The sequence below is a fragment of the Etheostoma spectabile genome, chromosome 19 (assembly GCF_008692095.1).
Source record: "Etheostoma spectabile isolate EspeVRDwgs_2016 chromosome 19, UIUC_Espe_1.0, whole genome shotgun sequence".
Taxonomy (NCBI): domain Eukaryota; kingdom Metazoa; phylum Chordata; class Actinopteri; order Perciformes; family Percidae; genus Etheostoma; species Etheostoma spectabile.
In genome coordinates, this window is record NC_045751.1 from 7081443 (window position 1) to 7151380 (window position 69938).

Sequence of the window (69938 nt, forward strand, 5' to 3'; positions counted from 1 at the left end):
CATTTTTTTGCACAAAACTCTCCAGAAAGTGCCATTTAAGGTTTATTTTTCAAAATTTTTTCCTGGGGGGGCATACCCCCAGACCCCCTAGGGGAGCCCCATCCCCCACATATACAAATCCCAATTTAAACCCTGAAGTGTAATGATGCTGAAAGAGCCAAAGAAATTGATTTGTACGTGGCAAAATATGGGTTGGCCCCCCCAAATCTCACTCCAAGGTTTTGGAAAAGTTGGCAGCCCTGTATACAAACCTGTTGAAGTTGAAGGGCACATACAGGAACTGGTCCAGTGCTGCTACTTTGTGGACATTTTGCTGTGGTGAACGACTTCTTGCTTTCTATTTGCACACGTAAACACAATGGATGGATTTACATGTAGCCTGTGATAGTTTTCCACTGTAGGCCACTGGACAACAGCCAGTTTACTGTGTCCTTGCTCAAAGTGAAAGTCAAATACAGCCACGAGTTTCTCTGACTGCTTGAATGCTTGTGACCATATAGCTAACCAGTGACTGAGTTGGACAGAGTTTAGGTAAAACTCTGCAAGCACTGTTGGGTAAAATTATATACTTGTACTAACAATCATTGTTAAGGACAAAGATAGACACAACAAACGTGCTTTTATGCCACAAGCCATGAAGACAATGCCACTCTTCATGAAAGCCTTTAAGGGGTGCATATACAGACTTGGAATTTGCCTGTAGGACACAGTTATTTCTAAAAAAATAAAATACAAAAGGAAAATCCCACAATGCTTGTAACTAAATCACTTGATGGACCATGGCTCCCTATCTAATATTTGTTTACATTAACCATTCAGAAAGCACATGCCCCCTCTTGGATGTGCCTACTCTGTGCTTGTGTTATATAGTAGCCTACTTATACAGCACTTGATTATGAATAAAAACTAGAATTGTTGATCAGTGTGATTAGAACAAGTTGTACTAGTCCCAACTTGCCACACCTGTGCATAATAACTTCCAGCCATCCTCCCCGGTCCAGAAATAAATACTGATATGAGCCATTAAAGTAAACTGTTTTAGTTGACGCCCATTTCTGATAAAACGAAACTTTACAAGACATGCGGAAACGGAATAACAGCAGTGTCTTGGATGTGTCTCTACCGGCGGTAACGTTAGGTCCAGCAGAGATGACTTCTGGGCTTTTCCTTTTGCTAAAGAGGAGACATATTTTATAAGGTCGCGACAGTCTTTTCAGGTAGGACATGTTTGTTACCTCTCTGTAGAAAGCTGGAGGTGATAACGTCAGACTTTTCGACAAATTAAAAATAATAATCTAATGTTAATCATATTAGCTGGAGTTAGCTAACTTATCAGACCTCGCTGTCACGGGACTCTTCTGAGTAAGTCTGGCTCAAACGGGTTTTAAAAGCAATGTCATTTGGTTATCAGCCGTCCTTGCACCTGCACATTTTATTGTTTTGTTTCTAGAAAGTGAGTCAGAGAGCAAACAGACTCAGCTAATGTAAGCTAACATAACGCTGTTACACAGTAAACTAGTTAGCTAACTCGCTGCCTAAATGTAGCAAGGACACTTATTCCGTGTGACACAGAGCTGTTACTGTGTTGTGATTATGCAATAATATTGGTAACGTTAGCTAATGTATGTTGTTTAGTAAGCATTCCTTTTTGCTGTTGTCGAATGAGGTTATAGGTCGACATTTCTACTTTCCTTCTTTTTTTGGGGGGGGGGGGGGGGGGGGGGAAACAGGAAGTGGCGCAACAAATGATTTTACGAAGCAACCACGCTATTGGCTGTGGACCCAAAGATCTTTTCATTAAGAGGGTGGATCACTCCATGCGTTAAAAACGTTGTGACTCATTCCAGTCTGTAAACAAAGATAGGTCTAATCTCTCTCCTTCTGCAAACTTGTTTTGCGATCCTAACTGCAATCTTATAATACCCCCACGATTAATTCATAAATGTTTCTTTAATAATGTTGTTTTATAAGTTTTTTAGATAAAGACAATTTGGGGCATAATAAACAGTCAAGTACACTGTCACATCTAGTTCCTGCAATTTTCACAGCATTTTTTCCCTGTCTATCAATATTACCCATAGACTGATACAGTCTATGATATTACCACATATTTGCTAACATAACAATTATTTCACACATTTTTTATTTGAAAAATAATCACAGAAATTCTCAGTGAGAGAGAAAATTGAGCCCTAAAATTTGACAATATTTGACAATATATGTATAATATATGAGTATGGACAGAAAGTAGCAACAGCATGAGATATGTCAGTCACATTTTTTTCACTGTTTAGAAAATCTTAAGAAAATTCTGTGCTAAACTCTGAGCTGAATAACCCTGTTGCCTCACATAGAAGACCCACAAAATATGAACAAAAATGCAATAAACTTCATCACAGCAATGCTTAAACATTCAAACTATAATTGTTGCCTTAGGGTGTAACCATAGGTCCTAAGGGCTTTTCTTAATACATCCATGGTTGTTAACAAAGAGCGAGCAGAGCAGTGATTATGTCCTTGAAGAGGAAATGAAGCATAGACTACTGCAAGTTTTACAGAATCCCTTTTTTCAATCTGTCTTTGGTCATTTTCAACAATTATACTCGTAAAGTATTATTATTCCTTATTATAAAAAAATTAATTGAAGTATTATTTTTTCTACAGAAGAGTACATTTTTATTTTTTAATACTTTTTCCTTCTTCTTTTAACTATTAGTTATGCTATCTTTCTAAAGGTTAGTGTAATTCTTTTTAAAGAAACTTGGTCTATTGTAGTGCGCAGTGAGACCTCTTAGTTTTTCTTCTCTGACTGATGCGACCGAAGGTGGGCGTGCCGTGGCTCGCTGTCACTGCTGCATAGCTCTATTTCTTTAACTGTCTATGGTTCTATCCATTTCAATCACTTAGCTAACGACATGTTTAGAGGCCAGTTTGTTGGGTGAGACTGCTCAAAGTCCCTGTCGATGAAAGAAACTCCTTAGGCGGTTGTTTCGGCAGAGCTGGAGACTGTCTCGTGAGGCCTCACGTAGCAAAATTGAAAGTGAAAGGAATCTGCGACAGGGTGGCACTTCAACGTACATTGCAGTTGTTCTTTTCCTTTGCAGTGATCACTTGTGTGAAGATGAAGTGCCCACGTTGTTCACAACATATTGCAGAGAAGACCGCCAAGTTCTGTAGCGAGTGTGGTCAGAAGTTACCAGTCCAACCTGTAAACACACAAGGTAAGTAGATTCATTTAGAAATGTCTTGTAATAAAATATATAATTACACACAAAATGTGATTAATAAGGTCCGAACAATGTATAAAAGAACAATGGTTGTTTTGTTAGTAAAATATCCAGAAACTAATTTGAAGGACAGATGAGTTATACTGTAGTGTATACTTTAACTGTGTGCCATTCAGGGCAGAGTGTATGTTTCAATTGTGTGTTTGATGGTACTGCCCCTATCAATTTGGCCACACAATTGTCACAATAATTGGTTTTAAACATGAAACATATTTAAATGTCCCTTTATCCCTAAATAATAAACGTAACAACTTGTATGTAAAGTTAATTAAACAATTATAAGAAAAAAAAAGTGGGTTCAAATCTTCAAAGCCTGCATTTTCTATTGTCATACCATGAGTCTGTGTTGCAATTCGTAGGCTTTTATAGCACTTTTAAAAACAAAATTAGAAATTACTTGACATGAAAATAATAAACAAGTGGACTTGGCCAAGTGTTATAGTTATTCTCTTACCTTAGGGTGGCAGCATCCCTGCATCATCATCTAATACTACTAATAATAAAGGACAGCAGGTGACATTATGTACTAGTACAAAAAAATTATGTTGTGATTAATTTGGATATTGCTCTCAAAAATGTATATTTGCATCCTTCAAATCTTTCACCAGTTATGGGATGTGATTCGGATTCGACTGGAATGCAAATTAGCCTTAGGCAAATAACTACTGTCGATAACCCCCAGAGCAGGGCATTGTAGTTGTAGTTTTCACATGTCTTAGGGTGCAGTCTGATTTGTATACCATTTATCTTTAATCCAGATACAAGGGATCAGCCCAAATCCTTGGTAGCAGACCCAGGAATTACGGCATCAGTTTCAGAGAAAAACGACCCACCTGTGGACAGGAAAGACTCCGATAAATCTCCCAAAAGGCCAAATGACGAGACCATCAGCCAACCAAAGAAAAAGGTGCGTGTGAATGTCTGTTGTTCTAGGCAGACATTCTTTGTGCAAGAGTTAAATACAGAATGCCATCATCCCTTTCTAATATTTCCAATAATAGATAAGTCTAGGTTTGGTCTACCTTTTGGTAAAAATGTTCTGCCATCTTCAGACTCTAGAATCAATTGGACTATGACTTCAGTTGAAGGCTTGGGCATGTTCATTTAAAATAAAAGTCATAAAGACATACTTTTAGTTAATATCTCTAATAATGATATCCTACTTAACGTTACCACACATCATTAAAAGGCCTTTTGTTTAGATCTTTAGAAATTTAAAATGTCAGTCCGTCAGTAATACTAAGTATTACAAAAGTGGTTTGTAAAGCTGTTCTTCTACCATATGCCCTTCACAGAAGAAGAAAAAGAGGAAGAACAAAAAAAATAAAGATGGCAACTTGTCATCAGCCCAATACCCGTCCAATCTCTCCCTGGGAGACAACCAGGGGAGGAGGACACAGGATGGGAAAGACTCTTCTGGCAGTGAAAGCTCAGATAATGCAATGGATGAAACACCAGACTCACTCCAGGATCAGCCCTCCTCACTGGAGAGCCAGCCTAGTTCTTTAGCAGCTAACATTCCTGCCGCACCACCTGAAGACACACACGTCGTTGAGAGCGAAAAGGAAGCTGCCACAGAAGAAGCAGGAACTGTGGGACAGCCTGAAGAAGCTCCAGGTAACCCTGCTAAAGGAAAGAGCAACACACCAAAATCAACTCCAGATCAGGCGCTCAACACAGCACCAGCTGACACTCCGACTCCCATCTCAGGTGATAGCAACATTACAACTTCTCAATCAGGTTCAGGCAAAGGGACAAAGGCCACTATTGCTAAAGAACAAAAGACTGAAAAGAAAAACTCCAAGAACAAGAAAGACACAGCCAAACAACCTGCACTGGACCAGAATGCCAACGTGGAGCAACATGTGAAACAGACAGGAGAAAGCAAACAGAAGGGAAAGAGTCAGCAGGTACAGAAACAGAAGCAGGCTGTGGTAGCTAACCAACAGATGGTTTTTGGCCCTCAAAATGTATCAAAGGTAAGGCTGACTATACTGTATGGAAAGTAATCATTATTGACAGAAGCCCACATTTTATTCTTTTACTGGAAAAAGAGTTTAAGGTGTATACTTAACCTACATTTTTAATGCTACTTGTACAGGCTGACAGCACAGGCTCCAGTGTGGACCCGCAGCGGACAGTAGAGGACATGGTGGTTCAGGCCTCGACCGCAGCACAAACCTCCGACGCTGACCATGGAAGTAAAGACGGCACTAAGGATAACACACAGTCCAGCAGCCCAGCTGGCCTGCCACCCAAAAGGTGGTTGTACACATGTGCTTTAGATCACCAATGCCAGTTGTGTGTGTGTGTGTTATTTGCTATATCTGTATTTATTTGTTTTTGCTTTTCAGGCCGACCAGGAACAACACCATTGCTGCACAAAACAGACTCACTATTTACTTCCATGCAGTTCTTTCAAAAGATTTCAAATTTGATCCAAAAGAAGATCGTATCTTCATCAGGGCTGGGTTCCGCATAGGGACATGGGAGGACGATGCAGTTGAGCTGAATGTGTCCAGGTACGTATACTTAAATCAATTGTCAGTTTAGCTCAGATGGTGGTCTAACACATGGGCACATGAAACAAAGATACACGCAAAAAAAGAATCCCCCAGAATTTAGTTTTGATTAGGAAAAAAATAACACTTTTCCATAATCATTGCCCTATTTGAGTACACATAATGTGTATGGAGTTATTATGCTACTTGCTTGTTGACAAACTTGCTATAACTACATCTACAATCCCTAACTCAGGGTCAAGCTACCTGTATAGTATAGTATAGTATAGTATAGTATAGTATAATATAATAAACAAATACTTTATTTAATAACAGGCACTGTCAAACAGAGAATTGCAGATGAGCAACTTCTTCTGAGAGTTTTTTCCAGATGTGTGGTGCATAAAACCTCAACGCTGATTCTCTGTGTTTAGGTCTGACTCTGGATCGAAAAGAGACCTGAACTGTTAGTTCTTACCCTTTTTAAAACACCCACAAAATGTCCCACAATAACACAAAAAACTATCTGTTTGAGGCAGTGGTAGACAAGCAACTCCCGTGTTCTGTAAGAAAAAAATATTTTGTAAACCCACGTGTAAACTTAAACTGGGTTGCCTGACGGCAAAGTAAAGCAGTGAAAATATTGTAAATATCGCGTATACTAAAACTGATTTTTTTTTTTTTTTTTTGCTGATTGGGAAGTTTAGTCAAATGGTTAATTTATGTTTAGCCGTGGCCCATGTTTACAGCAGTACATTGCTTAGCTTCCATGTTGGTACTCCTGCCTGCCTCTTACTAGGGGCTTGCTGACTGCCATCTACTGTATGTAATACACTGACTTATGAATAAGTACCTCATACAACCCCACTTCAAAAAATTTGAACCATCCTTTAACACCCCATACTGTACATTTGACTTTATTTTCCTTTTCACACAGGGATCTTGGTGAACATGGTTTTTTGGTCGAGGGCAGTCTAACGACACTCAAAAGTGAAGCTGAATCTGTGTCGATACCATACAAATATGTTGTCTATTACAATAAAACGCGCAAATATGCGTATGAGTACATATACAAACTGGATTCTACACACCAAACAACCAACAGATGTTTGTTCGTAAAACCACGCCTTGTCAATGAAGACGGTAAATGTTACGTTCACTTTGTCCAGCTGTAATTATATTTGTTTGCATGCAAATGGAATCTGATTTATTATAGTATGACATATTTGAATTACACACAATTCATGTATATTTTATCTTTTTTGTAAAGGGGACTGGCATCAATATGATGACATCATCTGTGCCGAGCCATCGAAGAGCATGCTCAAACTCTTTACAGAAACATTCTGGCCTAAACAAAGGAGTACTCTGATTCAAGGCAGAGAGATTGCGGGGAATATAATGCTCGAGACCATATTTGATCTTCTCAGGACCTGGACCCCTACCAATTTGAGAAGTTTTCTGATCCAGCTGAATCAGTTCTGTCAGGTTTATGGGGAGCCTTTTGTGTATGAAGAAAAACAAAAGAAGTGGTACTCCTTAAACTATGGGGAAGATGATGTATGTTCCTAATCTTTGTGTAAAAAGTCTAGGCGCACCCAGGTATGGCCTGCCGAACTTAGTCTCTCTGTGTCTCTGGTATAATTTCCTAGGTGAAGAAGATGCTAAAGGACTTCATGGTGACAAAGGTGATTCCTCAGTTGCTGAAGAATGGAGGCGGGACGATGCTCTACATTCAGGATCCCATGAGAGCAGCTGTTATCATGCTCTTTTTATGGAGACAGCAAAAATTAAAACTGGATAATGGTGAGCTCCATAGGCTCTGCAGTGCACTCTGTTTACCCAAAAAAGACAAAGAGGACTTCCTCCAGTACTGGACAGAGTTTTCTCAGGATGTCGCTATTTTAAAAGAGTAGGTACCTATTTAATAATGCTGTTGATATATAATTACATGGACCAATTATTTAAAATGATAGTCACAATCTACTGATTACAAAGTAACAAAGACTAATCTGTTCAAATGCTAATAAAATGTTCTTTGATGTAGTCTGCAAGAACTGTTGATGTATCTGATACGGGAGGTGAAGAAATTGGGAATGCCACGATGGATTCTGGTGCTACCCCTCTTACACTTCCTCAGAGGAACCGCAAAGCCCTTTGAAAAAAATACTCTTGGAAACTTGAAGTACGGCACAAACTGGGCCGGTTTGCAAGGCCTTGAAGTTGGTCCCTCAGCATCATACATGAACAGTGAACAGAGGAAGTAAGAGCCCCTCACACAAACATCTTACATTGAATTTATTTGGAAATAGATGGATTTTAATTTACATTATGTTTGTTTACTTACTCTTCTGTTTTCAGGGCACTAGTGAGTTTGATTAAAAGCCACAATCACTTGATGGAGGTTGATGCACTTTTAGTGCGATCCTGCACGTACCTGATGCCATTTGATGACCTGATGGAGTGTATCATCAACATTAACATTGAGCTTTTGGACATGCTTTATGTTTTCACTAACAAGGCTCCTCAGGATATTACAATCAGTAACTTCCAGGTGAAGTGCAAACACTAGTTGAAAATTATATATTTCAGAATTATAATATGTTTCATTAAACTAATTAATGTTCTTGAATTTCTGCTTTACAGACAGTATCTGACATTCTCTCATATATCCAAGGAAAACTCATTGAAGAACAGTACAGGTGATTTGCTCTTCTAAATTTACTAGATTTTCTATTGAGTTGTAAAAGGCATGAGGTCACAGGCGGTTTATTTCTATGTGTTGGTTGAATTGTTAGTTCACATTATAGTTTGTTCTTTCCATATTCTTGTATGACTATATGGCTGTGCTGATCATGAAACCACATTTTAACATGGAGCGTGACATGTTTGTTAAATGTGATGCTTTAACCTTCCGTTTTGTGTTATAGTTATTTTACTGAGGCTTATAGGAGAGAGTGCCTAGTAACAGCAGTGAAACTGTTGGAGAAGCTCTGCAAAGGTGTCACATCAGCATCATATACCCATAACTACCCTGAAATTCCTGTGGCTTGTATGAATCTGGTTGCATCAGTGTCAGACTATGTACAATGTAACAAGCAACAGGTATGTGAAGGGAATCTTATAAGGCAAACTGTTAGCATTTCAGACAGATTTAAATCTTGCTTTTCTCAATTACTGTCCTAATAATTCTCATTCAGGAGATTCAAGAAGGTGAAAGAGAGAAACAATATGCAAAAGATTTCATCTCCATAATGAGGAACTGGATAAGTCGCTTCTTCAGACAGAGTTTGCTCAACAAGAGTGTGTACCTGTACCGTGTTGAGACCTCAAAACAGATTGAAGTGAGCAGATTTGTTAGATTTAGTAAATCAATAATACACAAAGTATGCATGTGTACTCATGTCTTACAACCCATCAGTGGTAGAGAAAGCTGAAACATGTTTTTTCTGAAATATATATATATATATATTTTTTTTTTACAGACGTGGAACAACATAATCGCCATCCAATTCAAAGATGAAGAGTGCACGAAAGAATGGAGACAGACATTCACAATGGATTTTGAGGGCAAGTTCAAACAGGTATGTGACATATCTTTTGCACATCCCTGTTACTTTTTGGTTAAACTATGAAATGTGACATATGTTTTATGTGTCTGGTTTTAGGAAACTGCCTTGGATAAAATTGAATTTTACTGCACAAAAATAGAGGAACTCAGTAAATCCCATCCACACGTTGCTGCCAGTATTGAGAGGTGTGCTCTTGAGGCTGTTACATCTTTGTGCCAGGTAGACAACTCTTTCTTTCACTTTTTGAATTTTCATGTAGTAATTGCATATTTTATAAGATTTCTGGCCGTATTTAAGAAAATTAATATTCCATTGACAGAAATGAGTAAATTACAAATTAAATCTTCTAAAAACAAATTCAGGAAAATGTCCCTATATAAAAATAAAAGGAACTGCATGAAACACAGATTTGGATCATCTGTTTAAAAGATGCACAGTAATGTTAATGCCTGTTCAACCTCATATACAGACCAAGTCTGAGGGAAAGCTGTTTGAGAGGTTCAAGATAAACTGGAAGTTCGGGAAACTCATCTCAGCCATTATCCAGAAATCTTGGCCAAAGGACCAACAAGGAAATTATCAGAAAGATGAAGAATTAGTCCTTCATCACCTCCTCTCCTGGACTGCCGCCAAAGACATTTTCAAACTGCACGGTATATCCTCAGAAATTAATAAACCATTAAAATATGTACACACCAAAATGAAAACTTCCGTAGGGTAGGCAGATAGAATATAATTGTAAAAGAACAGATGATAGGAAACCAGGCCTCAGTTTATGATTGAATTCATGGCAGAAACTGAGCATTGTAATAAGTAATGTGGTTTTAGACAGAAACACTAACATTTCTATAATTGCAGGTACAGACAAAAACGTGATTGAGACGCTCTCTCAAGATGCCAGGGACAGAATTGCTATAGCCATATCTTCATTCACAGCAATCAACAAGCAACTGGTCCATGGAAACATTAAGACCAGCATGCTCAACATCATTTTGGAGAAGAGAAACGTCTTCTTAGATCTGCTGAAGATTGGTAATAACAGTCTGCTTGTCAGCAGAGATTTCTGAATACATTTGTTTGTCAATAATAAAGAACCCTAGAACGTGTGTGTGTGTGTGTGTGTGTGTGTGTGTGTGTGTGTGTGTGTGGTGTGTGTGTGTGTGTGTGGTGTGTGTGTGTGTGTGTGTGTGTGTTGTGTGTGTGTGTGTGTGTGTGTGTGTGTGTGTGTGTGTGTGTGTGTGTGGTGTGTGTGGTGTGTGTGTGTGTGTGTGTGTGTGTGTGGTGTGTGTGTGTGTGTGTGTGTGTGTGTGTGTGTGTGTAGATTGCCTCTCTGAGAATGAACAATACAAGGATAATGCCAAAATGAGGAGGCTGTTACAGTGCAGAGAGGATGAAGTGAAAGCTGTGCACCATGAGAAGGAGCTTGTGGACGTCTTCTTAACAATGAGCCAAAAACTAAAGGAATATATGACCGGTATGGTGTACAATCAGTCAGTTTGGTTTGATTACACACTTGGGGCAAATATAACACGTTTATTTAATTTCCTTGACAGTTGATGTTGCCGACATGGAAGAGAGACAGCAGGTCAACATTGAGATTATGCCCCTGAACCATTTCATGGAGGTTCATCCATTTGACCAACTGTCCTCTGCCAAGGCTGGTGTTGTCACCTACTTTGATCTGGTTGAAGAAATCAGAAACATGACAGAGGTCCTGTTCACCTTTAGAGAGAGTCATATATTCAAAGTATGCTGGGAGAAACAAGCCAAACTCATAGCCACTGAAGAAATGGAAGATGACCACGCTGGCGAACATGGCGTAGCGGACGTTATGGCAACACCAGAAATGATACATGACGACATTTTCGAGCCTTGTTTTGCTGATTACAAAGACATCTACACTTGTCTGAAGAATGGCAGCATTAGGCTTGAGGAGGTAAACCAGCTATTCAGAGATTACAAGGGCAAGTACGAAGAGCTTGCACTGGACCTGGACATCATGTGCATGATCGATAAATCAACCGACAAACAGTGGATCCACAGCAGGGTTCAACAGATCGAGCAGTATCACGATCTTCATCTAGCTGTGGCTTCGGCTCAAATTATCATGATGGTCAAAGAGACGCTTAATCTTCAAGGGGACTTCAGGGTTCTCGAGACTCTTAGAGAAGTTGTAAGTGGCCATATTTTGAACTAAGACTGATTATGTGAAAACGAATAAGGCTAAAAATCTCCCTTTGCATACCATGTGTGTTAAGTTTCTTTATTGTTTTTAAAAATAATTTAAAATTGTCTTTTTATCTCTTCAGAGTCAAGCAGACTTTCAGACAGAGCAGCTCAATCGGATTGACAATGACTTGATGCAGGCCAAGATGGTCCTGGTGGACATCACTGAGGCCCGGAGTCAGTGCCTACTTGAGCTGGGACTCAGAGGACACTTTGTTAGATGGGTAAAAGATGCACTTGAAGGTAAACATAGTTAATTGCTGTAGTCCCAACCAATTTATTTGAATGCGCATTCAGCTAACTTATATTTATTAATTTTTAGATATCAATGAGTTGAAAGTGTTCGTTGACCTGGCTTCCATTTCTGCGGGAGAGAATGACATGGATGTGGATCGCGTAGCTTGCTTCCACGGTGCTGTCCTTGGCTATTCGTCAATGCTATATGAGCTCAAACCAGATGCTGGTTTTCATGTCCTCAAAGAGGTGCTCAAGAAGCTCTGGAGAGCTTTGGAGAATGACAGCAACCTACCAAAAAAGCTAGTAAGAGGACACCTTGCTAATGCTACTGCTGAAAGAACTCAACAACTCTTAAACATCAAACTATCTAACAGTTGGCATAGTAGCCTTATGAAATGGAAAATAATATTTAATAGCTTAATTTAGAATTGTCTTCTTTTGTAGCGGGACAGTGCACGCCATTTGGAATGGCTGAAGACTGTGAAGGACAGTCATGGATCAGTGGAGCTGTCATCTCTCTCTTTAGCATCAGCCATCAACAACAAGGGTATCTACCTGATCAGTGCACAAAGTGTTAAAAAGGTGAATAACAATTAGCTGAGGGCGTCCCTATGTACATGCAGCACATATGTTTTCTCTGAGAACAAAATTTCTACAATTAAAGTATTTCTGTGTTTCAATCCAGTTGACTCTTGACACAGCCCTGAAGCTGCAGATTCCAGAGGAGCATGATGAGGCTCATCAGCAGATGCGCTGCTACACACTTGAGGACCTGCGGGAGCTGCAGAACAAACTCATGCTTATGTCTGGGAAAGGTGATCAAGGGCAGAATGAAGTTGATCGTTTTACAGAGGTATATTTAAATGTTTCCCTTTTTTATTTAATTAACTTAGGTCAATTTGTTTAGCATAGGAGTTGAAATACTACTACAACTACCAATGCTTCTGCTACTACTTCTATATAATAATTATAATCCTAAGCAAAAATTCTCTATCTTTGAAGATGCATCAAGTTGTTGTAACCAAAAATCACAATAATTAAAACAAATATAAAACAAATACAAGGATTAATAACATATGACAAACAGGGACAGAGCTAATATCTATTGACATCAACAGTAATGACTTGGGTGTACTTAATGCGTAAAATGTAATGAATATGTAATCATTGTCATTTGCTCAATGTTTAACAGCATTCATATTTGCATCTGACTTTAGTTTATTTTTCTTTTTCAGGTTTTTGCCAGTGTTCAAAGACTAGCTGAGGCATTCATTGCCCTCTACACTGCTGGAAATCCTCTATTCAGGCACTGGGAAGCGCAAATCAACTGCCGTTTGAGCTCTGAAGAACACAGCATTGTGATGGACTTTAACCTGGGCAGTGTTCTTAGTGTTGTCATTGTGGAAGGCAGTATAGAGGAGCAGCTTCCAGAATTTTGCAGGAAAATGGAAAAGTGCCTGCACTATTGGATGGATTTCGTGGACAAGCAAAGATCCCAGCATTACTATCTGAACTACTATACAGCCGAACAGATTGTCTACCTCTGCAGCAAGCTGACTCAGCAAAATGTGACCAATATGGAGGACCAAGTACTCATGCTGCTCTCCTTCGTCAAACCAAATTGCACAGCCTCAGACTTGAGGCAGGTCTGGCATGAACTCCAGTATGAGATCCTCACCAAACCACAAGAGCAAAACGAAGACATTGAGTTCCAGACTTTTGTTATGGTGCCAAGAAGTGAGCTGGGAAATCCAGACTTTACTAGTGAGCTGGATCCTCTGCTAAGTCTTGTGGAACAAGCAGATGGTTCGCAGAAATTTGATCTGATATGGAATGCTTTTATGAAAGACATGAAGAATTATCTTCCCCACATTCTTGATATAAAAAGTCTAGGAAGACTGTTGGAAATACTGGCCAACAAAGAAGATGAGAATAAAGACGATGAGTGTGAAGAAGGCATTTCTGATGATAACATTGGGGATTTCATACAGAGGCAGCTACCTAAAGGCTTGACTGCCGGGAATCCAAACCTCATTGTTTGCCCACATGATGAGGTCCTGACATCTTGCATCTCTGTTTACATGAGTAGCAAAGAAGAGACACTTCCCACCTATGATGAAGTCCTACTGTGCAACTCCTCAACACCATACGAACAGGTTGAGCTATTCCTCAGACGCTGTCTCAGCACAGGCTACAATGGACAGAAGATATACTGTCTACTGTATGGAGATCTGCTCACTTATGATGTGAGCTCTAAAGTTGAGAACTTTTTTCAGCGAATGAAAATGCAAAGCAGGAAAGACTACAAACTTGTCATAATCTGCAGCTTGGAAAGAGAACATGCCTACCTTCCCTCAGCCTTCAGCCAGTACAGATTGCACATGGTTCCCCAGGAGCCATTGGCGAGGATCCAGAGGTACCTCTATAAACACTACATTGTCCCAGCAGATCAATGCAGTGCTGCGGCTGCATTCAAAGACCGACTGTGCGTTGGTGTTGTCTCATCCAAAAGGGCTGGTGTTGGTTAGTAAATATGTACAGTACTCAGCTATTTTAAATTATCAATGGTGAATATTTTACTCCTAAGATCATTGATACCTATGTTAGTTACCTTTTTTTCTTTTAAATGCAGGTAAATCTCTCTATGTCAAGAGACTTTATGAAAAACTGAAGCACTCAACCAAAAAGACATCACTGATGAAGTGCATCCGCTTGATTGAACCAAATGTTGATGAAAATGTCATCCTTCAATCTCTGTTGAACACCCCCAAGAGGAAAGAACTTGTGATGTTCCATTTTGACATCACATCATCGGTAATAATGAGTCTCAAGTTGATGATTAGTGCAATATAGCCGGATTGCTGTAATAGGACACGTATTGGCAGCTTACATATGGTGTTAATGGACTGTGTTTTATGTGATTGAAAAGGTGCAGAAAGGTCTCCATGAGTTTCTTTTCAAATTGTTGATCCTGCGCTATTTGATGGACGCTGAGGGAAAGATGTGGAAGTGTAGTGACACGCAGCTGTATGTCATAGAGATTTTAGAGCCATCTGTCATGTCAACCAGAAATGCCTCACGGCAGGTAAGAGTTTTTACAATTTTGACATTACCACTATTCAGTTGTCATCTGATTTTAAACCGGTGGTTATATCTCTTTTTTTCTACATAGGTTCAAACAATAAACAGCACATTCATTGACGTGTTTCCAAATATTTTCTGCCGACCTCCCAAAGAGGTGCTAATGCTAGAGATGAGGAAGCAAGAACATCCTACCATTGTGAGCACTGATGACCCACTAATGGATGATGAGGAATTCAGGAGTGCAGCCTTTCAGCGGCCATACCAGTATCTCACAAGGTTTCATAACCACAGTGATCTTGATGTTTTTAAGTATCAGGATGTTGAAGGGACACATTTGGAATGTCTTCAGATGTTTCTCATGTACTGTGGTATTATGGACCCATCCTGGGCCGAACTGAGGAACTTTGCATGGTTCCTTAACCTTCAGCTGAAAGACTGTGAGACATCTGTTTTTTGTGATGCTACTTTCACTGGAGACACGCTGACTGGATTCAAAACATTTGTGGTGGACTTCATGATTCTGATGGCAAAGGACTTTGCCACTCCATCACTCAGCATCTCTGACCAGAGTCCTGGCAGGCTGCAGATGGACCTGTCTGGTGTCCGAGATGAAGACTTGGCTCCTTTCCTGATCAGAAAGAGATGGGAAACAGAACCACATCCATACATCTTCTTTAATGATGACCATGTGTCCATGACCTTCATTGGTTTTCATCTTGAGCCCAATGAACAGAATTCTGTTGATGCTATTGATCCCACCTCAAGAAGGGTGATAAAAAAGAATGTCATGACAAGAGAATTGTATGAAGGGCTAAAACTTCAGAGAGTCCCTTTCAACATCAACTTTGATTGCCTTCCAAGAGGGGAGAAAATAGAGAGAATCTGCAATGTTCTTGGTATCCAATGGCCTCTTGACCCTGATGAAACATATGAACTTACAACTGACAACATACTAAAGATGCTGGCAATCCATATGCGGTTTAGGTGTGGCATCCCTGTCATTATCATGGGCGAGACGGGGTGTGGTAAGACTAGGCTCATCAAATTCCTTTGTGAGTTGCGGAGGAGCGGAGTGGCCACTGAGAACATGAAACTGGTCAAGGTGCATGGAGGGACAACTTCTGAGATGATTTACACCAAAATCAGAGAGGCAGAAGACATTGCTTCTATTAACAAGCAAGACTATGGATTTGACTCTGTTCTTTTCTTTGATGAGGCCAACACTACCGATGCCATCAGCAGCATTAAGGAGGTCCTCTGTGACAAGACAGTCAAGGGGGAAAGCTTGACACCCAACTCTGGACTGCAGATTATTGCAGCATGCAACCCTTACCGAAAGCACACAGATGAGATGATTCAGAGGTTAGAATCTGCTGGTCTTGGGTACAAAGTTCGAGCTGAAGAGACTGATGAAAAGCTTGGGTCCATCCCTCTTCGCCAATTAGTCTATAGAGTTCAAGCATTACCTCCAAGCATGATCCCTCTGGTGTGGGACTTTGGACAGTTAAATGATCAAACAGAGAAAACATACATCCAACAGATTGTGCAGAGAGTGGTTGACAACAAAGAAATTGATCAAAGTTACCTCAAGTGGATCACTGACGTCCTTTCAGCTTCACAGAAGTACATGCGGAAGAGAAAGGATGAATGCAGCTTTGTCAGTCTGAGAGATGTTGAACGCTGTATGCAATCATTTGTTTGGTTCTACGACAACCACAACATGTTGTTTGCAGAGCTTGAAAAATTTGAGATTACTCAAAATGCTGAGAAGAATGAAAGGCATCACAGCCAGCCTGAAGTGAGAGACCCTGTACTCTGGTCCCTAGTCATGGCCATAGGAGTGTGCTACCATGCATGCCTAGAAAAGGAAAAGGATAAATACAGACAGAAAATCAGCAAATGCCTTCCACAACCATACTTACCAGCAAAAGTAATGCAGGAAATCACACTTGTGCAGGATTTACTTCTAAGTGGTGTGCCAATGGGGGATACTATTGCAAGAAACAGTGCTCTTAAAGAGAACGTCTTCATGATGGTTATCTGCATTGAGCTACGAATCCCTCTCTTCTTAGTTGGAAAACCTGGAAGCTCAAAATCTCTGTCTAAAACTTTGGTAGCAGATGCAATGCAGGGCCAAGCTGCTCATTCTGACCTCTACAAAAAGCTTAAACAGATCCATTTGGTTTCCTTCCAGTGTAGCCCTCACTCAACACCAGAAGGCATCATTAATACATTCAAGCAATGCGGACGCTTTCAGGAAGGAAAGAACCTGGACGAGTACATATCAGTTGTGGTTCTTGATGAGATTGGCCTGGCTGAGGACTCTCCAAAGATGCCACTGAAAACCCTTCATCCACTGCTAGAAGAGGGATGCATAGATGATGAGCCCCTACCTCACAAAAAGGTTGGATTCATTGGCATCTCCAACTGGGCTTTAGACCCTGCAAAGATGAACAGAGGCATTTTTGTCTCCCGTGGTGACCCTGATGAGAGGGAACTCATCATGAGTGCTAAAGGCATTTGCAAATCTGATGCAATGGTTTTGGAAAAGGTCAGGGATTTCTTCCAACCCTTTGCAAGCGCCTATTTAGACATCTTCTGCAAAGAAGGCAAAGGCTTTTTTGGCCTACGTGACTATTACAGCTTGATTAAAATGATTTTTGCAGCAGCCAGGGCTTCTCAAAGAAAGCCCACTGCAGAAGAAACTGTGAAGGCAGTGCTGAGAAATTTCAGTGGCAAGGATGATGTGGATGCAGTTACTGTTTTTACCAAAAGTCTGCAGATTTCACCCAACCTGGAGAACATCAGTGCCATTGAGTTTGTGAGAGAAAACCTTCAAACAGTTGGACAAGAAGAAGAATGTCGGTACCTGCTGGTGCTAACAAAGAACTACGCAGCACTACAGATCCTGCAGCAAACCTTCTTTTCAAAAAGTGGTCAGCCAGAAATAATCTTTGGATCCAGTTTCCCGAAAGACCAAGAGTACACCCAAATCTGCCGCAACATCAACAGAGTAAAGATCTGCATGGAGACAGGTCAAACAGTTGTGCTCCTAAACTTGCAGAACCTCTATGAAAGTTTGTATGATGCCCTCAACCAATACTATGTCTGCTTGGGAGGACAGAAATATGTGGACCTTGGACTGGGAACACACCGTGTGAAATGTAGGGTGCACAAAGACTTCCGGCTAATTGTCATTGAGGAAAGAGAGGTGGTCTACAAACAGTTCCCAATTCCTCTCATCAACAGGCTGGAGAAACACTACCTGGACATCCACACTGTCCTTAAAACTGAGCAGAAGAGGATGGTGGATGAATTGGAGAAATGGTTAAGACTTTTTGTGTCTCTCAGCAGTCAACATACATCAGTAGCTCAGGCTTACAAGTACCAACTGCCAGACGTCTTCATCGGGTACCACTCAGACACATGTGCTTCTGTGGTGCTTCAAGTAATAGAGAAGCAGAATGACAGTTTGGAAACCTCAGACCCTGAGAGGAGAATACTGGATGAGGCTAAACTCATACTGCTCAAATGTGCCACACCAGACTCAATTGTACGGTTGGACTGCACAGGCCTTCCCAAAGTGGAGAGCGAAAATCTGGCCAGGGTCTACTTTGAAGAGCAGAATAACAACTGTTTAGCTGACTTCATTCTTGCTCACACAAGGCAGGAAGTCCATTGCTATTCCTTCTTCACAGAGGTAACCTTAAAGTTGTCATACTAGTGTAAAATATATCACAAAGCTGTAGATATTTTGGACTAAGTATTTGTTATTTTAAACTATAGGTGACAACATTCTCCAGACTTCTGACATTATCTGACCTGGAACCACTAGTGCAAGTGTTGCATAGTGTTGAGCTCCTCTCACTGCAGCAGTTTGACACTGAGCATTCCTTCCTAAAGAAGATCAGGTTTGTTAAAGAATAATTATATATAAATATATATATTTATGTGTGTGTGTATATGTGTGTGTATATATATACATATATGTATATGTGTGTGTGTGTGTGTGTGTGTGTGTATATATATATATGTATATGTCTATATATACATGTAGATGTGTATGTATATATGTATATGTGTGTATGTATGTATATATATATATATGATCTCAATGCAAAGATCAGGTCTATTCTCTGTTTTCTTGTAGGAACTTCATAACAGCTGAAAATGGCAGTAATATCGCTGGGCCCTGCACCAAGATTCTCCTCATTCAGTGTGATTTTGATGAGGCCTCTCACAGTGCCAATCTCATTGCATCTGCAAAGTAGGTCCAACATTTCATCTCTGTTGGGTATGCACAACTGTGGGATTATTTTGCTCTATTGAGTTTTCCTGTTCATTTTTAGGTATTCATCCATAAATGAAATCAACAAGCTAACTCAGGAGAGCACAGGAAGCAGGGTGTTTGTCTACTTCATTACCAGACTGCCAAGAATGGAAGGAGGGACCTCCTACGTTTGCTTTCATGGAGGTAAGGCAACCATGACTTGTGATTTAAAAACAAATTGTATCACATTGTTTAAAGAATAATCTGAAACATGTTATTGTTTACAGGGCCGTGGAGATCAGTTCACATTGATGACCTCAGACGGTCAAAAGACATTGTTTCAGACATCAAAGCCTTGCAAAACATGACTATTAGTCAAATTTTTGAAACCAAGATGAGTCAACCTGAAGGTAACTGATTGATAAATTATTGATTGCAAATCATAATTTACTCTACATAAAATTCCTTTTGTAACATTAAAATACAAAATTCTTTTCCATGGAGATGGCATGGAGGTGGATGACATGTACACTGAAAATGTGCATGAGGAAGCAGAGTCAGAGGAAAATGTGAGTACAGACAACTTGTATTTCAAACATCTGCTGCGCTAAAAAAAAACATAACTTTGCAATATATATTTTTTTCTGACTTTTCCTCTTGCTGCAGGGCTTATATAATGTTGTGGACACTACAGCACTAGTGCGGAGCTGTGTGCAGGCTGCAGTAGGCATGCTGAGGGACCAGGTGGAAAGTGGCCTGCGCAGTACTCGGAGAGTTGAGATGCTGCTGACACTCCTCAGTGACAATGATGAAGTAAAAGGTACTAATCACATTTTCTTTTTGTGTTTTTGCAGTTTCAATCATGCTGATCAATGCAATCATTGCTTATCATGTTATTAAACTCTTATCAGGTGAATTTCTGCAAACTGTGAAGAGGCATCTTCACTCATTGCTGGTGACTAATGATGGCAACACCTTCTCATCCATCAAAAGCAACTGGGTCATTAAGGAGGCCTCAAACATTGATGCCTTGCAAGAAGGAGGCACTTTCAGGTGAGTGCTTCAACTGCAGCATACAAAATGTATGTGTTTGCCTTATATTCCCATTATGTTTAACAGCACTGTGAATTGTTGACAGGCACACCTTATGGAAGCGTATTCAGGCTGTGGTCATCCCCCTCTTGGCGCAACTGCTTTCAGTCATTGACCGTAACCAAAACTTGGACATCCTGCTAGATACAAACTGTGGTGAATTTGTCAAGAGACTTTGGTTGGATATCTTTGGCAATGATAAGCTGCTTGAAATTGCACACCTAACATTGGACCACAAGTAAGTGGTGGTAATATTGCACTTTGCGTAAAGGAGTCAAAATTCCTATATAGGTAAAATTTAACCTACTGTTTACTTTACATATTTAAACATTTTCATTGTTTTCTCTTATTGCAGTTGTGGGACAAGAACAATCCTTGTCCAGAACTACATTGCCCAAGACAGGAACATGTGTTGCAGTATGCCCTTCAGCTGGAGGATCAAGGACTACCTGGAGGAACTCTGGGTTCATGCGCTTCAGCGTGAAGGTAATAGCCTGATAACACTCTCCGTAACTGGCATGTCACTACCACAACGTTGTTTTTTAAATTAAAATGTATGTTGGTTAGGCCACACTCAACAAGAATTTGATGAGTTCTTTTGGAAGACGCCACTGGGACGATACATTGAGAAAGCAGACCGAGAGATGCAGACCGAGTTTTTCCAACGCTACCTTCAGGATTTCATCTCCATGACGATGAATGTGACTTGTCAGGAAGATCTGCAGGTTGTGTTTCTGTACTACTTGAAGCCGTTCATAACACTACATTTGTGTGATGTTGTGTGCATGTATATGCTAACACTCATTATTTGCTTTTATAGCTCCTGTGTGGTGCCCTAAACTGTTGTGTCAATGAGCTGCGATTGCAGCTCAATGCCACTGATACAGTGGCATCTCTTCCCTGGATTCATGCTGCTTATCATGAGTTCAAAAACCGACTGCAGAATCTCTCCAGAATGATCTGCATTGAGCCCCAGGTGACCCAGCACCTCTTGAAGAATCATCATACCAGAGACGGGGATGAAATGGTGAGCATCTAAAGACTATTTAGTTTAAATAATTAATTTATAATAAAATAATACTTTTCTTTTTCCTGTTATCGTTCAATGTTTTTGAATTTGGCATGCACAAAATTGACTTTAAGATTAAATTATGTTTGGTAATCTGTGATGTGTACTGATCATATTTCTCTGTCTTCAAGGTACTCGATGTGTATGCTGCTCTTGCATGTGTGGAGTACCTTGAGCCTAGAGTCCTGGACACAGATGCCCAAAGACAAGCATGGCTCAGACAGGTCAAAAAGCTCCGGGTTCCCATTGAGTTGAACTGCTCAGAAGACATTGTGAGACGCTATGGAGAAAGGAGCAAGGCGATGGTCTGTAGAGTCCAGTAAGTCACGCTTAACTAAATATATATTTAAATGGTGGGACAGCTAGCAGTAGATAATGTTTTAGCTCAGTTGAGTATGATGGTTATTTGTTTGTATTTCGTTGTTCTTAGAGCTGGATGGAATCGGATATTTTCTCTTTCTCTATTTGTGGAACACATGCTGTTGGGCATTGAGAAGGTAGAGAAGAAGCTGACACCTTTAGTTTTGGAGCATACAAAAGGGCTTTGTCAGGTCGGTCTGGGTTCTTTGTACTAACCTCAATTTTCATGAATTCAGTTAATTACTATAAAACTGCATCAACAAGAATTCCTTTGTCCTAAATAACATGTATTACCTGTACTTTGTCATAGATACTGGAAAAAAATTCTGACCTGAAAACTCAGCAGTCATTCGAGGCAGTAATCAGTTTGCTCAAAACCTGCAAAGATGGAGCCGTAGAACGCATCTTCAGGTAGAAATACAGTTTTCTATCGTTTGCCTTCATCAGAATCTCTGCTGCACTTTTCCTCCACCTTGTGTCATCCATCCATTGTTTTTTCCAGGTTTGGTCTTACACAGTGCCCTGTGTGTATGGGAGACCCCCAAGATCCGCTCTGCCTGCCATGTGAACACATCTACTGTGTTACCTGTATCAAACAGTGGTTGGTCCCCGGTCAGATGTACTGTCCCCTCTGCATGCAGCAAGTTAACGACGACTTTCCCATAGTTCCTTCAGATGCCATCAGGTTGGTAACTGCATGTGGATTATAACAAGAACTGATTTAGATGTTTGTTTCTCATAAAAGGCACAGATACGGTGTGCTTCACACACACACACACACACACACTGTTCTGTTATAAGTTCCTCAAGGTAACCCCATGCTGTGTAAACTTGGCATGTAATGCATTTGAACAAAAAGCTGTTGTGTCTCTTGTTTTGTTTAGGATTCTAATCAACCAACATGCTCAGTTCAGGAAGCAGTGCAACGCTTTCTTCATTGACCTGGTGTCTACTGTGTGCTTCAAGGACAACTCCCCCCCCTGTTCAGCTGTCATTTTCCATTTGCTGTCCTTTCTCATGGTGGAAGCCAACACTGTTCCCATTCTCAGAGGTAGGGCCCTGCTCTGACCCTGGTCACTTGGGTATGTGCACACCCATGTATCTGCTTACACATGTGTTGTCATCTCTGACTATCCTTTTTGTTTTTTCCAGTTAATCGACAGATGTTGACAAAGGTGCTCTCTCCATTTGATGACTCTGTGGATAAAAATCCAGTGGTTCGGTCAGTAGTGCTCAAACTACTGCTGAAGTACAGGTAAGGTGCTATTGTTGCACATTGGATAAAGCATACTTAAATGTACGCTTCTAACATTCTCATTGTTGTGTCATTTTTCCGTTTCTGAAGCTTTGATGAAGTTAAAGGTTACCTGCAGCAATATCTGGTGGCAGTTGAGCAGAGCAACATCTTGGAGGAGACAGACAAAACTGAACTCTACTCGTTGTACGTTAACTGCTTGGAGGTACACAGGAATTCTGACTTTTTTTGTCTGTTTGATAAAATAAATTAAAAGCAAATCCGCTAATCACATCAGTGGATTTTGATATCTTGCATTGTGATGCAACGTTCATATGGTAGTTGCTTTTCATTTCTCTAGGATTCCATGTTTGAAAGGTCGCAGTTCAAGTCCATTGCAGACCAGCAAGTGTGTCTGCAGGAGGAAAGTGCCTTCCTGACTGATTACCTACATTCACATGATCAGTTTGCCGAAACAGTCACTGTGGAATATCTGCAGCAGGTGGCCAGAGTGCGTATGGACCTGGATATGGCTGCTAGCCTCATTGTGGAAAACCTCAGAGCAACAGGTGTTTTCATTTTGATGAAATACAGGATTATCTTCTCAAATACTGTTCACATACTAGTGAAATGAGATTACTTTGTGTTTTAGAATGTTTTAAATTTACCAAAATGTCATTCTATTTTTAATCACAGCAGTGGCTCAGAAGACAAGTCAAAGTGGAACCACAGCCTTCCTGATCAGTGTGATGAACTTATGTAGGCGCAGTAGAAACGACTGGTATCGTGTCTACTTGATCCGTAAGATCTGCAGCCAACATGGTGTGGAGTTTGTCCTGAAACTTCTCAAAGTGGATGACATGCGGTGGCTCTTCCCTGAAGAAGTCCTGCAAAAGGTTCAATTACCCACATTATGATTTTTTAGTATCGGTGCCAAAATAAAGGCACTGTTGTATTCTAAATGTAATGCTAACAGTTACTAAATAGTGTGGTTGAATTTGTGATTACACCCAGAGTAAAGAAGCCACCCCAATAGACCAGTATCTTGTGTGTGGGGAGCATTACAAGACCATCAGAAATGCTGTCGCAAAGGGAGTTATGGAAGGCAAAATGGATGGACTGGACGAGACTTGTGAGGTAACGTTCTTGTTGGTAACTAAGCATCTGGTCAGGCCTCTGTTTTTGTGTGCTTGTTTACACGGGTATCTTGTTGCTCTTTTCTTCATAGGGGTGCAGATGCTTTCCACAGTGTACCACAGTTTATCTTTTGTTGGCGCTGTACAGAGAAGTCACCACTCTCTACAGAGAAGCCAATGACAGCTTCCATCCCAAGCCTGAGGTAGATCTTATATTAATAAGACCTTATGAACTGCTCGGATATAATCTGTTTGCACCCATTTGTGCAAATGACCACAAGTAAAAAAAAACTTGTTGGGAGTTCATCTAACTTGTTTTCAAGTCATATTTTGCTTGCAACTTTGAAATGGGAACCAAACACAAAAATGCAGTTCTTTACTGGACTGTTTTCTGCATTTGTCAGTAAACTACTGACTAACTACTTATATTTATGTATCTTTTTACCTGCAGCAATTGGAAGCCCTGATGGCCTACATCCAGAACTCCAAATTCCTTGCCAGCCCACAGGTGAAGGCTTTTGCCAAGTCTTTGGTGACCAACCAACTGGGGCCATTGGTTGTTTGCCCTGGGGCCCCTGGTGCCCAGTCTGTGTCGGTGGAATTAACCATTCATCTGGCTGCTGTTGTGATCTGCGGGAACAAGGAGATCTTAGCTCCCCTGCAGCAGCTTGCAATGGCACCTGCCAACATGCAGGTACAGTGTGTAAACTGTCAGCTGCTTTAAGGTTGGCAACTAGGCCTCCTCTTCTTGTAGTTGAATTGAATGTGGTTTTATCTGTTTGTACAGGCAGCCTTCTTGCCAACCATGCCAGAGGACATGTTGGCAGTGGCTCAACAAGCTATGGGACATTTGCAGTGGTACCGTAAGTAAACAGACAAAAGCTGTACCCATTGTACTCACATATTCTTTAAAATTCTATACTTGAAAATTCTATAATTTTTTTATATGTAATTTCTGATTTACCTTTACCACAGATTGCCGAAATGGTCACCCCTGCACCATTGGAGAGGTACGCTACGTTCAGTTTAACTTTTTTATAGTTTTTTTTTTTATACTCTGAATGATAATTTTTCTTTGCATCCTGTTTGTTTTTCTTTAGTGTGGCCAGCCCATGCAAAAAAGTCATTGTTTGGATTGTGGTGTTGAAATTGGAGGAGACAACCACATTCCTGTGTCAGGATTTCAATCCGTTCCATTGCAGTAAGTGGTCTAACAGTTAATTCGAAAAAAGATTGGAATACAGAATATAGTTATTTAGTTTACAATTTCTTTTAATTTGTCTTAATTTATTAATTGTTTTCTCACAGGGGTGACCGCACTCAGAAAGGCCACATCCTCGGCGACCCCAGTCGCAGGGACAATCCCGACATGATGGACACAAAGAGCATTTCACCTGTTCCCTTCACCATGGTCCGCATGCTCACTCACATGGCCATGCTGCTGGGTGCCTGCAGCCAACCACAGGTAGCTTAAATAATGAGTACAGTTTTAATGGAGATCCTTCCCCCTGCAACATATTCTTGAGTGTTTAAAGGAGCAGCAAAAAAAAACATTCTAGTGTTATAGCACCGTTGATATCTTGCTGTTTGGATTTAAAAGGGAGGAGTCTGGTCAGTCATCCACTTTACTTGTGTTTCTAGTCCATCTCTGCCATCATCAAGCCTCCAGTACCTGACCCAGGTGCATTTCTACTTGCTCACCTGCGAAAGGACATGAAACATCTTATTCGATCCCTGGGTAAAGGGACAGATGACACAGTCAGCGCTGTTCACCTGCTCATCAGCAGCCTCCTGGAACCCAATCAGCAACAAACATGTAAGGAACAACAAACCTACTGTAACAATATTATGAGCTGTGTCAATATTGGGAGCAACATAATGATACCAAAAATATACCAATCCGTGTCCATCATTTTAGTGCTTCATTGTTATGGTTTTCACTTAAATTCTTAAAGGTAGTGAAAGCATCTTTCTAAAGTGTGTTGCTCCAGAACCTTCTTCCTAGTTTAGAAATATTGACGCACCCTGGCGGCAGCACATGTAATTTGCAGCAAGGGTTAGTCTAGCAACTCTCCGTTGGCTTGCAAGCTGTAAAAAACAAACAAATTCTGGTCAGGCCAATCACATCGTGTATAGATTCGGTGGGCGGGCTTGACATAAGGACGTCAGAGTTCTCTGCTACTTAAAAACAAGAAGATGGCTGCAAGCAAGCAGCGGTCGTTTGAATCAGCTTTGGCTGTGACATAGGAAGACTTGGAGTTAAGCTTTTCTTTGAGAAAAGAACAAAGAACGGCACTGAAGACAATTGTTAAAAAAGGAAGATTTGTTCAAAGTTTTGCCGACCGGATACACCAACAGTTTAATCTATCAACTAGCGTTGCTCTGGTTGGTTGTAGCGCAATCCTATTATGTGCAGAGGGAATTTAAAAGACAACCATTTATCCCATCCCTCAGATTGAGCCCTGCCAATGATGAGTTCCAAGACTCAACATCTTGATGTGTGTCTGGCTTGTCATACTACCTTTTTTTTACCTTGTTACTGAAAGATGTGGGCTGCAGGACAGTGACAGAAAATAGAAAAGAGAGGGAGGGGTGCCCTCCAGTGGTTAGAAATGGTGTGGTGTTCATATGCACTGTATGTACACATGGAATGTTATGGAGGTGTTACTTTATATTGAGTGATTTTAAGTCACTCAAGGCAACAAATGCAGGATCCGGGTGTCAGGATTGTTATTTGCAATGTTACCCCTATCTTTCCATATGTTCTAGGAATGATATGGTGATGTAATTACAGTGGTTACTATAGTACATTTTTTTTAATTTTTTTGAGAACTGCCTACATAGGATAAATTCGGCCCTCAAAAAATGAAACACTAGATTCACTGGATTATTCATACTATTTAACACAGCTGGTCTTTCCTTTCAGGGCCAGTTCCTTATAACAATTTGCTTTCCACCAAAGAGGCTAGAAATGGATGGGAAATGGAAGTGAGCAACGTTCTCATCACACCTAAGCTGAAGGTAAAAATACTATTTGATCATTTGTTCTACAAGGGAACAAATAAAGCACATCATCTAATTTCAGCATATCATTTTTCCTGTTTGTAAAATATGTGCATATAGCAGGTTTTCTTATGTCATTTTCTCCTTCACAGCACTTGGATAGACAGCTAAAGGAAGTGAACACATTCATCCGGGCTGACTCTCGCATCTCTGCCAATCCAATCATGAAGCTCATGTTTGGCGAACCCCGTCTGTTCTTGGCCTCACTTCCCCAGAATTCTCTGATCCACGGTTCTGTCGTGTGGAGCTGCAGGGAGAAAGTGTCTCTGCTGAGCCTCACCCACATTGTAGAGCAAAATGATGGCAAAGACACCCTGCCGGTGCTCTGGAGATTTCTGCATAAGGTAAGAGAACAATCTCCTGACATGGAATTCCACTTTTTAAAGTCAGCAAAAATATTCCTGTGTCATAAATATAAACTGATATGGCAAGACTGGCTCTAGCACACAACATATTTTAATAAATTGTGGCTTCTTTAATTTTCACATACTTGTTCACATACCAGTTCATAAAAGAGCGATTGAACACACCAGTTCATAAAGTGTGTGTGTGTGTGTGTGTGTGTGTGTGTGTGTGTGTGTGTGTGTGTGTGTGTGTGTGTGTGTGTGTGTGTGTGTGTGTGTGTGTGTGTGTGTGTGTGTGTGTGTGTGTGTGTGTGTGTGTGTGTGTGTGTGTGGTGTGTGTGTGTGTGTGTGTGTGTGTGTGTGTGTGTGTGTGTGTGTGTGTGTGTGTGTGTGTGTGTGTGTGTGTGTGTGTGTATTTTTAGGAAACAGAGCTCCGACTGGTGAAGCACCTTCCTGATATTCTTACGCTCCAGAGACATCTGGTCAAGAAGCTTCAAAACAACACTGAGGTGACTTGTGGCACCATTGCAGAATTCCTCCACATTCAGAAAGCAGGTACTGAAACTAACTACATCTGTCTACAACAATGGTTTTCATCTTTTTCAATTGTATGACTCACTCACAGAAGATATACAAAGTTCCACGCAGTTCCTAATTACCTCTTTCTTGGAAATGTCTTAATAAAATAGCTGTTGACTTGCAAGTTAAGAACCTGCTTGCCAAGAAATGAGTTGTTTTAACCTGGAAGGAGACAATGATTGAATGTTCTTAAGCGAACTTCATCTCTCCCACACAGGAGATGTCTTAATATGCTATTTACAGTCTATCCAATGTACTGCATGTCATGCCTCTAGTTGACGTGTGTACTCTTTAATGTGTGCAGATTCGCTGAAAGGCTGGTATGATAAACACATCAAGATCTTCCTGACTACCTGGAATCAGCTCAGAGTGTCTTTGGCCACCAATGGTAAACACAAACACACTTTGTTACACTAACACTGGCCTGTCCAACATCCTGATCCAACTTGAATTGAAATGTTGTCGTTCAGGGGAGATCAAGATCCCAGCTGAGTTCTGCCAGAATGACCTGGACCTGGACAGTGACTTCAAGGTGTTGTTACCACGGCGACAAGGCCCAGGCCTGTGCTCTACAGCCCTTGTGAGCTACCTCATTGCCCTGCACAATGACATAGTCTACTGTGTGGACAAACACACTGGAGAGGAGACCAGGTGGGGGCGCTCATGCCACATTCTTCTCACTTGCACATGTTTAGCTATAAGAACATAGTGTGTAAACGTCTGCCCAAAATATATTCTGCATTTATGTATGAATATTTCTGAGAAATTGTTAAAAGGATAGAAAGAATTATTTACAATTATCATTTTTAAATTAATCTGTTTATCCTTCCCCCAGCTACAAGGTGAGCCCGGCGGATGTGACTGACCTGCATGTGATTCGTTATGAGCTGCAGAGGGACCTGATGCCCCTGGTTCTGTCCAACACCCAGTACAGCATTGAGAGGGGCCAGGAGACTCTTCACGAGTATGACTTGCCCAAGATCCAGCAACAGATTGTCTCCCGCTTCTTACTGGGCAAACCTCTCATCACTCTCAATGTGAGCAAATGGAAAGCACATGCAAAGCTCAGAAATGACTCCTATTTGTTTGGAATTCTTTTTTTTTTTTTTCTTTCTTTTTTTTAATACCTAATGCCTCTGTTCCTTTTCCACAGGGCCTCCCAACACTAGTGAACAGACATGAACGCAACTATGAGATTATCCTGAAGGATGTCAAAGCAAAAGTCCAGCAAGTAAGTTGTAATATACAGTACAGTACTGGAACTACCATCCATTTATCACAAATAGCACATCACCATGTTGCCATAGATAATCCCCTAAGGAGATGATCTGACCTGTGTCTGTGTGCAAACAGGAGCCTCTTCAGACTCTCACGCTGTTCGCCGTGGCTGGGGAGTTGCACTCCTACAGTGAGGTGTGTGAGGCCTTGTCTACACTGGAAGTGGCTCTTGGTTTTCTGGCCATGACCGGGGGAGAGCCTCACATGCAGCTGTCCTGCTACCTGGAGGAGGTGCTGCAGATGGGAAACCAGATGGCTGCACCTATCCTCAAGGTCAGCCTGTCAGAGTCACCGGTTATTTTATCTCTCGCTTCCACAGACAATTGTGTGACTTTGTATACAAACAATTTGCCAAATCTGCCCCTAAAAGCAACTTTTTTTGTTGTCTGAGTTTTTGGTGCTGTCATACTATACTTTTACTCCCTACTACCCTTACACCTCTATGAGTATTGGATTTAAGTAAACATTGTTTTAATTAATGTGGATCTTTTTGTGCTAGACATGAGATACAAATTAATGTTCTCCCTTCTTTGCTCACAGGCTCTGAGCATGTGCTGTCTCAAGCATTGTGTGGCTCTGTGGCAGCTGTTGGCCTCACTCAAATCAGAAAATATGCTGCGGCTCAAGAGGGTAAGGCATTAGAATACAGATACAGAGGTGGAAATGGTATTAATGTTATTTGTGGTAGCAGTTGCTTCTTACATTTTCCTTAATACATCCTTCTGTGTGAAAGTGCAATATTATTATTATTTTGCCTATTCCATACATTCTGTGTTCTTCAGGATCCTTTTGTGGAAGTCTCAGAGAAGTACAAACAGGCCCTGAGTGAGGACGAGCACAGGCTGCTAACTGGCTTCTTTTCAAAGAGCAGCGCTGACTCTTTCCTGCTGGAAATGCACGAGTTTCTGGTGCTGGTCCTTAAAAAGCCCAATGCGCCTGAAACCTACAGGCCTGACTGGAGGTAAAACAAAAGACTTCACTTGTCTATACAGTACATTCTTAAAATTGTGTCTCTAATTAAGGCCGGATCATTCAAAATGAAAAATCTATTGCCGTGTTATTGTTCTTTGATGAAACAAAATGGATCTTGTTCCATTCCTACTTTATTTAATTATTTAATTTGGCACGATGAAGCGTGCTGCACACAAAACAAACCTGAAGATAACTTTGGTCAGAGCTGGCTTGCTACATTTTACAGGAAAAAAACAGAGACAAACAGTGAGATTGTTTTTTACAAATTTCTTTTATTTGATTGTGGCTTGTGGAGTTAAAACTCTATGTCCAAGTAAAAACTGTGCTATTAAGTAACGTAGTTGTTAACTTAGCTTTTTTTGGATCAATTATTCAAAATGTACCTCTACTGCTCTGCCTCAGTGAAGCGGGTCAGGTGTTTTTGCTACATGTTTTTATTTTATTTAGATTGTTGTATGTGTGATGTCAGATCACATATGAAGTATGATCATATATGACGTCTATGTTTTGTCTCTTAAAAGCCTGAAAGACACACTGGTGTCTTACATGGAGTGCAAAGACCTGGACACCCCCCCTGATGTGGGCGAACTCTTCCCAGCAGAGATCTGCCTGTCCCAGTATGTTGAAGCCTGGAAGTTCATCATGGCCTTCAAGCAGGAACGCGGTCAGCGACAATGAGGACCAGATAAAAGGGTTGTTTTGTTGTCTGCCTCCTTTATTTGAAATCATCAAATCCCTTGGATGAAGTTTACAATCATGACAAATCAACAGTATTGAAGTGGTATGGGTAAATATATGTGATAAGTTCTGTATTTTACACAAATTTATCCAGAGATGTGCCTTTTTAAGAGCACTTATGTTTAGCTTCATAGGACCACAAAATAGGTGTGCAGGTCACATGTACAGCTCACCTGTATGAAGAGGTGAACTCCGGGGATTTCCTTTTGATTATCTGTTCCTGCTTTGTGTTTTGTTTTTTCCTGAGCACCAACATGTACAGAGTTTCTGTACATCTGAAAGTCTTATTTCAGGCACTTTACTTGTAATGTGAATTTGTCTGTCCCGAAAAATCAGAAAAACAATCTGAATTCAACTCAGGTAAAACATTTGGAATAACTAGTCTGAAAATCACCCTGACCTAAGTCACTTTAACAAGAAAAACAGGTATTTTTTCCTTTGCTTAAAGTGACTGTTTCGTCAGTTTCATCCTTTTTATATTGCTGTTTATCATGTTACGTTGATGTGCCATATGTATGTTAAAATTGCACTTGCCTTTCTTTCACTTTTTAAATTCACTGTCTAAAAAAATGTTTCCTTAAAAAAAAGTTTCCTTAAATTGTATTTCCTATCTATTACATTCCACTTTTGTTTGTTTGGTAATACATACTGCATTTCACTTGTGTGGACTTGTTTTTGTATTATGAGAAAATATTACATAAACCATGTTTCAAATGTGACATAATATTCACCTCATGCTAGTGTGGCTCAGTGCTTCCCCCTCCACTTGCTGGCTAATCACTGGCTGAGTAATATTGCCATAACATGTCTAATTATTTGTCAATATGTTATGTCAGCAGAAATACATTTTGGTGTATTGTTAATGTTTCCATCTGCCACTGAAGCTATATTATTTCCTCAGTCAGCTATGAATTGGAATCTGAATAGTCTTGAATCATGTTGTCATAGTGGAGTGTGACAGTAGACTATTTTGCTAAGCAGGGGTTTGGCAACAAGTGCAGTAATGAAATGTAGATTCACCTCCTGTGAGACTAATATCATTCACGGTCATAAGTAGATTCAATTGTGTCTTTTTTTCTTGTGGGATCTTGCCTTCAGCTCAGAGGGTACACATTTTGTTTACTTATCTCTAGTAGGATCTGTCCATAGAGATTATTTTGGTTTTACTGTCCCAGATTTTGAGAGATCCCTCTCTGACATTTCTGTTGCTGGCTCCCTTATTATTCCCTTTGTGTGTACAGTTGCATTGAGTGTTTTACAGTACATTCTTAACATTACTACAAGTAAGTTGCTCCTTATTTACATGCTACAACTCTGCCAAAAGAAGTTATACATGGAGTGCTCAGGAAATGGCTGCCTTCCTAAAGTTACGTGACTTTCTGACCCTCTGTTGGTGGGAGCTCAATGTGTTTTTGATCAGGCTGATGGAAATGATAAGGACAAGCCTGCTGCTGGATGGTTCTTAACTCAATTTCCTCTGTACCAAAGCAGTGTTTAGCATAACAATGACAAATGGAAGCATGCGCCTGTGAAAGTAAACCATGCCAGCGACCACCCTCTAGGAGTCTGCAGTCAGTAAATATGATATCCATAAGAGGAGTTCTTGGCTGTTGGGTTTCTAGGTTTCACCCAAATATCGTTATCTTTTTGTTTATTTGTTTTACTTCATCTCACTGGCAAAATGATGCATCTATTAAGCAAAGAATCTAATCCTGATGAAGTAATTGTTTCATGCTGACAGACTGAAACGCGGAGCTGGCATTCCACAAGGCTAAGGTGATGCTCACATGTGCTATGTAGCCATGTCCTCACTGCTCATTAGCGAACTAAAATGTGGAAGTACTGTACATTGGGTTAATAAACACCCACAAATGGGTCATGAGCGTGATTTGCGCAACTCAGTCTTGTAGAACAAGCCTCACTGAGCAAGTTCAATCACTTTCACTTCCACTTCTGTAGGCTTCAAAGCCACCATGCAAACGGTACAAAGGGAAGGATAAAAGGGCCAAATTCTTTCCCCTGCTCTCAATTTTTTTGTCTTTGTCTCTTGATTAGGAGGAATTGGGGGCAAAATCACTGTGTATTGTGGCTTACATTTAATTATATTCATGGTTGATGGACAGTTGGGATCAGGTTCCAAGCATGAGGGTTTAATGATTTACAAGGCTGGATAAGCATGTCCAGAAAATTCATCTTTTTGTTTGCAGTTACAGTATGTTGGAGGGTTTGACAGCCATGGCTTAATTATGGGCATTTTGTCTTCAAATAAGTAGCTCTGCTGGGTCAATAATGCATCAATAATCAGGACAGATAGTTTTTCTATTTATTTATTTTTTTAAACTTTGGTTAAATGAAAAATGAGATTAACTCGAAACCATTACTAAAGAATATGGCAAATCTGTAAAACAAAATCACTTCCTAGCGACAGGTTGGTTGAAGACATGCTTGGTTTGAATGCATGTATTCCTTCGCTCTTTTTTTCATGATCTGTGTTGCTCTCTCCTCTCTGAACCATCAAGGAAAGGTAAATTATGTCAAAGTGATATTTTTATTTAATATTTTTAAATTCAGATATGTTAAAAATAGGTCAATGTTCTTAATCAAGTCTCCCCTTCTACTTGCCTTAAGTTAGTCTTTTTTATCTAAAAACTTTTTCAGAGATGCCCTATGAACTTCACAGTCCAGTTAAAATAATATAAAGTTTAGCTTGGAATTGTCACTATGCCTTGATCTGTGGAGGAGCTTCAAACTTAACCCTTTGCAAAACAGCCTCAGATATCCATCAAGTTTACACCTTGGGGATCCAATATCATTTGCAGGCGCCGTCGCCAGTCAGGCGCTCTCAGCCAAAAGGGAGCTTAGATTTTAATGATTGTGGTGTGAAATCAGTACCCTTAAATACTCCTGAGACCTCAAGAAGCACACCAACAGGCTACTGTATTTTCTGTGCGACATTACAGATGCTTTACTGGCGGTCTGGGAAAATGTTTTCTTTAAATTAGCCCTTCAGGGTGCTGCTGTTATTGCATTATTATCAAATTAGTGTATTTTAATTACTACGTCATCTGAAATGTATGTGCCAGTAGGTCACAGTGGGGTGAGAGCAGAGAGCGTGTCCAAACTCTCAGGTTGCTCAGCCTGTTTGAAATGCTGGGATGACGGAGAGAGAAAGGAAGAGAGAGAAAAAAACAACTCAGTGAGCACATCTGTGAATTATATTAGCTAATTGTGTGCACTTCTCTTTGCACTCAACACTTAGGTTGTCCTCCAAGCACAAGGAAGAAATTAAGGGCACTGCTGCCATGTTGTTCTATTAAATACGTGAAGAGAAAATACAATTACTTGTTAAGTGGGAACATACCACATGGGATTATAAGAGGCACAGCCTTTCAAGATGTAGAAGTACATTTTTTGTCATCCGCATTAACAGGTTTCCCAGCAACACAATTGTAAGATGTACATGCAGATAGATGGCAGAAAACCGGCAGAGTAGGCTACAGAGAGATCATAAACTGCATATTCTGAACTTGCTTCTCCTGTCTGTCTAATGTTTGCAGTTAGCAGTTACCTACAAAATGATGGGCTTTCTTCATTGGAAAATAGCTGTTTTTGCATAAGGCCCTAGTCGAGGTCGAGCCTGCTGCAAAACTCACCTTGGGTGGAGAAATCTTAACTGTACCCAATTCATAACTACAGCTTGAATTTCAATACCAAACTGTCTGCTACAGGCAGACAGCTTAGCCTTTGAGCTCCATAACAATAAAACCACATATTGAATCAGATTGTTATGGTAAGATGAGAGCGTGTTTGAGAAGTCCAGAAATATGTCTAGCATTTCCCAAATAATAAGAAGCAATGGCAAGACAGGGTTATGTGTCAGGTAGTGAGATACACTTAGCCTACTTTGTAAGAATCTCCTGCTGCTCTTACTGACTTTTGTTTGGGGGGAAAAGCTGATGTGAAAAAAGACACTGGACACAAGCCAGAATTGCTCATTTATGTAGCCCTTTTTTGTGAGAAAAGAATTTGGAGTTTTGTCACAAGTCTGGGAAACAAATAGTCTAATGTTACGGAATGGTTTCATGCTGTGCTCTACAACCAGTGTCTTGTTCCTTCAGGTGGTTATGTTTGCTATCAGGTGCCAGTGATCAAGAGCTGAATTCTTGGCTAATGTTCCTACCATCACTTCAGATAGCCTACATGTGTGCAGTTGTTTCTGAAAATATTCCTGCGAGAGGTATTGTCTCATGAAAATACACAAATTTGTTAACTTGTCTTTATTTCATATCCAACAAGCAGACTACTATATAAAGAACAACTGGCTGAAAATACGTCCTCTCCAAACCTTTCCCCTTGCAACACTAGCTAACTGCTAAGCTAGGCTGGTACAGATGCTCATCATTCTGCTACTTTTCTGCAGTTCCTGCAGTTCCTGTAATTATCACCTCATCTGCCTGGGGTTCTCTGCAACAGACACCCCCCAGGGCAACATGATTTTTCTGGCAATTGGAAAGCATGTCCAAATGCTTGCATTGCTAGTCTCATGTTGCCAGACCTGTCTGCACAGCACTGCCAAGAAAGGTCTGGCTAGAACAACCAACATTCCTGGATGGGAGAAAAAGCAGCTTTGGTTTATTGGCATTTCTTTAAACCAATCATAATCACAATGTCTTGGGCGGTGCTAATCACTTTATGAAGCAACGTTGACTTTGAAAATAGCCACGAGAAGCTACTTGTTTTTGTGGAACGTGCACGTAGGGAGCAAGGTGGTAAGCCAACCTCTGGAAAGCGTACTTCCTATGGAGCCATTTTGTTGCTAACAAGCCATCCCTCGCCATTAGCATCCCATTGACGCCCATTAATTTTGGTGCCACTTTGATAGCGATTAGCTTTACATCTGCATTTAAAGACTCAGTTTGTCCATTGTTTACTGGAAAGAAACAACAATGTATAACAAGCTCCATTACCTTTTATCTCAAGTTATGGCTCCGTAGCAGACGTTTTTGTAAAAATAGGCCTGTCATAACCACGTGACTTTCGCATAGTAGACAAATTACCTAAACAGTAGCCTAAAGGAGAAGCTTGCCGTCAGTTTTGGCTTTTATTAGCTGTTTAAGTTTAATTACTAATGTTAACTAGCATTTTAGTTACCAATATATTAGCCTGTGCCATGTTATCTCCTAACATACACCTACTCTCTCCAACTCTGCAAGATTGGGAATGATTGAGATTTCTCTTGCACAGCTACCAGAAGACTTACAACTTTCAGACAGGTTGCTCACATCACATCTACGTCGTCAAGCTCAGTTGGAGGCTACGCAGTAACACTCAGCCACCATTGGAAAAGTGCTTCTAATAGCCTTCCCTGGTCTCCATGGAAATCTAAGGTGATACATTGCTCATTTCTTTAACTGTCTATAGCATGGAGGCGCGAGCTCTGGAATTAAAATGGCTGTCGAGTGTGTGATGAGTAATTTACTCATATAATTTGATTGTCAGTTTTACCTTGGAGGATGTTTTCGAGTTTAGAATGCCAACACAAAAGAAAGCAGAAGATGAGGGACATTAGGCGGAACCTCCGGTGGCACATTAACTGTCCCGTAAATGAAACCTCATCAATATAGACTAGTCCAAATGTTGCTGTGGGGGACTTTGCAGGCCTGTATGGTTCCCACCCAGGTTTTGCCTATTCACTCTGATTATGTGTGCACGTTTGTCCCTAAAAAATTGCTTGCCATCTTTGTTCATTTAAGGTTTTAGTCATAAATGCCACTAAATTGTTGTTACGTAAGATTTCCAGAAATTGGAAATAGTTTAATTATTGGAGGGGTTTGGATTTTGTAACACAAATCAAACAACAGAGTGTCAGTTTACATCAAGGCTGAGAAATGCCTGGAGCTTTTACAACACAACTCTCTCCTTTGAAAGAGAGAAAACAGTTGCTGCCTGGCACAAAGCAAAGACTGTTATGTAATACAATTAAATACTGTTCTCTCTCTCTCTCTCCTCTTTGTCCCCTTGTCTTTTCTGAGTTTGTTTTCTCTCACTCTTCTTTCTTACTTTCTCTTTAGCTTTCTTGCATCTCCCTTTCATTCATCCTCTTCTCCCTGATGTGCTTTGTTATCTGACGGCCTTTGGCTGTGAATAGATAATGACTGTGCAAGAGGTTTTGTTTACCATGGATACCAAAGGATTAGAGTGATTACTACTGGTGCCAGTGTTGTAACAAGCTGGAGAAGCCTTCCACAGTGTATGGAGGTGCTGACAGTTATCCTGTACAAGATTAGAGAACTTGGATTATGGGTTGTTTTTCTCCACCTGGTGATGAAAGAGACTTGAAGAAGAGTCCGAACATCATAATGCCAAGCGACTCTGAGGAACAGTGCGTCCCGGGTGAAAGTAACCCACAGCCTTCATGTTTTGAACATTGGCTTTTTCATTCTTCAGAGTTGTGTTAGCTGTAGCCAATGGTCTGCAGTCTTAGCCAGGAAAATTACGTCACTTTCTACCCTGACCTTTCACCTTGGTATTCCCTGTTGCCTATGGCAGTTCACAGAGGAAGATGGTTCCTCTGCCTCCAACTAAGCTCTCCTGTGGTCAGGGCTCAAGTGGGTGTTCAGTTTCGCAATGCCTCTCTTCTTGGCCCCAGCACAAATACACAACACCCTCTCCAATTGCACTTGATAATATTTATCTTCAATTATAATTCCACAGATATGGATTCTTGAACGGTGTACAGTGGCAGCAGACAAAGCAGGGCAACCTTGAGCCGATAACTAGGCCTTGCTGAGGTGGGTTTCTGCATGAACCCCGAAAACTGTATCTTCTCTTCAGCAGTGGAGCAAAATAAGCAATGTAGCCATTAAGAACTCCAATGCGGTGGAGCAACACTTGGCTGTATATTTGTCCTTGTGTTGAGTGCATGCATTGCTATAGTGAAATGTGAAACCATCCACAACACACACTAAGTGTTGCACGTGAGGGGTGGTCACAGTTTAAATAAATGAATCCAGCCCCTCGTGAGCCGCAGCCTTGTCTGCAGTAACCCCCAAAGGTCGGCAATGTCAAAGATAAGTGTATTAATGACTTCAGTTAAACAGAACGCCATAAACCATAGACTCATAAATCAGTCAAACTGAATAAGGTATGAGAAACACACAATAAAGGAGATAAAAGAAATTAATCATCTGTGTTAAAGGGAAGACACATGAGCTACTAACCTCAAGTTTCCCAATATTATTTAATCAAAAGGCTCAAATGGTAAAAGGTAACGTTAAACTGGAAATAAGGTTATTTTGGGGCACTTTGGGGCAGTGTAAACAAGTTGTAAATTCAACTTAATCACCTTTTAAGTTTAAACGGCAAACATGTTAGGAAACAATTGCCTATTTGCACGTCTAGCAGATATAAAGAGGTACAGAGCAATATGTGTTCTTTTGGAGTAGTGTTTGTGTCCACATGATGAATGTAAGTCCAATATTTACCCTCTTTTAGCTTTGTTTTGGTCTCCACCAACTCCCCAAGGAAATTTCTGGCTATATAACTGGTACTTATGCGTGACTTGTCAACCGTGTCCGTCTGCTGTTTGGTGCTGGCCAGTTTTTCTTTTTGAGCATTCTTTCTTAGCATTTTTAAGTAGTGAGTAATTTGTGAAGTGACAGAAAGTGTTTTAAATGTGCAGAATATGTACAAACTCAGTACAAACCCACAATATCACGTTAGCTAGCAGCTCTTTACGACATGACATCAGGCTAACCTGTGACTGTAAAGGAGACTCCAACATTGCATGCATTTTAGGTAAAAATCCAATCTCTGTTGTAGACCTAAAGAGCAATACTTTTTTGGCCAATCAGAGAGTATACACATCTCATTATGGGCCTTATTGCCTCCAACTGTGACACCCCATATGTCTTGAGATCATCCGTCCATTTCTGTTTAGCCAGCATTCAGTTTAAGCTGGAGCTCTTATGGAGGATCAGCCTGTGATTTCTTGGTTGTCTTGGCTATTAGAGATGGCTTCAGACGATTGGGGTATTTCTAGAAGGGGAAGTAGATGAAAATAATGAGAGGAAGGAACGGCTGCCAGTCCCTGCTTTTTTAACCTACGCACACATAGAGAGATCTGTGTGTAATATTGTTGTTACTGGCAGGGCCTATTTTGGGCAAGTCAGTACTACCCTGTGATGCCCAGGAACGACATGCATGTCATTTCCTGCCAGGAGCCGTCATTTGGTTATAACTGCTGCTCACTGGCAGCTTGCTCATGTTCTGTCTCTGATTTCCAAAATGAAACATGTATATTTTTCTTTTGTCGACAGCAGCAATATTTCCAGGCAAATCAAGATTGAAAAAGGTTTTGGGGTTTTAAAAAACTTCAGTTTATAATGAAACACATGAAATATCTGAATTGGACCATTTATAAATATCCTCTTGAAGTGCTCGTGGCTTTGAAAAATAGACTGTTTACTCTACTGTGTTATGCTCCGTAGGATGGATTTCCAAACTGTATACACAAAGCTTGCACAAACAATACAGACTAATTACAATGTATCTTGAGTTACATGATACTTAGCTGGTGATAACAAGAAGGTCACATGTAATTAAAAGTTATTAATGAGCATACTGACTAAAATGAATGTTGTTTGAACATTCAGTATCTAAAATAATGCAGATCTACCTTTCTTTTTTAATGTGACTTGCAGAATTCATTGGCCTGATGGGGCCACTGTTTGCTTGCATTACATTAAACCATCAGAGAAAGAAATGTGTTTCTTGTGAAAGTTCATACTCAGTAAGATAGTGTGAAGACTACAACAAAACAATTTGATGTTTAATGTGAATGTAGTAATGTTGATGGTTATAGCCTTTGATCCGTCATGACACGACAAAGTAATTGAAACAGATCAAACGCATAGTTTGAAAAAAACACTAAAATATGTGTAAGCTTCAACTTATTCCACCCAGTTCACCGACAATTTATTTCACTTTGGTCTCAAAACAAAAGGGACTGGCACAAAAAAGAGCATTTAAGTTTTTAACCCTCATGTTGTCCTTTGGTCAAACTGACACATTTTCCTATATCAATGTTTTTTTTCCTATAATAACATGATTGATTCCACACAACGCTCTTTGGCAAGTACAAATCTCTACTCTCATTAATTTTGGGGTGTCTTATTCAATTTTATAGCATTTGAAAAAACAATTGAAGTGGTTTTGAAATAGTATTGAGTACAAATTGAAATATTCCAGTCTGTGATTATCCATCAACATATTTTCCTTTAATGTTAGTCTAAATAATTCCTAATTTCTGCTTTTCTAACTTCTACATTAGGTGTAATTTCCTATAAATTAGGTTTCTTGATCATAAATTCCCAAAATAACTGTAAAAGTAAAGTTAATAAGTTAGTGTTACATAGTGTTGCAAACGTCGAAAAAGGGGCAAACATTGAAAAAAAAACGTCAAAAGTGCTGAAAAAAGCCACAAAAACAGAAGAAAAACGTAAAAACTTTGATTAAAAGTTTCAACAAAAGTGTTGATTTTCAATTTTGACGGGAAGACAACACAAGGGTTAAGAGGCAAGACTTTCACCCTTACAGGGCCCCACAGCTGAGCATCAGTATTCCACAACCATCAGATAGTTGGCTTGGCTGATAGCACAGCCGGTGATGTGAGCTGTTAGCCAACAAAGGACTAATGGCTGAATGACTGGCCACAACCAGCTGGGCCCATTAACCAATATACTCAATGAGGGTTTGCACTCTTTGCACTTTTAAAATCATGATAATTGAAGAATTGAATTGGTGAGAGTAGTTGTGCTGCTGACTGTGTTGTAACATGACATGGTTCTCTTAGCACTATGACACAGCAGGAGAACAACTTTGAGATGTCACAATACACTCACACTGTTCAGAAAGGGGAGGAAGGATTATGTTTGCCTCTTGACCTCAGGGTCTCAGGCTCAGCTAGAGAGGTTCTGCGTTAGATAACCTCCATGAGCTCATGAAAACAGAAGATACCATACATAAAGTTGGAGTACATGGCAATTAGTACAGCCTCATACTCCACAGTGTGCATGATAGCTGTGAATTATTATCTCAAAGACAACGGAAACGCAGGTCATATTGTAGTCTATGTCTTTACCCCCCCTGACTAATTGAAGGGACTTTATCAGTTGTGCTCTATGCAAACTGTTAAACTCCTTAAGGGGGAGCGGATGAGCAGCAATAGAGGAGGCACAGGTGATAGCCTTGGATTGCCTCTCGCCCACGCAGATATCACACAACTGTCTCCTAACTGTGACATAACCAAGGTCAGCTCAGCTTGTGGAAGACCATTTGTTGTTTAAGCAAAAGAAGCAACTCCGAAGGGGTATTAAATAGGGATTGCTGTTGTTTGATTTATTCGAGCCTATGCACGCAGGTTAAAAACAAATGTGCAAATATTTTCAAAATTTGCCAAAAAATATTGTCATAAGAAACTTCAAATAATGAGGTAAACATTTCAGAGAAATCCCCATCAGCTAAAACATTCAGATTTCCAACTGTTCTGAGCACTCCGGTTTCAACAGTTTTTTCTACTCTTGACTAAATGTTGCGTAACTCCGGACTTTTATGATTGGTCATCTGCTCCAGGTAGACAGGACTGGAGTGTAACTTTCCCGGTTGTGTAGTTTTTGGCTTAAAAGCCTTTATCTGCCATTTGACAGTAGAAAGTGCTGCTATATTCTATTAGTGTGTAAACTGCTAACAACAGTGGCTGTGTGCTAACACCACGTAGCTGGAATCTTGACAGCCAATGTTGGTCAAATCTCCTCAATTCCTGGTCACATTACTGCTGGAATATGTCCGGTTGTGTATTATTTGGTTTAAAAGCCTTTATTGGTGATTTTTCATGGTAGAAAGTCCTTCTATATACTCTGTTGCCGTCAGTCTTAGGACCTGCTCCGACCTGGTATTAAAATCTGATCTGAATGATCCAATGTGTGTTTTCAAATCTCTGTAGAATGTTTCTCCAAATGCGTCCTCATTGACCACTTATGATCGGATTGTACATCCCCGCTCTATATGCGAATACACACGTACATCATTTCTATTTGCATACAGGATGGTTGAGTGTTTATAATGCCAGTTGTTAATTCCCCATAAATCAAGTGAAAAACGAAAAAGCGCTGCCCACAGCAGCAGAACCTGTGCATGTGAGAAAGATGTCTTTTAAAGTCTCAGGGTGTTCAGCTCTTAGAACGTTTGTAGCTTAAAGAGACAGGCACTCCAACAGAACGTCTCATACAGAGGGTGAATACAGGTGCAGCAGCCATGGGCAGTATGAGACAGATAGATGTTTTTTGAACATTAAATCATGTACACATGTTCAATTATGACCTTGAAATTGCTATATAATAGGTCCATTTTAAGCAAATATTGATCTACTTTCATTCAATGTTTCAAGTGGTTGTTGGGGATAATTTGCTGGGACAAAAGGCAGAAAACTTCTATAATATCTATACAAGATTTGGTAGTTAAGGTTCTATATTATTGGTTGTGATTAACAAAAAAAGGTCTATCACTGGATATGTACATATATTGGCTGTCAATTTTGCATGCACCACTTTGAAAACAAGTTAAAGATTCCACACACTGTAAACACAGATTTAGTTTTAATTAAACGTTTAAGTGGTCACTACTTATTCTTTTATGTTTTGTTAAAAAAACATTCATTACTAAATCACATTAATTGTTTGTAACCATCACCTTAAGAATGTAGTGCACAAGCCATATTAAGCAGAGATAGAAGTTTTTGTATGGGAGGGGCGGGGTCATTTGAACTGAAGCGATGCAAAGGCTCATGGGAAGAATATACAGTTTCTGTCCTAGTTAAAGTGTGATAAGTAACACAATGTTCTATATTATATAGTATGTATGTATATATATATATATATATATATATATATATATATATATATATATATATATATATATATATATATATACTGTATATAATATCGTATATATGTATATGTATATAGTTTCTTTGCATGTTCAACACTATAGTGCGTAGTTTTACCACCCCTATCCCTCCTTCACGCAGTTGCTAGTAGCTAAAAAAGATTAATAAAACATAATATTAGGTAATTATCTTTACTCGATTTCATGCATGCGGAAGTCGCCAGATGAAACCATTTTCCAAACAGCCATACTGAGAAATACAGAGAAAGTTTTGTGGTGCCTATAGTCATAACTAGCTTTGTATCAACTTATTTGTTAATGGCTTGAATGTAACGGACGTTCATTAATATAAAAAAAGTTATGCACTAAAGCTCTTTAGCTTTAAAAAATACATTATGTTAATTAATGATTTGTAGTAATCACTACTAATGTAAACTTGATTTGTCTACTGCATCAACTTATCACTCAGTGTTAATAAAACTTGACTTGTTAAGTTAAGTCAAGGCAACGGGTTTCCACGCAAATTTCTAGTAAAGTCAACATATTCAGGATAATAGTGCAGGGAGGAGACGAGCAGTTTATCATTTAAGACGTTCAGACACATCAGTAGATCCTTTGCAATCTTCTGGGTCAAACCAAGGACTCAGCAGTTCTCTGGGTCAGGCTTACTATGTCATACCTTGACATAGGACCAAAATCTTGTCAGCCATGTAAATCTCTGACATACGTTGTGCAGATGATCTCAAGAATAACATTAATAAATCTGGTAATGGGCAGGATGGAAGGGAATGGGACTGCTTGGGGGGAAAGTGAAACAAAAATCAAATAAGTATTTCATTTCATTTTGGACTTGGACTTGCTTGGAGAAGCCTCAGCGTGCGCCTGCTTTACATCACAGTGATGACTTTACCACACAGGCTTCATCCTCCCTTTAGACTCATCCATCTCTAGGTCTATAGTGCAGATAAGCAGACAATGAGGGATCAGAGTTCATGGCAGAGAGGTGTTTAACATGCTGTCTCCCTCACTACAGAGCAAGAGCTGCCATTTAATCACCTGTCGCATTTAGAGACTGTGTCATCTTCTCAAGCTTATAGGATTTATGTCCTAGGTGCTGAAAAAGGATATTCTGTTGATCTGTTTCTACCTTGCAAACATGTAAATCTGTCAGTTGAATAAAGAACCATGAGATTTTAATATTTCAACAGACTGTTCCCATTTGGGACGCTCTTCTAAGTTCAGAGGAGCTATTGAAGATTTATACTTATCCATACCTATACATCTTCTCTCTCTGCTCTCCTTAGGATCTTTATCCATGATAACAGACAATGTATCTCCTCACTTCTTATCGCTGACAGGAACCATTGCTCCCAGCACATTAAATAATCTTCTCTGTTTCTGCAACACCCATGAAAACAAACAAAGTTTACATATGTATGGCTCTGTTATGAACAACGAAAAAGGGATTTTGTGGCTATTTTTAAGCTATGGCAAATTGAAAATCGACTTTTTGACAGTGATCACAGACCTTTGAATTGTTCATTTAATAAACACCAACACTGAGAATTGCTAGCCTTAAAAATGTAGAACACACATAAAAAACATGAAAGATATGTCTTTTTTAATGTCATACGTCTTCCTAAAACTTTTAACTAATATTTTTGTTTGTGCAAAATATATTAGATAAATAAAAAAATAAAAATATTATGGAGCTAATAAAATAAACATAACTGCATGCCTCCTTTTGCAATTTTTTACACACACACACAAACACACACACACACACATACACACTCACACACAGTATCACAAAACAGCAGTAATTTGTGTCCAATAGGGCACACACTTAGTGATTCCCAACCGGTGTCTCATATTCCGGTAAGCGAGCTTCTATTAACAAACAAAAAAGACATTTTTTACTTGTTTTTTTAGCCCCTTTGTCTAGCAGAGATGTAGAAGGTTGTTGATACTAATGCTGTACGGCAGAGCCTTCCGACGTGCTGCTGATGGACTGTTTGCTTGGACAGTTCTTCTGCGATTGAGAGGTGATGATGGCCAAAGGGAAGTTGTCAGTCAGAGTTTGCCATGCTGCCGGTTCTAACAGGTGTGAATGTGTCACCGTCTCCACGCATTTAGCTGAGCTGCATGAAAATGCACATGTTCAACAGCTGCAGGGAGAATGTCTGTATATGTGTATCCTAATGGTAGGGTGGTGCGATTATTCTCAAAGGGGAGGAAGCCCTGTATCACTCTGTCTCGTTTCTGTGAGTCTGTCAGCGCTGCAGCTCCTCAGGGTCTCAATATAGTGATATAGTGAACCAATATGTCAGCCAAATTCTGCTTCTAAAAGTGAAGGTATTATAGTCTTGGTCTGAGTCGACCAGCAGAGAGCAACGGGAAGGCTTGTGTCACCCTGTATGTCCCCTATAAATAATATAGTCAGTAAGCTGTGTTTCCGGCTATTGGGAAAGCCAACTTGACTTCCTCTGTGTCAGCCACAAGGAGCTCTGGGTTTTCAGCGGATTTTTGTAATATGGCTAAAACTTGTGGTTTTGGAATGGCCAGCCATATTATCTACTGCACTGGCTGAGCTCACAGTAGCAGCAACTTGAGCTTTATTTTGTGTAGGTTGTGGTCCGTAGCCCTTAGTTTGTTAGTCTAACATCCAATGCAGTGCTATTTATGACTATAAATAGCATTTAGCATATAGTCCTACTGTACAGGCTAGTAGCCTGAAAAAATACTAATACAATATTTTAGAGGGAAGGTTAAATTACGACACATTGAGAGAGCACATGTGTGCCTATGATCAGAAATGTGTATACTGTATTTTCACCAACACACTGATTAACACTCCATGCTGCAGTCAGAGGGTGATTTTAGGCCACGGGATCTGACACCCGCAAGGACACAGTAACACTTACTGGAATAGCATTTGGACTGCTTTTGCCAAGGAAACTGCCACTTACTCAGCGGTCTGAAGCAAGACTTTGGATGCCTGTCTGATCCCAGAGACCTCAGCTTTTCTAACATTCACATCATCTTAAGAAAGATGGAGGGTGCCAGGGGATGATGGCATGCTTGCTGTCACAGAAAGGGGACAGCATGAGGTAATCTGTCCTCTAGGGAACTCCTCCCTGTGGTCTGCCCTAAAGGGCTTGGCAGGAGCCTGTAATAGAGTGTAACAGAATGACTATTTTTTATTCTTTTCTGCTCATGTGTTAACCACTTTCATTTCTGCCCAGGCTTTACCATTGGCTTCCGCCAATTTTTGCATCTTTGACGTCAATATTTGGTTTTTGCTTTGATACTATAAATGGCTCATTTGGTTTTTGCCAGGACTGTTGAAATTGATACATTATGCTCTGTCATATCCAAGACACATTCGTTAGAACATACAAACTATATAGTTTTGGTTGCCTAAAATCAGTATGTTTGACAGAAGAAGACATTTGTCTAATTTCATAACATATTGGCCAGCCAAAACCCCGATCAGTAAATTGCATGGTGGATAGATTTACTCTCTAAGCTCCCTAAAGACTGTATCCTCCAATCCCTTCCCTATTGTTTTCTAACTATTAAATAAGACACAGGATCTTACAAAGAAAAACTCCTTTTGTGTATTTGACATTTTATTCTTAATTTTCCATGGACCTTGAAATTCCAAAGGCTTTCACTGACGGAACATTTTTTTCTTTTCCCTGCAAACATCTGTTAAAGTTAACCTTGATAAAGAATCAGCTTAATGGCCAAGTAAGTGTGAACACAAACAGGGAATTTGACTCTGGCTTTTTGTCGCTAAGTTTGTTTTCTATGAAGGAAATAATGATCTGTGCAAAGAAAATGCTGTGCTCCTTGCAAAAATGAATGGCATTGTCAAAGCATCACTTTAACACCCCACAGAAACCAAACAAATGCTGGGAACATTGTGATCGGGAATGAACCTTAGTTTTATTGTTCTTGTTACAGGAATGCATAAGACAGGCAGAATGCAGGAAATTGGACCTTGAGGCCAAACTGTAACACCACAACTTGTTGTTACTTTCATCAAGCACAGGACACAAAGGCAACTCAAAGGCATGATATACACTGAAACAACGTTTAAAGGAAAATAAGCCACAAACATGACTGTACACAGGCAGCATTCATTTCCAACAATGGTGTGCAGGTTTCCCTCTCTTTTTAGGGGTGAGTTAAAAAGTATAAATAAATGTAATTATATAATCTTTGTTAACAAACACTCAGCACACTGTATGAATGATTGGCTTGTTTTGGGCCTGGTTAATATCCACAATAAAATAAATGAATTGTGCATGTGCCAATATGTGTTTAAATGCATAAATCCCTTTTTATTTATATTTGTCTCACTGATTACATAATTAAAATGGCTCTCTTTACTTCCACAAAATATGTGAGTCTAACTACAATTTAAAGTCAGGTCACAGCTTTTCTGCCTTGCTGAATACTAAAATGGAAAATGGTAATTTGTCTCTCCTGCAGTACCCTTGCTGATCTAGTGATGGCAATCTGGCTCTATTCAAACTGGTACACTCACACCGCTTGACAAGTTTTTAAATGGGCCTCTGTCCCAAAATGTTCAGTCTAGGAAAAGGAGAATTACAATAAGTTATTAAGATGTATTGACACCAGATGTGCCCTGCCCCTTTTCTCGAGCTCGAACAAAAAGGTTCAAGCACTAATTGGCCATCTGACCAGCCAGCATGGTTCATAGGCAGTCATTTGACACATGCACATGAATACATACACAAATGTATGCACACATGCATTTCTAGCCTCACATGCGCAGGTTTAACTAATACACACAGGTTTCATTGAGTAACCACCATAATAACTGTAACAATATAATATAATGGATTAATACATTCAACTTTTGCTTAAGGAACCAACATTATAACTTCACTTAGTAATACTACTTCACTTAAGGTAAACAGTCAATGTCTAGCCATTGTTAACTGACCAAAGATCTTTTGGGCAGTAGATTTTAAGATTAGCAGAAGTTGTACATATCAGAAAAGAAAAAATACAACACAAAAAAGGGGACTGAGTAATATGATTAACCGTAACAGTATAATAACACTCTTGATAAATGGCCTTCAACAAACAAAAGCATGTAACTTTTTGGGAGTCCTGGGTACTAATGTAACGCTAATACAAAATGACTACAACATGAGACAGTCCTGCGTCACGTGTGCAACCAGAAGTTATCAAACATGACAGATGATTTTAACTCAAACCGGGATCTTATTCTAAACTTAACTAAGTAGGCTTGGTGCCTAGACATAACCAAAGTGCATGCAACTGTTTCAAAATGTTAATGAAGTGTTTTAGACGGCAACAATTTAGTTTTCCTGTTTAGATATGAGGATGGAATTGCTCCTATGGGTGGGATTAGAGGGTAGGAATACACACTTATATCATTGCATGGTTCGGAGGACTTGATGCATACTATACGCGCACAATCCTCCCTTTTATAATTTTAGTTTAAGAATGAGATCCCATTTAAGTACAAATATTAACATCTTTCTGCAATTATGCAATTCAACACAACACTACCGCAAACTACATCTTCCAAAACACTGCATATTTTAAAGCTTTAAACTGGATTGTTTTACATAGTACAAGTTTCTATGTTTCTGTCACTAGTTTCATTTTTTCACGTTTGAGGGCTGAGTGTTTGTGTATGTTACAGACCCTCTACACAATACATTAACTTAACTTTTGCTGTTTCTATATCAACAGCGGTTTGTGGGGTCAAAGGTTGAAAACAAATGTCCGTGCCATATTTCCCCCAGGCTGTTTCTAATCCTCCACATTGTGTTTGGGATGTGTTATTTTGCATAATGGTTACTGAGGTTGTCCCTCAAACTGCAGTATCTTGCTTTGATCACCACTGAGATTATTCTTTTGAAAGTATCCTTTCACTGCTTTAATTGCTTCTCCAACTGCCAGAATACTGGACATATATAGGTAAACAGTTAATGTCTAGCCATTGGTAACTGACTGAACATCTTTTGGACAGTATTTTAAGACTGGCAGAAGTTGTACATATCAGAAAAGAAAATTATTTATTTTGATTAGGCCTACATGTCTTCATAGAATTCCTTAGAAGTACCCTCAATTTCAAAATAAACTGTTCATTTCAAACTAGTGTGAAATACATGAATACTAGAATCTGATCATGTGCATGAATGTTTTGTACAGGACACTCGACAGGGAGTTTTTTTTATTGCTCGTAATATGGGCTAAAATCATTTGTTCAACAGTAGTTGAAAATCTCCTTAGCTTCCAGCGGGCAGGAGGGGGCTAAGACTTGGCCAGCGTTAAAACGGCTGTGTGGGCCTAAGGTGCCATTAGTGGCTGTGGAGCAGCTGGAAGTGATTCCAAAAACATGGCGAGGAGGAGGCAGTTTAAAACCGCATGGTTTCAACTGGGGTTTTCACACTATTCTTGGCAATTCACAACTGATGGATTTATGCAGCGTCGATGTGACTTTGTTTGTGATCGACAAGAAAGACAACAGTGATGATTGAATAAAAGATGTGCAAGCTACTGTATCGTAGGTGTTAATGAGCTTATGGAGGGTGTATGATCCCACATGGAGAGCGAAGGAAGGCCATCTGCTTCCTGTCTTTGACCCAGAGTTTTGGGTGTCCAAAAGTGCTGCCTTGATTTGTTGTAGATTTAGCACAAGCCAGATGTTTTCTTATTTATCTTGTGAGTACCATTTTTGTATGTGATGCTCACATAAAACAGCTGAAAGCAAAGCTCGTCAAGTACATTACTAAATAAATCTAGATATTGAGAGCCCCAAAAAAACATCTCTGTAGTTCCACAGGTTTTAGTTTATGTTTGCATATCATTTACAAATTAGTCTCTAATTAAATCAATTTCCAGAAGCGGTTATCAAATGCTTAAATCCAAACAACTGGTTTTAGTGATGCATAAATACACCTTTAACATTTGCAACCAGTTACAATGACAGACAGATTTCAACCAGCAGAAACACAATTTCTATGATTGGATTCTTGTACATAATCAGACGGTTTTGTACCAGCAGAAAGCACCTAAACAGTCTCTCATTTTGAGGCTTTTGTGCTTCTCTCTCATACAGTAGAGTAGGTAGACAGGCCTGTTTAAAAAGCCCACCTGAATAAACTTCCTGTGCTATCTGCTCTAATTATGGGATTATCCCTCAGGAATTCTTATGACTACAGCAACACACAGAGATACACACATATGCGAAACTGGCATTTGCTTACACTTTTTTGTTAGTTTCTAGGTAAGTAGGTAGTATAAAATAATTTTTATAACAGTTTTAAAATGACATTTAAGTTAAATAAAATTAGAAGTCATTTTGACTATTTGATTATTTTCTTATTATTCAAAACAGCAACATGTCCACAAAATACAGTCTGTGTAAAGGAAAATAAGTTGGGACCCATCCTTTAAACTATTATGTACAACCTTTGAATGCACCCTAATCTGCTGGTCAATACTAAATGACCATTATTCAGTGTTAAATTCACCGGATCTAATAGGCTATGAGTGAGATTGAATTTATCAGATTTGCAATGTTATTATCCAATCTAAAACAAGAATATTTTCCTCTAAGTTTGGCCTTACATGCAAACAGGCTCTACACTGTAGATTGAAATGAGGGCGGTGTAATGTCAAACTAATCAGCTTGTTGTTTCCATCTGTTTGAAAATAAATGGTCCTAATAGCACATAAATGTTGCCTGTTTTGTTAATAGCTGAACTGGCCATTTCATCCACAGATCAGAGAATTTGTTCAGTATCTCTGTGATGCATATCTTGCATGTTTGCAGTCCATTTGCACAAGGTTACAGTGGTTAAAGATTCAGAGTTCTGTGTTTTAAACATTGTTTTTTGTAACCCAAGAGCTCAAACCTTGCCAGCAACTGTGTCACTAACTATTACTATCAATTCTCAGTTTCAAATACTTCAGTGATTTCAACTCAGGCCATTAGGCCTTTACATTCACTATGGAATTATCTCAACATATGCAAACATGTTAAATCTATTGTTTTCTGGTCTGCATAAATAGTAGCAATTTATAGATTGCATGAAGCGGACAAGGGCCCACACATGCACATGTGCATGCACAACACAAACACACACATCCACATCCACATACAGTACTGCACACATACACATAGTGTACTATTGTAGCTGAAGAGTGGGTTTCTGGTTCATTTCTTCCAGTCCCAGTTCCACTGTGAACAGTTTTCTTTTCCTCAGAGTCTTTTAAGCGTTAAAATGACTGTGATGCATTGCTTTAGGGGTGTCTCTTATAAGGGCTAAGAGCCAATGAGCTTCTGTAAGAAAGCAATTTAAAATCTCTTTACAATCAGCAGAAAATGTCAACTTAAAATTATTTGAAACCAGATGTCTTTCAATTCACACCGGGCCTTTATCTTAGTGGAGCTAAGATCCCCAACAATCTCTGACTACTGACCTGTTGCATCATCTTGAAAGATGCTTCTAGAGTAAGGCTAATCCTCAGAGGCCTCTGCTGTAACCAGACCATATTAATCCTTTCTCAGAAAAGCTGTGCTGATTTATGTTTATGGACCATGGCAGCCTTACTGTATGCAATCCCACTGCATAAAGTAAAAAACAGACTTTTCCACTAAATGTTCTACAAATGTTTGTATCTTAGGCATCAATCCTTTTCTTGTATCCCTGTCAGCAGCCCATATAAAACAGAAAAGTCATGTAAAATACAAATGTGCCATTTTTAAGCTTCGAGATTTTTAAACTAAATAATTGGTACTTCTTTCTCCAATGCATTTTTTTCAGCAATAGCTGTATCTGTATGCTTTTCTTTATGCTGGATTTTCTTTTTTACAGCTTGATCTAGTTTTACAATTCCTGTGCAAGATTAAAATAAGTTGATTACATTCCAGGTTAAATGGTATATTTTCAATGTACTGTAATAACTGTAGTAACTTTTAATTTCATGTTTTTTAATTAAATTCCTTCCATGATGTGATAGATTTTCTTTCTTTTTTAAGATTATTAGGCATTTATTCGATGGGACAGCTGTAGACAGGAAAGGGGGAGAGAGAGGGGTAAGAAAAGCAGCAGGGCCACAGGTCGGAATCAAACCCCGGGCCCCGGGTGGTAAGGCCTGAGCTTTGGTACATGGGGCCCCGATGTGATATATTTTCAAAATGTCTATGCTGCTTCATATTCATTATACATGTTGTCTTTGTGGTTATGGTTGAGCTAATAGTAATTATTAGTAAGGATCAGTAAAATTGAGGGTTAGAGTTACTTTGTTTTACATTCATGTACTTTAGCTGCCAAGAAATTAACCACTTAAGATTTGAACAATTTTGAACTCATGATCTTATTTTCTTTGCATGGCAGCAGTGAGTTTCAAATGTACAATACATTATGTCTCTTAAATTTCTTTGAGACTTATACCAAAATGATAACCCAAATTAAAGAACACATGAAGTGCCAATGATGCAACCCGATTTAAATTTAAATTTTTTCTAGGGGCCACTTTCTGTTTCTACTTTCAGTCAAACTCAGAGATAAGAGTTGTGCAATGTTAGCATGACCCACAGAGTCCCAATTGCCGCTTTTATGGGAAACATGTAAAATTGAAATATATCAGGAATTTCCTCCTATGTTTAACTTAAAGCTCTGACACCAACCTGATTATCGGCCGTCTGACAGTCTGGCATTTCCATTTTGACCGATTTGACTTGTTGAATTGGCCAGTGGGCAGTCGGACCCAATGACCAATCTGATTGGTTTGAGTGCTAGCCCTTGATTAGCGAATCAGTCCACGAGAAAACCAGAGCTGGCAATGCCAATATCTTCTTATTACCCATTATATATTATTATCTTATTACCCCAGCCATCGTATTTTCTTCCATTCAGCGAGTAATGACAACAATGATCCTTGACTACTATCAACTCTCTCTGATTAAAACAATGACTGACAACAGCGTGCTCTGTGTTTGCTTGGTCTAGAAAGATGTTCTGTCATTTTCATTTTTTTGGGCGACAATACCGATTAGCGCCACCTACTGTAATGGTACAGAACGGCGTCGCTTCAGTGTGTTCAGAGGCATTTTATGCCACCTTAAGCCGACAGATCAGCTTCTGCTGACGGTCGGCCATCGGGTTGGTGTGTGCCTTTAGGACTGAGGATGGGATCTAAAGTATTGTTTGTGGGAGGGGAGGTGGAGGGGACGGTGGGCTAGCAGTGCAAGGCATGTGTCTGTGCGGTCAGTTTCCTGGCCTTGACGAGTGTCTCCACCACCTGGGGATGATGGGATATTTACAGAGCGTGTGGGGCGGATGGAGTGAGACCAGAGGGCAGCCAGGCCCCTGGCTCCTGCATCTTGCACGCATGTGCAGGAACTTCTGTATTTTTAACATGTGATGTGTTTGGGGGAGCGTATGAATGTCCAAATATTTTCCTAACTGATTTTCTGTCAGCAGCTTTCTGCAAATTATGCATCTGATTCATTCTGTCATGGATGAAAAGGTCCTTTCAGTGTGAGCACATGCCAGTCCTGACCAACTTGAGCTTCAGACACAAACACTAAAGACTTCTTACTTTTAAAACTTTATTAATTGTTATGTAATGCTTTCAGAAGCTGATGATAAAACCTTCTCAGCCCTGGCTGTTTTTTTATACACATTTTAAAATTAATTGTAATTGAACTTTTTAGTGATCACTATTCTTTCATGTTTTGTTGAAAAAAACATATTCATTAATCAATCGAATTAGTTGTTTAAAATTACTATGGATGTTAAGTTTCTTTGTGGGAGGGCCGAGGTTGTTTGAACTATTCTGTGCTGAAGCAATACATAGGCTAATGGAGAAAAAAACATGTTCTGAACAGTTTCTGTCCTAGTTGAAGTGTTTTAACAATATTCTGTTAATATTTTGGGCGTCCATTCATGTCATCTGGGTTTTTGTTTTGTATGGTTGATTTAGTGTTTATGTTTATCACAGTTATTGTTGCATCATGACCAAGACCCACGTGGGGAGTGATTGGATTTGGGCAGTGGCAGTGTTCAGTGGCATATACGTACATTTTAAACTAGTAACTAGTTTCTTGAGTTCTTGCAGTACTGTCCATTGGAAAATTACAATGACGTGTGTTTTTTTTTTTTAACAAATGTGTTGAGCACATTATTCTTAAAGTCCTGATATAAAGGAAGACAAAAAATATGTATATCAATGAATTATTACTAATGTAAACTTGATTTGTCTACTACATCAAGTTGACCTGTTCTGTTCACCTTGTGTCAAAACTGAGAGGTTTCTGGTAAAATCAACAAATTCAGGGTGACAGTGCAGTTGTTCAGTTATCAGTGCCCAATAAACACATATTAAACTGTAAACCGACGTTTCGACATAATGCGGATTGCTGATTGTTGAACCCACAACAAGCCTCGTTCTTTTACTGCCAGCATTGCTTTCTGTGTTTGATTGTTGTTGCTAGGCAGATCTCAAATATTTATACATTGATTTATTCATCCACATGAAAAATCTCCTTAAACAATGTGTAGGCTGTAAAGATGACAATCACATAGAAGTGCTTTATGGGTGTGTGAAGTGCAAAAGCCAGGCAGAGAGATGTATTTCACTTTAATTCCCTCCACAGATGGCTGCTGCTGCCTCGGCAAAGCACACTCAAGGATGTTATTGCTCAATTTTCACAGTCTGATACTGTACTTGATAAGAAAAATAGAGTTTCTCTGCAGAGCGTTTATAGGAATTAAATGAGCTGCTGAAAGTGGCACTTTAACAGATATTTTAACTCGTAACATTATATCTCAGAATGTGCTTATGTTTATCATATACTGTAAAACCACAGTGATGATATGCTAAATACAACTATTCAACAGATAATTTCCTAGCAAAACAACAAGGTTTGACTGTATTAAAAAATACATAACATTTTGACTTTAATGTGCACTCAATACATTAAATCTTTGCTGTGTGGATTCTCATGGGATGTCCTTCTCATGGGAAGTCCAGTGATGTTTATAGTCTTTGTGTGATTTGACAATTAATGATGCTTTCAGCAGCATATACATTCTTGTGTTATAGGAGAACGTGAGGGGTCACAGTCTCATGCCTCCTCCATGGATGACTGAACCTTCGATTTACACAACAGGCCAACCTTTCAGACTACAGGAAGACAGGTTGGATTTGTATGTTGTTGCTGTGACCATTAGCTTCAAAGTGATACTTTTCGAGTTTTAGTAATTACATGATTTGTACAGTATTCAGTATTTCCTACTTAGTGTAATATATTTTTTCAGTAAAATATATCAAGTAAAATGTAGAAACTTTACAATCCCTGCTGATTGCCACAATGGATGCATTCACAAGTAATAGCTCAAATTTCCCACTAAGTTGTTCCCAAGCAAAAGGAAACAAACAATATATTGTGTATTGTGAAAAACTTTACAAGCATTAGTAACTGATTCTGTTGAGCTAACCTGGAAATGTTTTTTACAATAGAAAATAGGTGTAACTATGCCGGGAAAATGGTCACATCTGCTGTTGTTAACTTTAACAAAGAGATGCTAGTTGTGCCACTGGTTTAATGTAAGGGTACGCGTGTTGCCAGCCCTCCCGGATTATTAGCCGGGACACTGAGTAGTGAATGTAGCAATTAACACCCGGTGTAGTGGTGTTGTCAATGTTATGAGGTGAGTGACATGAGGCAGACCATGATTATAACAGGTGGAAGCAAAGGTCAGGAGAGAGCAGGTTTCTGGAAGAGGCCATTATCAAACATGTAGAGTGGGAAAGGAAATTTAATTTCCTTACTGGCCACTGTTAAACTCATGTTGGCTACCTGCACAGTAGCCCAAAATTACCAGACTACCAGATCAATTTTGGGCCGATGGAGTTCCACCACTGCTTATTGAAGCACTCTTGAAGTCAGTAATTTCTGTGGCTTTTGTTGCAATTATCCTTTTACAAAAACATAGTTAAGGACTTTTTTAACCCTTCTGTAACCCAAAATGAACTAGATAGTAGACTAGTAAACATGGTGGTTTCCCCAGTTTCTTTCACGTATATTAACCCAGGTCAGAGGAGTCTAACATGTTGAATTGGTCTTCACAGTTCTCTAGAGACCTGTATGGCTCGTTTGTCCAGTATGAAAGCTGCAGTCCTGCCCTGCGTGTCTAGACAGAGGAAAAGGGAGAAATATCCGCAAGCATGTACTGTAAATGGACTCATTCTGAGGGAGGGAGTTTAATTACTAGTCTAGTAGCCAACTAGGTGAACCCGGAAATGTTGAGTACACCAAAGTTTTATTGCAGAAATGTGAAGTATGGGTTCCCAGTATACGGAAAATGACGGATGCTAATTTGCATATGTTGAGCAATTTGCAAAATTAGCATAATTAGCATTATTAGCTTAATCGTCCAGTTTGACCACATATTTTGCACTGTATGGCCAATTTCTACAATATGTGAGTGGTTTTAGGGGTTTTAGAGGATGCTGATTTCTTTTCTGGCTTTTTCAGATTTCAAAGAGCTAATATTAGTACTTATTGTGATTTATTTTGGTAAGTTCCAATTACTTTCAGGCATAATTATAGGTTATTTTTATGGTAAACACAATCTTACATTTCAGAATCATGAGTGCTTTTGTGAATGTTGATGCATTGTTTTCAGGGTGTACTTAAGCTGAATCCCCTCCTGACACTTTTGAATATCCAGTGCTTTTGGATAAATGATGAATCTTTGTTTGGCTGAATGTTGTACATTTGTGGAGGAAAAAGCTGCAGGTATTTGAAATAACTTCTTCTGATCTTGCAACTGTACAATGCATATTAATGGGGTAGCTATTTAGGACACCCAATCAGATGACATCACCTAAGCCCATCACCATGTGTGATCAACAAACTATGTACAAATATACACTTTATATATGCCATACCAGACAGGCCCTGTAAGTCGCTAGGGCAACGTCCAAATGGCTGTCCATGTTGGTCCGCAAGTCGCAAGATCCAACAAGGACCCAGTTAAAATGCAAGAATTGAGTCTGGGCCAACCGAGTCAGCCCACCAGACGCAAGGCTAACCAAGAGGGCCTTACCTCCGCACTACACAAAGCACACATTGGCTACCACCTTCAAGCAAACTGCTATGACTCACAATTAATTAACAAAAGGCAGCCTCATCAGCCTGATCCACCAGCTGTGGATATCTCCTTATTTTGGATGGGATAAGACTATGGGTCTAAAGGAAGGAGAGGAACTGATTATGCCCACCCAGGATTCAAGTCCAGTTGTTCCTCCTGTTTTGTTACTTGTCAGCTGTGGTTGCAAAGCCGGGTTGAAACCTTGCACATCAGCAAAGTGCATTGGTACAGCTGTAGGTCTGGCCTGTAGGCCTACCAGTTAGTGTTTCTGCAAAGGCAATGATGGTGTGTGCTGCATCATACTTATACAACACCAAGAGCACAAAGAGAGGGATGAAGGGTCTGGAGAAGATGATGACAGAAAAGAAGAGGATAGTAAAGATGGTCTGCTGCTTTCCATAGCAGTGCCTGTAGGGGGACACGTCTTCCATGAAGGCAAGCTAGTGACTTCAGTGCTGGGGACCTTTGGCGCTTTTTGGTAAATTCCATACCTGGCTGCATTCAAGGTTACAAAGTTCCTCTGATTGTACAGAGCCAGAAAGAAAGCCCTTGTGCTTTTGTGATCTGTAACTTTGGGGCTTCTGCCTCTCCAATGCAGTGGAGAAGCTTACCAGGAACGACTCTTATGGCATTGAGTGCAGACACCTTCCCCTTCCCAACAGGATATGAGGTGGAATCACATCCCGAAAGAGCATGCATGGCCAGAATGGAACCACATTGGTCACCCAGATTCTCTGCAATGGCATTTATGCTGAGAATTGTGCCATTTTATCTGTAGGTTAGTTATTATACCAGCCTTCTAACACCAATAAAGCATAAAGCACAAAGACATCTGTGTCATCACTGAGAATGTGAACAGTTGAAGCCCCATGTCTGACAACATGTAAGTTATAAGTGATATATCCGCCTCATCATGAGTGGCAATGCTGTCAGCTTTACTGACCATCATGATATTATTTCCTACATTGAAAGTACACAGGAGTTTGCTCAGCCTTTGTTTGTTGTGCTTGTTTTTCAAGACTTTGTCTCGACTAGGTAGAGGTGTAGTCAATGAGAGCTTGTACTCTGTGGAGCTCTGTCCTGCTCTTCTATGTCTCTCATGGTCCTTTGCAGACACCTGCAAATATCTGTCAAAGACAACAAATGTTTGGGTGTCGTAACAATTAAGCCGACGTCCTATGCTGGCTGCAAGATGCACCACTGTCCCAGACGATGGCCAAACCACGATAAATGAGCTGGAACGCAATGACAACATCTGGTGGCTGGGTATGGCAGACTGGAACCATGAATTAGCTAAGAGAACGGTTAGCCTACACCGGCAAGCTGATGCTAATTTAGCTAACAGCTATTTTGACTAATCACTAGCTGACAGTTTGATTCAGCCTAAAATAACGTTATTCAAAGTAAACAGTACGAAAAGCAGCTACAGCTAAACAAAGATTTTACAGTAATAATAAAGACCATGTTTCGAGTGATTGTATTTTAAATTTCAATTCAATTTTATTTATAGTATCAATTCATAACGAGTTATCTCGAGACACTTTACAGATAGAGTAGGTCCCAACAGTTCTAGTAGTTTCCTCCAGAGCAAGCAACAGTGCAACAGTGGCGAGGAAAAACTTCCTTAAATGAGCACAAGTAGAACTGACGTAACAGCTGTTATATATTTCAACAGTTATTTTCAGTTTTGAGGGTCTTTTACATGCTTTCTCAGCTGGTGGTTAGCTGAATTAGCTGTCAGCTAAACTACAGTTAGCTTTCCAGTGGCGGTGAACGGACTTTCTTTAACTATCTACGGGAACAGATTGTGCAGTATCGTAAGGTCATAAATCCACGTTCATCATGGTATCATCTGTGCATGCGTGAACATCTTGCACATGCGCAGGACAGATCGTTTACCAACAAGCTCTGTTGCAGAGCACACAACTTAAGTTATGTTGTACCAAAAATTATTGTTCCTTAAAGTTTTGGTGGTTTGTGATTAGCTTGTTCGATATGGCTATGAGCTAATAACGGCGGCGTTCTGTTTAAGGATGATATGCTATTTGGTGAAACTACTTTCTTTAATGATTACGTTTTCCATAATAAAAAATGTTTCAACTACTTTAAAACTAGACTGTGCTCCCTTGCTTTACTACATACTTATTACAACTACAACAGCTAGCTGCCACATCTTATTTGCAGGAAAACATGACCTAACCTCAAAAAATGTCAACAAATTTAGGTCATCAACATTCACATCAAAGAGCAAGAGTTGAAATGTAAGGTTATAGTGTTTACCATGAAAATAACCTAAACGTCCTGAGTTAATAAAAAATGTGTCTAAATGAATCCAAATTTGTTATAGAATTACCATTTTGAAGTCTGAAAGTGCCAGAATTGAATTTAACGTCCTCTTAAACCTCTTAAATCATTCCAATATTGTAGAAACTGATGGCACAGTGCAAAATCTAGTGTCGATCTGGCCAATTCTGCTAATTCTGAAATGTAAGATTGTGTTTAACATAAAAATAACCTATAATTACGCCTGAAAGTAATTGGAACTTACCTAAATAAATCACAATAAGTCCTAAATTAGTTCTTTGAAATCTCAAAATGCCAGAAAAGAAATCAGCATCCTCTAAAACCACTTACATATTGTAGAAATTGGCCATACAGTGCAAAATATGTGGTCAACTGGACGATTAAGCTACTAATGCTAATTATGCTAACTATGCAAATTGCTCAACATATGCAAATTAGCATCCGTCATTTTCTGTATACTGGGGACCCATACTTCACATTTCTGCAATAAAACTTTGGTGTACTCAACATTCCGGGTTCACAATGGGGCTCTATGGGCTGGCTACTAGACTATACTTTTTCCTTCCCGATAACCTCTTATTAACTCTGACATTTAGGCTACTCTCTCTTGCCAAAAATTAAAATAGAAGACATGCAGTTAATACTTTATTTTGTTGAAGACCTAACAATTCTAGCAAAGTTTGATTAATGCAGTAGACATTTGTTGAAATGCCGCAGCAACCAAATGTGACTAAGCTCACTTGGTTGGAATGGGAGACAGCAAATGTGTTGTCTAAATATAGTGGCTTACAAAAATGGCATAAAATAAAGAGTCACATTGAAACTTGCCTTTTAGCTTTTTGGCCAATAAAAGTATTAGATGTTGTTATTCTAGCTGATTGAACATTGCCAACGTTTACAAGAGTACACAGCACTGCTTTCCTCTCCATTGAGTGCATTCAATTAATGCATCATCATTGCAGCCGGTTATTATATTAGTTAAAGAAAGTGGAGAGAGACCACTACAGCAAAAAGTGGAAGTATTACTTGATAATACTCTGCAGTACCACTGGTGAAGTCCTCTCACAAAACAAAACTTAAAACTAAGAAACACAAATCATAGCTGATACAGCAAATGAGCTTAGAATTAATGTGATCTGAATCTGTCAGTGTTTTCTTCAACACTGTGTCAGTAGTGTACTGCTTGCTCAGCCAACCTAGACAGATCAACTTTCAGTCATTACAGCATTTTAGATGACTGACAGACTGAACAGACCTTGTCCTGCCTCCTCCCTCCGTCTCACTGGCTACTGAACATCTCCTGTCACCAGGCCTCGCAGTGTAAAACCACTGGTTTAGCCGACGCGTCATGACTGGCAGCGGAGAAAAAATAAACAGCCCTGGATTATGATAATTGGTTGGTCAGCTCGAGCTCGAGTGCAGCACTGAAGACATGCTCAATTAATCAACTGTTCTGCTGTAACCTTTTATAACGGGGGCAACAATAACCTTTTAACAGATGGGAATCATTTTCCTTAATTAACAACAGAAATAAATACTGCCTTATGACAACAAAACCACTCTGGTTGTTAAACACACTACAGTCATACCCTTAAGATTTCTCTAGCTGAGACAGGGGTAGTCTAGTCAATTGCAGTGAATGTCTTTTTTATGAATTTGTACCTGTTGTCTTAAAGGAATACGCCACCGTTTGTGGAAATAGGGCTTATCATGGTCTCCCCTACCTCTAGCTAGGTGGGACAACGCATTTTTGGTCTCAGTGCCTGCATTGTTTTAGTCCGGTGCAACACCAGCAGCGCCGCTTCTAGTTAGCTTAGCGTGGTAAACGGAATCCTATGTTGCCGATTAGCAAGTTGTGAGTAAAAGTGAGCCAACAGAAAACCATAACAACCTAATTACTTATTGTGGCCTGCATATTCATAACAGGTACAAATAGCAATGCAGATTAAGACTATTTCCTAGGCAGATATTGATTTGGGACTCTATTGGGTGGAACCACAGCCAAAGCACTGCTCTGTGGACAGCTGTTTATTGGGTCTATTTTGCATTTTTTCCCAGTTGTCTTTATCACACCGAAAAAAAAGTCGAGGACTGTAGGATGCCTCACGTCCTCGGGCTGTTGAGTGATCACAACCTCCTCCTCCTCTTGTTCTATTTCCAAAGCAGGCAGCTCCTCTTCTGAAAACTCGGGTTCCTAGAGGTATGCTTCTGGATCTTCACTGTCTGAGAAGTCATCCTTTTTGTCTCACACAAAATCCGCCATATTCATCGCCATTCACTGTCTACTTTAGGAAAAATAGCCAGCTATTCATGCTGGGAATGTTGACGGAAGTTGGGGGGTTTAAGGTGCTGCGTGATCTCTGTGCCCATGTAGCAGTGCTTCAGCTATTCCACCCAATATAGTCCCAAGTCAATATCTGCATTGGAAATCGTTTTAATCTGCATTGCTATTTGTACTCTTTGTGAATACCCAGGCTTCAAGAAGTAATTAGGATGTTGTTTGTTTGTTGGCTCACTTTTATTCACAACATGCTAACGGGAAACATAGGATTCCATTCACTGCGCTAAGCTAACTAGCGGCGGTCCTGCCGATGTTGCAACCGGACTAAAACAATGCATGCACCGAGATAAAAAATGCATTGGCCCACCAATCTACAGCTAGAAGAGACCATAATAAAGCCCTATGTCAACAAACAGTGGCGTGTTCCTTTATTTAGACCCCAAATCTTGTGGCACTACCCATACTGACACTTACAAGAGTCAAGAAGACTCTTTCATCTCCCATTCTTCAACACAGTAAGTACCGTATTGTACAACAAACTGCAGTTTAGCATATAAGCAGGCATTGCAAACAGTAACAAAAGTGCATACAGAAACACACAGACAGAATAAATATCAATGGTGTAGTGATGGTAAGTAGGATGTAGCTGTAATATATGCAAAATAAACAAAGGAGATTGGTAGTTACTAATAATAACCATCAATGAGGTCAGAATTGCATTATTAGGCCTACTTGGTGTTTAGTGCTGATTAGCAAATGTTAGCTTGCTAACACACCAAACCAATGTGGTAAACAAAACAAGCCTGCTAAACAAGCATTTCCATTCTCGTTAGCATTGTCACTGTGAGCCTGTTAGCATGCTGCTCATGTTAGCATTTAACTCAAAGCACCGCTGTGCCTATGTACAGTAACCTCAAACCGCAAGCATGGCTGTAGACTCTTACAATTGTTATGTAGCATTCATTCATGAATAAATATCATGGAGCTTTTGTGTTTGTTCACTGATGGAGCTCTTCCATCGGTGTTACAGCTGTTTTGGCTACGCATGAAGTTGCGTTTGAGCAGGGATGTTAAAAAAAAGTCTCGGTCTGTTAGTCTGGTCTCCGCAGCCGCAGTCCACAAACTGGCTGCTTACCAGTAGACAAGACTGGTCACTCAAAAGAGTTCACAGGCCCATGTTGATAACTGTCGCTCCCTAGGTCTGTGTCATATATCTACGTTTCTGTCTTGCACACACTCACCTTGTCTTTTTTTTTCTTCTTTTTATTCTCTCTCACCTTCTCTCTCAATCAACCCCTGTCCCTCTCTGTGGTCAAATAAAAAAGAAAAATCCACTGTGTCACTGAAACCACACTCAGACAGACTGTAGAGCTAGTTTGAAAGAGCCTTTCTCACTGAGTCTATTTCTCTTCAGTGACCTGGACTGCTGGCGCTGGGCTAGTTTAAAGCGGACTTTGGGAGGAGACAGACTGTAATCTCACTCGTAATCCATTTTAACAATAACACACAACCTCCAGTCCCAGGGCGAGGCTGCTGAGCCTTTCTGAGCCCCAGATTTAAACATCCTAGTGAGGCAATGCTGAAATATGGCTTTGATTTATTCAGGTTGTATTTGGCACAAATTGTCTGAGTTACAGATCACATATCCCAGCCCTTTTCCCACAGGTGTTAATAGAAAGTGCTGTGAGTTGTACTTAGTTGCAAAAGAAGGTTTTCACCCATTGTAATCTGCTAGTTTCTACAGTGGCTAATTGACTTTAAAAAATGACATTCAATTAATAAATTACTTTTGAGAACTTTAACAGGCTGAGACTAACATTAAACTTTAACAAAAAGGATTCAAGGAATTTGGAGAAACCTGAGTGATGTTATATGGAAATTTTTAAGTGTTGCAGGCAGATTCATGCTGTATCACACTTATTAACAATACTAAATTCCCCTGAATTGAAATTATTATCATTACGATATTATCATGTTGTAGCAATTTGGTGGATTGCCTTTAAAAAGAAAAAAACAGCTCTCTCCTTGTGTTTTGATCCTGATATTAGATTAGATCAACAACATTTTATTTAATTTCTCACATAACTAGCACCTTCATGCAAGTAACTGTTACTGAACTCCATGAAAAGTTATGAATCATAGTAATGCAACTGTCCAAATCTGTAATATTATATTTGTTCTCAAATATTGTATTGATTTTATAGAAAGAAAATAAGCCCTTACTGGAAATCTGATGAGCACATTTATGTCTTGTGTATTTGTGTTCACCCTGACGATAGTTCAAATGGCCCAAATCATTTTTAGATTGATTCTCTATCTATACAGATAATCCTGTAGGTCAGATTGGTTTGTAACATGTGATGGATATTTGTAGTTATTATGGGAGCTCACCTTGAGATGCGGTTGCACTCTTCAAAAAAACTAGTAAGTGGTCTTTTCAGATGATTTTGTATTTTTAGACCAGAGACACACACACACACACACACACACACACACACACACACCACCACACACACACACACACACACACACACACACACACACACACACACACACACACATGACTCTTTCAACAGTACACAGAGTTAATTACACTTGCTGTAGTTGTATCCTTCCCCATTACACCCCTATTACTGGTCCCATCCAACCCTGACAAGCGCCCTCTTTGTTCAGCAAGTCTCCTCCAAGTGACAGGATGTGTTAATATCACTTGGTTGATTGGATGCGATAACTCTTGCACGCTGCCGATTTTTTTTTCCTGTGTATTGAGGCCCAGTGTCCAGCAGAAAGCTCTGCCAGCATCCAAATCTCTTGACTGCCTCTGAATTGGCCTCTTTGTCCGTACCTGCAGATCCAAATCATCAAGGCCAACGCTGTGCCCTTGTGCGCTGTCGCCATGGGAACAGAGACTGTGGTTGCCAGCAGTTTGCTGTTTGCTTTGGCTGAAAATCAAAGCATGTGTGGAGGTGGGGATGGATGGGGTAGAGTGGGAGGTGATGTGGCTTGACGTGGGATGGTAGAGGTGATACAGCGTCTTTATGTACACCGTGTCTTTGTCCCCCTAAACAGGAAGCCACAGTACACTGGTCCTCGCTTAGGAAGGAGATCAGGTTATCCTTACCACCTCTGCCTTGTCATCAATCCAACATGCTCCTCCTGATCCTGACAAGATCTGCATGTGTCACAACCTACACCATGACCCCACCCCCTGCAAACCCTACCCCCTCACTCAATTTGTTTACTTTAGCACACATGGCTGGACTCTTTGAAAACAGATATAATGTGCTGCTCTCAATGTGACAATATCAACCACCTCCAAAAAATCAATAAAGCTGCTGTTCACAGCTCATAGGCACAGCAGATTGTGTTACTTGACTGTAGCATGATTCTGTTGCGAGTGACAGGTATGCTTTTGTTAGAGAAGGCTAATCACTCTTGAAGCAACTGAAAGCAAACAGGCTATTATATACCAGAAAACCACACTGTTGCTGTTTCCTTCCCCACAGCATCACCAGGAGATGTTCTTTTTATCAATTTATTTATAGATCATTTATGTGCCAATTCATCAGGTGCTGAATTAGAATTTTATCATCAGCTCTGTTGTACAAATAAAGTTATCTTGGTCTGTAATTTTTGTGAGTGCAAATTCATATTCGATGGACGAGGCCATTTATCACTGTCGGAGCTACGGCTCGCTTAAAGCCCCTTCACCTAAAAGAAATCCTTGTTTTGACAGGCGTTCTGCGGGCAGACAGTTGAAGCTGGGACATGCGTTGTAGGGGGTCTTCTGGCTTACAAGATTCTGACGTCCCCGGGCCCTCTCACATTCAGGTGTAAAACCCCTCAAGCAGCACAGCCATGCTAACATTGCTTGAGACTTGTAGCGCCACACTGTCTGCTGCAGCCCCCGAGTCCTCCCGCCTGCAACTAAAATAGAAGCAACCTCACACCAAGACATGGCTTCACAGGTAGCATATAAAAATCTAAATATTCAAAGGATTTGCAGCTCATCCATCATTTTTTCATATTTATACAAACCTGATTTGGGTTTTTTGCAGTAGCATAAGTCTATTGGGCAAACTCAAAACATGTTATTTATATTCTAAATGTCCATAATTTCTTTGTCCTCTTCTTTTTGGTGGTTTTATTATGTTGGTGAAGTGTCACACCGATGCCACAGTGGAAAAGTTACAGGTTAGGGTTGTTGTACGTAGCTCTACGTGCTCTGCGTTTTCTGTAGCAAGAAATCTTTTTTCACACGTTGTAAAACTGTTGTGTAAAGATTTTCTATAAGGTACAGGTGGAGCTCTTTCGGGCCCAATATCCCAGATGATCAACAGATTATTCCCCATGCCATTCACCTCTGTTTCCTGTTCAGCAGCACAGCGGATATCAAAACCACACATGTTCCTGCAGCGCTCTAGATTCCCTGTCTGTGAATGGTCCCCTGAGGGTCAAACCTCTGCTTTTTCCTCCTCTTCCTGCTATTTGCAGGTCAAAGGCGACAGCCTGCTGGCGAGACGTTTCCCACCACAATTCTTTACTGGATTCACAGTGGAACCTACATGAAGGAAGAGCAGTGACAACTTTTGTGCATCAGAAGACACCAAGCAGATAACATTGTGTGAGGGTGAGTTGATGCAAAGAAGGTTGTGTTTAAAACAAGTTAAGACACAAGCAGAGAATTTATAAGCATAGAATGACCCCCGGAGGAACTGAGCAGATGTAAAGGAGAAAGAAGCCAGATGGAAGGGAAGATAGTGTAGCAAGATCTCTCTTATTGGGCCTTGTGAGACAGCACAACATGCAATAGAAAGGATACAGCACACATTATCTTGATGATATACTGTATGTTTCAAGTACAACACATTCTCTGAAAAGGACATGAATAGATTGTTTGACAGATGAAATCTGTCCGAAATAACCTCCCCCCAGAATATTATGAAAAAGAGGAATTTGACTGGATCTCACAGCATTTTTCTTGGGCCTCATTAGTGTCATGACTGGTTTCCTCTCCAATATTGAGCCAGGGTCTCCTTGAGGGACCCCTGTACCATGGAAGGGGATCGAGTGGAGTGATGATGATGGGAGCCTTTTGACACATGTGTACTTTTACAGTGAGAGGGCATGCATAATGCATGTGGCTTTAACCAAACATCCAGTGCCCAACTCTACCTTAGTGTTATCTAGTGTGTGACTTGGGCTCTCTTCCTGAGTGGGATGGTGTATCAAATTCCTGGAGGCCCTGCTTCCTCCAGTGTACACATGTAAATACTCACAGGCTGCAAGCATATATGAATACACACACAGTCACACACACACACACACACACACACACACACACACACACACACACACCACACGTGCAGGAAAAACCACACATTTCTCCCAGCTGATTAAGCACCAGATGTTGTGTTGCAACATCCACATTCTGAGTTTAATTAGAGGGAGAAATTGGATTCACAAAGGATTAATGCAGAATAAGTGGTTTTCTACATAAACCGAAGTGGCAAAGTTCACCTCCCTATTTGCCATTACATAAAAGTGACTTGGGAAGCCAACCAACTATTTTGACAGCTATCAGTTGGTATAGAGGATGTAGTTTAATCAAATAACACCACACTTTAGCTCTCCTTTAATGCTAACGAGAACTATTTTGATGGAAAGAAGATGGGTTTTAGAGCCTCACAAGCTTCTTCCTCCTGGCCATCACACAGCCATGTCTGGCCTCTCCCCTGAGCCCCAGCGGAGGCTGCGTGGGCTAACAGCCATACATCTGGCATGATAGCATGTCTGCACTGTCAGGTCAGTTTTGCAGACACACAGAGATGCAGCCTTATTGTCAGAAAGAGTGTTTACATTGACATTATGTTGTCATTTACTATGAAAATATTTAAAATGCCAGGGTCCCATAAACGAAGGAGCAGACGGAATTTACATTTTATGTAATAACTGAGGCAGCTGGAGGCATTTGATCCATGCAATAACAAGCGTCAACGTTTTAATGATGCTTACCAAGTCCAAAGTTTGCTTTGCATTTCATATTCACACAGCATGCCATGAGTGAGTGAGAGTGGGTAGATTTTGGAAGGTCTATTTTAGTCAGTCTCTTTCTTCAAATTATGGACTTACATTACAGTAAACAGCCATTTCTACCTCTGACCTACAGTATAAATATTTGTGAAAACTTATTATTGGGCTATCGTGTAAAAAGGTGAGATGAAAAAATGATATTGACACAGCCATAGCAGCCATCAGTTCACACAAGGACGGAATTATTTATCTTCATCTTTAACTTGATCATGCAACTTAATGTCAACATTACTATCAACCTTAATCATTATGAAATATAGCTAAAGTGTTGATTACATAGGTTTGAAGAGTATGGCTATACTAAACTTAAGGTCTGTCATCAGGGCGTCTTATAAGTACAGGATAGCCCCACAGCCATCCTGATTACCATGGTTTTCTAAACTTCAACTGAAAGGGAATCGTACCCAAGGTGCCTTCAACGGGCCCATTTGACCGGCTTTTACGCTCTATGTGCATTATATGAGTGCTTTGTGGTTTCAGCCAACTGTGGGCCTTCCCTCAAAATGAACCCTGACTACAGGAGCCGACTTATATCTGTGTGTTTATATCTGTCAGAAAAGGGCTAGACTCAGCGCCGTGACTGAGGCTCCTCTGCTGATGTAAAAGTTATGATACTTCCCTGAAGCATGGAAGTACCCTCTAGCTAGCTTGCTCTGATATGCTCCAGAGGAGTGTGGATCTGAAGATTGTGCAAATACAGACGGTGTCAAAAATAAGCTTTTTGACAAATGATATTCTGTAGCTTAATGATCTTTAAAGAACGTGTGAAAACCACAATATATACTGCAGTGATGTGTAAATGGGTCCACAAGGCAGGATTTTCTCATGCTGTTATGCGTTGGTTGTGTCTGACGATATTTTGCTTTACTCAGAGCACTTTTCAATCATAGGAACCTTTCCAGAAACTGTATTAGAAACTTAAAACACTTTTGTTTGGTACCTAGTTCCTGAAACCACACACAGTATACTTTCTGTAATAGAAAAGCACCGTACATCCAAGGTCATTTGAATCTAGATGTATTATACTTGCCTGTTTATTTTAGTAGATGTTTATGTACAGATAATTGCAAATTACTCATCAGAATTTTATTGAAATTGTAAGCAGTGTTATTCTTTAGAAATGTTTAATTTGTTTCAACATTCTGCTATTTTAATGCTAAATCTATGTAATAAGTTATGTTATGTTCTATTGTATGTTAGCAAGTTAATGGTAAGGATAGAATTTAAAATTTGTCTTGTCAAGAATTTACATTTGTAAACACAAATATGTGGACAATGAATGGCTAATCTTTGGAGGAGAGAGCCCCATGACTGGTATATGATACACATACTGTATAGCAAAGGTAATGCTGGCTTCACCCAGCGTTGTGTAACACAGTAAGTGTGGCAGGCTGTAAGTGTGCAAAGTGCCAGGGCTGGGGCAGCTTCCCATCTCATTTACAGTAGGTTTAGTGAGAATACGCAGAGTGCAGGTCCAGGCCTACAGCTGCTTATTTATTTTCAAGCAGTCACGGCAAGAGGACAGGAGCGAGAGCAGCAGCTAGGACGGGTCCTACAGGGGCCTGGCTCAGGGGCCAACACAGTGTCTGACGCAAGCATAAACATAGGGGACCTTCAAACCCACAGGGCTGCACCACTGCCAAACACAGCCCACCATACTTACCGCCATCATCACACCCGTTACTTTTACCAGCCTCACTTTCCTAGCAAGGGTTTGTTTTAGAAACAAGCATTTTGGGCAGCAGGAACCTGACACTGGTTATGTTATGATTTTGTAGTCATGTACTAATTAAGCATAACAGAAACTGTGCAGTATTGGCCCTGATGAAACACTGAAGATGATGGACAGAAAAGAGGTTCAGTGAAAATTGTAATAAACGAGAAAATAGTGACATATACATGAATTAACAAATCAAAATAACGTGACCATTTCACAAACTGGCGTGCGACCGGGTTGAGAGTGCATATGCTGTACAGTGTACTGTACTTCTGAAATTCATGTTGTGACTTTGCACAGTGACCTTTGCCTATTTAGATAACATATGACCTCAATGAAATTGAATGGATGCAACAATCTGAACAGGTCTCTTGA

The 69938-nt window shown here is 39.9% G+C and overlaps 1 protein-coding gene across 3 annotated transcripts; it reads left to right on the top strand.

The window, feature by feature from the left end:
• The first annotated feature begins 1062 nt into the window (after window positions 1–1062).
• LOC116706962 (E3 ubiquitin-protein ligase rnf213-alpha) lies at window positions 1063–31375 on the top strand. 3 transcript variants are annotated; one of them, XM_032544043.1, is made up of 67 exons: window positions 1063–1217; window positions 3105–3221; window positions 4046–4194; window positions 4583–5266; window positions 5389–5549; window positions 5642–5809; window positions 6726–6931; window positions 7059–7348; window positions 7441–7700; window positions 7836–8051; window positions 8150–8342; window positions 8435–8490; window positions 8719–8893; window positions 8989–9132; window positions 9274–9372; window positions 9457–9579; window positions 9830–10013; window positions 10219–10392; window positions 10682–10834; window positions 10914–11533; window positions 11670–11829; window positions 11909–12126; window positions 12268–12405; window positions 12509–12676; window positions 13059–14346; window positions 14456–14637; window positions 14753–14908; window positions 14996–18607; window positions 18694–18818; window positions 19058–19174; window positions 19257–19381; window positions 19465–19587; window positions 19682–19746; window positions 19844–19997; window positions 20089–20230; window positions 20316–20507; window positions 20625–20755; window positions 20837–20994; window positions 21090–21296; window positions 21470–21657; window positions 21769–21889; window positions 22009–22109; window positions 22201–22383; window positions 22583–22749; window positions 22851–22953; window positions 23044–23158; window positions 23294–23501; window positions 23629–23828; window positions 23947–24069; window positions 24161–24271; window positions 24520–24762; window positions 24856–24931; window positions 25044–25078; window positions 25169–25269; window positions 25377–25533; window positions 25710–25884; window positions 26995–27089; window positions 27224–27475; window positions 27898–28030; window positions 28359–28442; window positions 28525–28705; window positions 28890–29091; window positions 29208–29285; window positions 29408–29605; window positions 29873–29962; window positions 30115–30293; window positions 30826–31375. In XM_032544043.1, the coding sequence occupies exons 2-67, from the start codon at window positions 3122–3124 to the stop codon at window positions 30980–30982; spliced, it is 15672 nt and encodes a 5223-aa protein (XP_032399934.1). In that variant the 5' UTR covers window positions 1063–1217; window positions 3105–3121; the 3' UTR covers window positions 30983–31375. The 3 variants fall into 3 exon arrangements, with proteins under 3 accessions (XP_032399934.1, XP_032399935.1, XP_032399936.1); XM_032544044.1 differs by having other exon boundaries at window positions 23632–23828; XM_032544045.1 differs by having other exon boundaries at window positions 19465–19580; window positions 19684–19746.
• The last annotated feature ends 38563 nt before the right edge of the window (window positions 31376–69938 follow it).

Excerpts from the sequence above, each read along its gene's own strand:
- LOC116706962 (XM_032544043.1), top strand. The coding sequence starts at position 3,122 with ATGAAGTGCCCACGTTGTTCACAACATATTGCAGAGAAGACCGCCAAG. Across the intron at positions 22,110-22,200 it reads GCCGTAGAACGCATCTTCAG|GTTTGGTCTTACACAGTGCC; the intron begins GTAGAAATACAG and ends TGTTTTTTCCAG. Across the intron at positions 28,031-28,358 it reads CCTCCACATTCAGAAAGCAG|ATTCGCTGAAAGGCTGGTAT; the intron begins GTACTGAAACTA and ends TAATGTGTGCAG.